At 37.8% G+C, this 72089-nt stretch overlaps 2 protein-coding genes across 2 annotated transcripts in view; one reads left to right on the top strand and one right to left on the bottom strand.

Annotated features, from left to right (window-relative positions):
• The window catches only part of LOC140235072 (mitochondrial import inner membrane translocase subunit Tim16-like), a 7342-nt gene extending 3101 nt beyond the window's left edge, over positions 1 to 4241 (top strand). Inside the window, exons 2-4 of the mRNA XM_072315109.1 lie at positions 1375 to 1462; positions 2530 to 2741; positions 3411 to 4241. Coding sequence (XP_072171210.1) covers positions 1375 to 1462; positions 2530 to 2741; positions 3411 to 3530 — 420 coding nt within the window. The 3' untranslated portion in view covers positions 3531 to 4241. The remainder of the gene's footprint in view (positions 1 to 1374; positions 1463 to 2529; positions 2742 to 3410) is intronic.
• Positions 4242 to 17082: 12841 nt separating this feature from the next.
• LOC140234807 (uncharacterized) lies at positions 17083 to 43632 on the bottom strand. Its single transcript, XM_072314845.1, has 7 exons — positions 43573 to 43632; positions 42214 to 42506; positions 28737 to 28951; positions 27335 to 27481; positions 25664 to 25815; positions 20267 to 20385; positions 17083 to 19215 (listed from the first exon to the last, which is right to left on the bottom strand). Exons 2-7 carry the CDS (start codon positions 42485 to 42487, stop codon positions 18404 to 18406), a joined length of 1719 nt encoding a protein of 572 aa, XP_072170946.1. The 5' UTR covers positions 42488 to 42506; positions 43573 to 43632; the 3' UTR covers positions 17083 to 18403.
• Positions 43633 to 72089: the final 28457 nt, after the last annotated feature.

Raw genomic sequence — 72089 nt, 5'->3', positions numbered from 1 at the left:
GGATATTTGGATATCTGTTCTGTGGTTGGTCCTCGGCATCTCATGTTACAGTGTACTCCCGTAAATAATGAACATGGTTATGACGAAATTCCAGTTTAAATACAAGAAAAGCAAAAATTCGGGCCGCAGCATTATCCACTCTGTGCTTTTTTATTGTTTATTTGTTCGGTTATAATGGGAGTCCACTGTACTTGACACTTTTGTGTCCATCATTTTGTTATGGTCTCAGGGATCCCAGTCTCATCTTTTTGAAACCTCCCAGCTTCAATTTGCCCTGTTGCTTGGGACTTATGAACATTGCTTACACATGGTATAATGAACACTCAAAGTACAAGATGAGGTATCAACCTTGCCTGGCATGGCACCACTTTAAGCTTGAATGCTGGATTCAGAATTCTGTTGAAATTGACATTCTGGTTGATCAGCTTAGAAGAATAGATATCAGTTACTGTGTACGCCGAATATTTCGCGAGGTTTTTATTTTCGCAAATTTCGCAAGTCGGGTGCTACCGGTATTCGCGAAAATATTGACTATGATCCTGATGTGAATATTACGTACGCGTGTGCAAGTTCTCCGTTCAGTACACGACTCCACGGTTGCGAATTTAAACACTCGTGAAATCTTCGGGAATTCTCAATTCGCGAAAATTTAGACTCGCAAAATATATGGTGTATACACATCATCTTTATTGCCTCTTCATGAGCATTGGTATTCATTTTGCAACTTTTCAATGCAGACCTCCCATATTCATATTTCAAACTACTGTCCTTTTCCTGTTAGCATGATCACACTCATGTACAGTGTAGGATATCATTTTAAAGAGAATTAAATAATCTTGCTGATAGTACCATGCATGCATTGTTTATTACTATGACAAGAGAGAAATAATAGATCAAGTTCAGATTTCCAAACTTTTTATCATTTTTGTTGTTGTGGAGTTTAGATACACACAGCTAGGGGTACAAATAATCACATTTTGTTCATTGTACGTGTAGTATGCCCTATTTGCAGGTAAGAGAGTTGTCTTTATGTTTGTGTCTAATAATAGAGTATTTTGAAAGTAAATTTGTGAAGATGTATGTGTTAACCCACAGTGACAATAACATTCTGATAAGACAATGGTCTATTGAGTATGTGTTTACTGTTAATTTGTGGATTTGCAAGTGTAAATTTTCTGCAGAAAGGAGAGAAGAAAACATTCACTTGTTCAGATTTGATTGTAAAGGGGAATTTTCATCATTTGAGGTCAGTTTGGAAGATGGCAAGTAGAGAATGATGAGGCTGATCATGTTTTATTTTCTTGAAAGGAGCAATCTTTAAAATCAAGGTAAAGTAATGATCTCTCTCTGTTTTCTTGACTTCTCTGTCTGCAGGCAGCTAAGTATCTGGCACAAATCATTGTGCTTGGAGGACAAGTTGTGGCCAGGGCTTTCACCAAGGCTCTGAGACAGGAGATCCAAGGTGGGTTCCCCTTAACCCTTTGAGGACGAGTCCCGAGTATACTCGGGCAGGGGTCTAAGAGAAATGCGTGTTGTAGCAAAATCAGCCTGTCCTCAATGGGTTAAATACAGCTCTTTATTTTGTCTTATGTTGCCTGTATTCCTCTGTAATGTAAATCACCTTTGTGCATTCATAAGTACAAATTGTATTTGTACACATTTCAAAGATGCCACTGTCCAAGAGGTGTTTGCATGATCTGCTAAAAGAGTGGGAAAATGGTCACAGCAAAAGACTCCAAAGTGCTTGGTTCGTGAGCCTTGCATGGTGCTGTTGCATCTCTGAAGTGCAAGAGCTCCCTCTTTGGTGGAGTTGAAATCTTCACTCTTGAAGTTATGCTCTCATAGGTAGGATCTGAATGTTGAAGTCTTCCTGCAAGACTCATGGAGGTGAAAGGTCAAGTCATTTAAGATGGAAGGATAGAATAACGAGAAAGATGAGCATGGGCTTAAGAAGCTGAGCTCACAAGAGACATGACACAGAATCAGTATGAAATCAGTTGGCTATGTACTGTAGATGTGTGATACGATCTATCTCTATACAAATTATTTATCTACTCTTGTAGGAAGTGTGATATGAAAAAAAAAAACCCCAAACTTACAGAATATCTTGTTTCAGGTGACTTGGCTCACTGAATCATTACCAGCTTTAAGCAGATACTGCACATTGATTTATCAAATAGGTTGAGTCATCTCCAACTCACAATGTGATTCAAAGACAATCCACAAATTGTTTGATCTTAATGAATTTGGGTATAGCCATTGTACATTTTGGTCTGGCATATCTCTTATACTGGACTCTTTTGTATTTTTTGTTTGTATGTTTTCCTGAAATGTATGTACACATAGCTTAAAGGCTACTTGAACCTTGCGTCAGCAGTTTTGTCATGGTTCTACCCCTCATTTGAGGAGGAACTTTGGTAGAACACATTTTGTGAGAATGTGGTTACATCACAGCTGTAATGCATTGTTGAAGTGACTGTTAGTGGCTGACTAGTAATGACAAGTCTCAATGTACTCCTCTACTGACAGCCAGCCAACAGGCAGCCCAGCGAGCTGGGGGAGGTAAGCAGGGAGCGAAGGCAGCAGCAGCTGATAGTCTCACTGGTATGACACTAGAGGAAGCTCAGAAGATTCTCAATGTCAGAGATTTGGCCGACAAGGAAGCCGTCTTGAAGAACTATGAACACCTGTTTACTGTCAATGACAAGTCCAAAGGAGGCTCTCTCTACTTACAGTCAAAGGTACATGGTTGGCTACTAAAGTTTTGAGGTCACCTCGAGGATCTAGATATTAGACAGTGTCCTTTCTGGAAGCCAGACCTGTTCATATTGGATTATTAAAACTAATTGGATTGGGATCTTTGTCATTGAGATACTGACATGCAGTATTTATTGCAAAATTACAAAATTTACTCCCTGACTTGTACTGGAGTAAATGCCACAGTAAAAAAGGACACTGTATATATTATTGTTATTTATTTATTTATTATTATTATTTTTTTTTTTACTTTAATTGAAAGGTGGCAAATATCTGTAAGTGCATCTTACAAAGTTTGTAGCTACTAATGGACAAAAGGAAGTTCAAAGTGAGCAAATTTTCTCTTCCAGTCTAATATCAAACAATTTATGAAATTTTTACATTAAATTCATAGAAAAGGACACAAAGTTAGAGGGAATATGGTGTCGTGTTTCTTTCACTCTTATTATTTGATGATTATCATTGTTTATTTGGCCATACAGTTGCAATGTAACATACACACAGTACTGTAAATGACACATAACTATCAGTAAGCATTTGTGATATTGCTTCATGAAGAAAAAAACATTAAATTTGATGTTAAGAGATCCTTGCATGTACAGATTTTAGTGATGACTTCAGTACCAAATCAATCTCTTTTATGCTTCTTTTAGGTTGTGCGAGCCAAAGAGAGAGTGGATGAGGAGATGAAAGCAGCGGAGGAGGTCGAAAACAGGAAGAAGATTTCCTCCAGTGAAACATCATCCTCAAATCAGTCCCAATCAGAGTCATGATAAAGGTCAAACCTTGAGGACTTGAAATCATGTCAACAGTCTGGACATCATCCTCAAATCAGTCCCAATCAGAGTCATGATAAAGGTCAAACCTTGAGGACTTGAAATCATGTCAACAGTCTGGACATCACTCATTGTGGATTTTGTGGATGTTTATTTTTGACATGGAATAGAAAGACAGAGATGGAGTGGAAAACAAGTGATGACTGGAAGGTGTGGAAGGACAGACCTGAGCTTACTGGGTCTTTGGTGTAATCACCTGACCCAATTTTTAACATCTAGAGCAGAAAAACACAACAAAACAAAGCTGTATATTGCTAAATTGTGATATGTGTACTCTGTGTGAAGATTAGATAAATCCACTATGTACAAATATCAAAGGTTTAAACATCCTGGCTTCTAATACAAATTAGAAGAATCTCTGGGATTTTTATCTTCCACAACAATCAATCAATAAACTGGCCTGGACACTTGTATAGTGATGCCAGCAAATAAATGCATAGTCTTATTGTTGTTGGATACATGTTCACAGAGAGGTCATGAAACTCATTATTGATGTGGAGAACTGAGTCTAAGTATCAGGAATATAAAGACTTATACTACCATGAAAGTGGAAATTCTCATGTTAGGTATTTTATGCACAGTCGGGTCTGATGAATTTTGTATGTTTTTTATCCCACGGAATCAAAATATACTTAGTAGATTATTATTACAAGCAAAAAATTTGTGTGCTTTCATTCTAGCATTGTTGTCCCCGCCGAACGAGTTCGAGCAGGGGACTATGAAACGGGCTCCGTACGTGTGTGTGTCCGTCCGTCCGTCCGTGCGTCCGTCCGTGCGTCCGTCCGTGCGTCCGTGTGTCCGTGTGTGCGTCCGTGTGTGATCAAAATCTTCAATTTGCTACTTCTCTGTCATTTATGAGCCAATTTTGATTCTGTTTGCTTTATATGATAGCACTACATGGGAGCTTTGAAACTTCTACACAGAATTTCAGTCGTGACCTTTGACCTTGACCTTTGACCTATATTGTACATTTTGCTACAAAATGCTACTCCTTCGCCATTTCTAACCCGATTTCGATTCCGTTTGCTTTATATGATGGCACTAGGTGAGGGCTTCAAAACTTCTACACAGAATTTTGACCTTTGACTTCTTTGACCTTTGACCTTGATTTTTGACCTATATTGTACATTTTGCTACAAAATGCTACTCCTTCGCCATTTCTAACCCGATTTCGATTCCGTTTGCTTTATGTGATGGCACTAGGTGAGGGCTTCAAAACTTCTACACAGAATTTTGACCTTTGCCTTCTTTGACCTTTGACCTTGATTTTTGACCTATATTGTACATTTTGCTACAATATGCTACTCCTTTGCCATTTCTAACCCGATTTCGATTCCGTTTGCTTTATGTGGTGGCACTAGGTGAGGGCTTCAAACCTTCTACATAGAATTTTGACCTTTGACTTCTTTGACCTTTGACCTTGATTTTTGACCTATATTGTACATTTTGCTGCAAAATGCTACTCCTTCGCCATTTCTAACCCGATTTCGATTCCGTTTGCTTTATGTGATGGCACTAGGTGAGGGCTTCAAAACGTTACACAGAATTTTGACCTTTGCCTTCTTTGACCTTTGACCTTGATTTTTGACCTACATTTTGCTACAAAATGCTACTCCTTCGCCATTTCTAACCCGATTTCGATTCCGTTTGCTTTATGTGATGGCACTAGGTGAGGGCTTCAAAACTTCTACACAGAATTTTGACCTTTGCCTTCTTTGACCTTTGACCTTGATTTTTGACCTGTATTGTACATTGGCTACAAAATGCTACTCCTTCGCCATTTCTAACCTGATTTCGATTCCGTTTGCTTTATGTGATGGCACTAGGTGAGGGCTTCAAAACGTTACACAGAATTTTGACCTTTGCCTTCTTTGACCTTTGACCTTGATTTTTGACCTGTATTGTACATTGGCTATAAAATGCTACTCCTTTGCCATTTCTAACCCGATTTCGATTCCGTTTACTTTATGTGATGGCACTAGGTGAGGGCTTCAAAACTTTTACACAGAATTTTGACCTTTGACTTCTTTGACCTTTGACCTTGATTTTTTACCTATATTGCACATTTTGCTACAAAATGCTACTTCCGGCGGGGACATATATTACGCACCGCGTAATTTCTACTTTTCCTTGTTTTATGTGGAATGAAATGTACAAAAATTTCCACACTGCAAAAATTTCCACTTTTACAGTATTCTGTGTTGATTTGTAAGTATAGCTCAGTCATGTCACATTGTGACCATGAAAGTCACTCAGCAATACAATGTGTAGTTTCTCAGAAAATTTTAGGATACAAATTCTAGAGCTACCTGGTACATGAACATGTACATTGTGTGTATGACATGGTTTCGTGTGTACTGAATCTGCCTCATATCGATGGTGAACCACTATCAAACTATTCAGTTTAATTTTGGTCATCATTTATATTATGACTACAGGTGTCTTCTTAGAATGCTTGTTAAATGTATCATCTTCTCACATGAGTTAATATAAACAATAGGAGTCGTGTATTAACCTGAAAATAGCAGAAGAATCAGCCATGAAGTCTTGGATGTTACTGGTATGCTTCAGACTGCCATGGTGTGTGATGAAAGGGAGTTCCCCAAGCTACCAGTGCAGTGATAATACAGAGAATAGGATTACATGTATACCCCTTCCCAGGGGACTCTGCTGGGTTTGTTTACAAAATCTATGGGAATAGGAGATCCTCAAAGGGAACTGGTGACACAATGTTTACTTCTTTTTTTTTTTTTTTTTTTTTTTTTGGGGGGGGGGGGTTATCATTGACAAATTATTGAATTAGCAGAGTTTGTTCAGATGACTGAATATTGGTAGGTGCATGTACCTGCACTACAAAAATGTAGATGCCTTTGAGATATTTTGTGCTGGAGTAAAGGCTAATATAAAGTGTTTCCCTGTACTATGATGTGAATGAGAGCCAAAGGTCATTGGTCCTTTCAGTGGCAGTAAATCATGTCAAGGAGTGCAAGGGATAAAAGGTAAAACACATTTCTTTGTTTCACTCCTTATAAAATTCATACCTATTGTAGCTTTGGTTTCACGACATGCTTATTGTAGCTTTGGTTTCACAACAGACACTATACACTTGTATCAGCAGTTAGTTGACTAAAATGTATTAAAGGGACTGTACAGTACTGGTTGAGGTGGGGATTCATGTTTTGAACATTCCTAAGTGAGATAATGGGAAATGTTTTATGACATACAGTATGAAAGAGCATGTAATTTTAAGAAGGATTCAATGTTTATTTGATGAAAATTGTTTTTTTTTTCAAATGGCTGAGATATCCAAAAAAGTGCTAATAATAAAAAGCGACATGCCACAACTTTATTAGGATCTCTTTGTTTCACCTTGTTTTTAGATATCTCAGCCATTTCAAAACCGATTTCCATCGAATAAACTTTTGATACCCCTTAGAACTGCATACTCTTTGACATCACATAGAGTGATTTCTGAATATCTCGCAAACTGTTAAAAGCTAAATCCTCACCTCGACCAGAACTGTACACACCCTTTGAACCTGTTGAAGCGTAGTCCCGAGGATACTCGGGCAGGTGTCTCTGAGAAATGTGTGTTGTAGCAAAATCAGCCTGTCCTCAATGGGTTAATGAAGATATTTTTGTATGTGGTTGTATCTCCCCTCCAAATGGTAGTTTGTTGCCAGGAACATTGAAAGAGGAAGGTGGAGTCTGATTGTGCATGGCACACTTTGAGAGGACAGTAAACTGTATGCTGTAATGTTGGAACATGAAGCTACATAAAGTGTGGGTGTTTTAGGTCCAGAAGGGGTGTGACATTAAGAAATAAAGTTTGAAAGACTTGTCTCTCAGATGTATGGTGAAATTTTCTCAAATGGAAAGAGTGGCTGTGACTTCACATTTATGATCTTCACTTTATGTTTTCTTAGTACACCTGTACAAAAAGTATGTCCCTCATTGCATCCATATTCTTATTGACAATTTTGTATGTGACAAGATCAACACTGACTTTCTCTCATCCCTCAGTAATTTTTTTTTCCTATGTGGAAGGAAACAAGGTGTTTTGTGTGATATCATAAAAAAAGGAATTATAAGGAACAGTGAGAACGTAAATGACACCTAACCCTATCCTCATTGATGTCATTGCCTTATTGAGTAATCGACATCACTGTACACATGTATTGACATCACAACCACACTGACATCACCTCATTGACATCACGACCACACTGACATCACCTCATTGACATCACGACCACACCGACATCACCTCATTGACATCACGACCACACTGACATCACAACCACAATGACATCACCTCATTGACATCACGACCACACCAACATCTCTTCATTGACATCACGACCACACCGACATCACCTCATTGACATCACGACCACACCGACATCACCTCATTGACATCACGACCACACCGACATCACCTCATTGACATCACGACCACACCGACATCACCCCATTGACATCAAAACCACACCGACATCACCTCATTGACATCACGACCACACCGACATCACCTCATTGACATCACAACCACACAGACATCACCTCATTGACATCACAACCACACCGACATCACCTCATTGACATCACAACCACAATGACATCACCTCATTGACATCACAACCACACTGACATCTCGTCATTGACATCACAACCACACTGACATCACCTCATTGACATCACAACCACACTGACATCACCTTATTGGCATCACTACCTCATGGACACCACCTCTAGGACATCGCCTCATGGGCAACACCTTATTCACATCATCACATCATTGACACATGATCATCTGTGGTTCTGACCGTCATCAGTGTTTGTGAAATTTCAGTATCTCGTGGGTTATTTTCGGACCGATTTCCATAAAACTCCAATGTTTTTATTTAAGTTTATTTATGAGGTCAACTTCAACATAGAGTGGACTTGAATCATAGTACACATACATTGTTATCTGTCACAAAACAGACCAAATTTCTGGGGAGATGCTACAGTAAGTCATGATCTTATAACCAGTTCTAAAACATTTGTTGTGATGTAATTCTTTAAAAATTAAGAATCTGTTCCCGAGAGAAAATGTGTAGAAAGGAATGGCCTTATGCTTCAAAGAAGAAAGTTTTAGAGATATGGAACATGTTTTAAAGTGAAACTGACATGATGCTGTATTTGGCTGAGATAGAATGTCGCACAAACACCAGTGCAAACTAGTATATATGTAATCAACGGTAAAGTAGATCAAGGCTGTGAGATTGTGGCTTGACAAGATGTCCATTAACATGCACACAATGTAGCTTCACTGACAAATTTCTTGAAAATGTTTTCATTTACATGTAAAGTAACTTGAGAGACCTGGGAGCTTATAACATTGTCTTTTCTAATTTGCATAATACTGGTATTATGCAAAGATTTTTAAAACTTTTTAAAACTTTTACAGTGTAAGCACCACATATTATACCTGTCAATCTACTATTGCAGACACTCCGAGGGATACTGTAGAGCAGTGTTTCAGCTTAAATGTTTTACTTCAATCTTTTTTTCACTCTCTCTTGTTACTTCTTAATTCTGATCTCCTGTCTTTCTCTTGATAGCACTGTTCTCTCTGTATCAGTCTGACTGTCTGTCTGGTACTGTGGAGATCCTTCATTGTGTGTGTACCTGTGTGTGTGTATTATCTCTCTGTGTCAATCAGTTTGTGTATCTCTCTATCTGCAGTTCAGTCTGTGTGTGTGTGTGTTTTTTTTTTTCTCTCTCTCTCCCACTCTCCCCCCCCCCCCCCTCTGTCTGTCTGTCTGTCTGTCTGTCTGTCTCTCTCTCTCTCTCTCTCTCTCTCATTCTGGCCTGTATATTCTCCAGTCTTCCAGGCTCCAGGCATGTAACCATATATCTTCACCCAGCCCCTTTTCTACTCCAGGCTCTTCAGCATCAAGTAACTGGTGAACATTCTAATGCAAAGCCCCATTCCATGTAACTCTTCACTTGCTTTGAGATTTGATCCTGTCAGCAAGCTGGTCTGATACGTCCCACCTGACAGAGGCTAGTGTCTATGGGAACACACCTACACACTCCCCACCCATCACAGCTCCACTGCACCAACATCCCATGTTGGGGGTCCATCTGACCTCTTGGTCTGTTGCCATGGCTACCCAGTAGTGATCATCTCATTAGCGTCAGTGTAGGTGGGTGGTGATGGGACTGGATTCTGAGTGAAAACAGTTGGGGGTGACAGGAGTGGAAGGAACAGAGGGGAAAAGGCAAGTTCTGGGTCCAAGGGAATTTGGGTCATTTCTATACCTTAGGGTGTTTTTTTTTTCTTTTTTAGTAATGCAAAACCCAAAACACTTTTTTTTTTTTTCACTCTAATTGGTTTTGTGTCACTTGGTCTCTAGATTGGTGATAAATATTTCTTCCACTAGTTAACATGCCTTCTGGCACTCCTTTGTCCAAAACATACAAAACTGTACAACAATGCAGGAACATGAAGTCAACTTTTTACACTTGACTAATGAGGGCAGAACACAAGGTCCCGAATTCATGAAGGTGGTACAATCTGGTCACTGGTTTAAACCATGGACAATGACTGTAACATGGCCTATTTTGTTACGATATCAGTCATTTCGTCGACGAAATGACAACATTTTGTAACTAAATGAACATTTCGTCGATGAAATGATCATTGTTCGTCAACGAAATGGTCATTTCGTCTACGAAATGACTGATTTCGTAATGAAATAGGCCATGCGACACTTGGCATCCCATAAAAAACCATGGTCTTTGTCCATGGTGTAAACTACAAGATTGAACCACCTTTGTGAATTCGGACCAAGGGGTACATTATAGGGTTATTACCATCACCATGATCATCACCAAAATTGACAGCATATCACCCTCGCAATCCTCATTATCACATTCTTATTTTGACAGCATAAACACACATTCATGTATCACAGTATGTAACATACAGCAAGTCGTCAAAATAAACACGGGAAGATTAGAAAGTTTTTTGATGGGCTTAGCATGAAGTATGTCAGGGATGTGAAGCAGTCTGTTTCTATGATCAATTCTTTGGCTGGACAATATGGTAGATAGTGGCTTGACAAAGATACGCACTGATGCTATTAACTGGATTTGATATCGTGTCAAAATTTAATTCAACATAAAAATGTTGCGACACAAGATTACACCTCCTACCCACACAACTAATCGGCATAAATACACTTACTGTATCGTTCTGCTGAAATTATAAACATTGATATAACAATAAACTATACTAAACAAACATACAGATACACAGTAACAAACTGTAGAATTGTAAATTGTATAGAGAAGAATAGAGAAAAGGCAACTTGTGTGTGCATGTACAGTCATTTTTGCATATTAATGTACGTACAGTCATGTTTATGTTATGAAAACTTCATTGTTCCATCATAAATACATGGCAAAAACAGCACTACTACATTGTAGTATGAGAACAAACAAAAACAATGACACATTCACACAGGTAAGGGCCAATTTTAAAGTGCTACAATCATTGTAAATAATGATCTATATGGATGGGACTTTGAATCTGATGGGCAGAACAAACATCACATCGGTGCAGACTTAAACAAGTTCAATGAAACTTTGATATTATCTTCTACTAAGGAGTAAAACAAATCTGATATTTTACTGCCTTATGCTGGTCGACTGAAAATTTAAGTTCAAAACATACAAACAAATTAGCAACTCATTAGACATTAGATTTCCTGTGTGAATTTCTGCAGATAAAATGTTCTTGCTAATCCACTGAGAAATATTTCCCTTGACCCTTTTCTATCATAATTATTTCACTTATCTTTCACTTGAATAACTCAATGTGACTGAAGAGGTGTGAATAGGGATAACCACTGTCCACTAACAAAGCAAGGAAAATCTGATTCATCAAAGACTTGAACAAGACTAACCAGGGTAAACCTGGGATGATGGTGTGATACAACATTAGATGAATTCAAGTCACTTTACATTTGAAGTCAGAATTTTGGTGACTGCTCAAACAATCTGTAAGGACCCTTCTGGGTGTACAAAGAACAATGTCTATATTTTCACATCTTTGCCATTTCATTACATTACAAATGGCTTTACATTGCCATTGAGAACATCCATGCAAATAAAACATTTGAAGAATATTAACTGTGACTTGAAACAATACAGGAATTCTTTTGATGCATTAGCGTGCATCTACTTGTCACACATGGTTTAAAAGTAACTGACACTTATGTATGACATTCACCCACTGAAACAAGAAAAGTATACCTATCTTCTTTCCCACTGTAACATTGGGAGAAGTACTAAACAGAAAACTACCAGTAAACTTACATGTTTGATACACATAATTCAAGGCACTGATATAACCCGATTGTCTACAATACTCTCAACATTGACTAAACTTGGCATCTCAACACTTTAATATGCAACATAACATGATAAACAGCTTGTTAGCATTTCAACACACCAGCAAGTGTTTCTTTTGAACATTTCATAATGGAAAATGTAAAGTAAAAGATATTGACAACATTTTAAAATGCAATAATACCACTAGAATGATCAGTATTTGTAACAATGTACACTGCTTTGCAGATATCAAATAAGGCAGTTCACAACATGCTTGGCATCAAACACCAGTCATGCATTGCACACTAAAACTTTTTCATTTGTATTTTTGTTCACAGCTTCAACTGGGGCCAAAGTGATCATCCTTGATGTTGTAAGTTTATCATGACATACTACAGTAGCTGTAAAACCTGACATTACTGTTATTTGAAACAAAAAACTTATGCGTATGATTTAAGTAGTGTCCTAGTGCACTAAGCAGCTCTTATATATGTACTGTGTCAGTTGACTTGCCATTCAATTTCACTTATTTCCATATTGGAACAAATAAAAACACATATTGGAAAACAAATCTGTTCAAATTCAAAATGGGCTATAATACCTTACTGTGTAATTTCATCCACTAGTTGATTTTGACTGTTACATTGCTTTCATTTCACACAAGAAAAAAAAAAAAAAATTCTCCCTGGGTATACTCTCCTTTCCATACTTTCTCTCCTTCACTGTAATGGTTACACCATGGAGCTACTGTCAGTAGCTCCATGGTTACACCATCTCCTAACAGTACATGGGTAACATACCATCACATTCTACACCTATCAGTACCTAGTGCAGAAGCCTTTACTTTTCAATACATATATCTGCTTAAACATTGTGGAAAATACTACAATGTACTTGTACTACCCATAAAAATATGAACTGTGTGAAAACAGGAAGTGCTAAAAATAGTGGATATGTCCACATCACGAAAATATGAGCAATGCTCACGAATCAAGGTACGATATAGGAAAACATGGTTGATCAATGTCAGTAACAATGGCTTGATTCACGGAAATTAGTCTTGGCATCAAGCATGCATCATTCATAGCATTTGATGACAACATCTTTCAAAATTTATGTACAGTAAGTAGATATCTGATGTGAATATCAACTGTAAAAGGCAATAAATAAACTGTACTGATGACAATAAGGTGAATAACAACAGGTAATATTACAACACCTGCATAAAGATACAACATACAATCAAACATACAGTAGGACCTCGATTATCCGGCCACGCTGAGACCGACGGGCGCCCAGATATTCAATTTGGCCAAATAAGAGAGATATACTCAAATACAGCACTTTCTAGCATATCATGCTATAGGGGTATACACATGTTATCATCAATTCACTCATATTATGATTATCTGCATGGCACTGTCATGTTTCATACACGTACTTCATAGATTGATACTGAAATAAAACAAAATAGAAGTAAAATACACCTTCATGTATTGTTTGCTTAATTGATATTGACTGACAATGAGATCAATATTGCGGCTCATTGAATACTGCCACTGCATTGTACTGTAACTAATGCTGTGCATTCACTGCCGGTCACAAGGGTGGCACCAGTCTTTGACATTGTCTGATGTCTCACCAATTGACTTAAAGTCACAGTACCCTCCGATTATTGGAATATATCCCGTCGTGTATTCGCACGATAATGGTTGAACATGTGTTTGTTTTGAGTGAGATTTGGCACTGAGAATTCATGAAAAGATCTAAAAAAAAAGTCAGCCAGTCGACGTCCATATAACTGAGAATCCGGATAATCAATGGCTGGAGAATCGAGGTCCTACTGTACTTCACATCTCAAAAATCTGCTCTAATAACAAGCATGTGACCTAGACTATGCAAAAAACATTTTCTTACAAATTTTAAAGGCTACAAGAGATAAGCACCCAAGAATCTATCAATTATAGGAGACTTGGAGTCTTCACATGAATAAAATTCCTCAATAATCTAATTCAATTTAATTTGATTATATCATCCTAACAAACATCATTCAAAGAAAAAAGAGGCTAGAATGATTACAAGTGGCATTCAAGCATTCAACACCTGTTTGTAATGACTGACTAATACAGTAAGTATTCACCTTATGGCTCTTCACTTTTCTGCATTTCAACCTTCTTTTTTCTTTTCTCTTTTATTGGAAGGGAAAGACCTTTAAAGAAAACATCATGTAGCTTTTTAAATATGACACACATTCTTACACTTCTGTGGTGTAGAGTAAATTATTTCAATGTATGCATATATATATGGGCATGTCCATGAAAAAAGTTACCTCAGGGTGAAAAAATAAATTTCACATACATTAACTGAATTTATGTTCAAAGTATTCAGAAAAGCCTATATTTAGATAAATATAAAGAAAATTTTGGGAAAATCTAGTGAAATTGATTTTTTCACCATGTCAAACTAACTTTAGCTTCATTTGAATGTAGTGCTCAAAAGCACTGTGTTGCACACATTTTATTAATGAGAGAAAAATTAGAATGTTTAAGCCCATCTTGGCTGCATTTTATTTTTTTTCTATTGTCCATGGAATGCACTAAATGAAACAAAAAGAATTTTTCAAAAATATAAAATATTAAGAAAATCACAGCATATTGAAATTTGGTGATTTCTACCTTTTTGAAAGTGTAATGTCCGTGACGTTTTAGGTATAAAAGTTTTAATACAGAGATTAGAATTGATCCAAGTTAGTTAAAATTTGGTTTGCAAAGCTAGAATATGGTGATACACAAAATTACAAACTAAATTTTGAAACACACGAATACTTTTCCAGTAAAATGCGTCACGGACATTACAATGTTATAAATCCCATAGACGTCACGGACATTACTAAGTTTCAAAAATTTAGAAATACTTATTGAAAAATGCTGAAGTTTTGTAATTAAACAATGTTTTTCTGATTATTAATCAATCTGTTACACAGGACTATCAATTAAATTTTGAAACACATGGATACTTTTCCAGTAAAATGCGTCACGGACATTACAATGTTATAAATCCCATAGACGTCACGGACATTACGAAGTATGAAAAATTTAGAAATAACTGTAAATAATGATGAAGTTTTCTAATATTGCCTGTAATCTTTCTTTGTTAGTGTAAATGTGTGTGTGGGTGTGTGTGTGTGTGTGTGGGGGAGGCAGATATGTGTGTGTGTGTGTGTGTGTAGGGGGGGGGGGGGGTAATACCTTGTTCATCAAATCTTTACCCTTGCCTTTAATCTGTTTCTACTTTCATTATCTCACCAACCTCACAATGTAATTGAAAGGTGATTGCAAAGACATAAATGTTAAACACTGAGCCAGCTGTCCCCAGCTGGTCAAGGATAACCTGGATATAAATTTTCTGCTTGGATGTACTGTTACATTCATGAAAAGACAGGGTACATCTAATCTGTTCGTCTATAGCAATGAAGAAGAGTCTTTCATCGAGAAGACACAGATTATTGAGTGTCTGTCTTTTCCAACAATGGACAATTGAAATACATGTAGATGTTCCTTTCAACAAAAATTTGAAGCTGAATAAATAAACTTTTTTACAAATTAGCAGTAGCAGTAGCTCACAATCTACCCTGTAGAAGAATTGCATCTAGGCATTTTTTGCTTTGATTATGTGTTCTCTTAACTGTACTTGATTTTGTGGTATAATGAACCACTTAGATGAGTCTGTATTGTACCATGATTGTACATTCATGTTTATTATTGCCACTTATGAAAGAAAATCATGTATCAAAGAAATGTTGTAAAGATGATGTAAAGCTAGCTCGTACAAAAAAAGATGTCAGCAGAAAGAACTAAACAAAAAGTTAATCACTTATTATGTTCAAGGTTCATCAAAGGTGTAATATCTGTAACATCCATAGGCTTGTTCCTATAAAAAAGTTGTACATGTATCATCAATATCATTCGAGTATCAGAGATAAATATCAATATTACTGATTATGTATTCTTCATGTTATGATTTACTTATGAAGATTGTTTCATTTGTCAGTATTGAGCCATTGTTTGATATCATCTCATTTTTGTATCATTACATTGCATCATTCATATAACATGTTTATTTTTACCTTGGAAGGTGAAAAGAGAAGAAATGAATATTTCAGAGAAATTGTTTAAAGTTGACATGATTTATTTCACGGCATTGTATGTTCAAAAAATGAGAAAAAATGAAAACAAAAGAAAAAGAAAGTAAGTAACTGACTGATATTTCATATATTTTCAAAGTGCATAAGATTGTAATGTCCGTGACGTTTTAAGACTTTTCTCTTTGAGTTTTCTTTTCAGTTTAAGTTTTAGGGATTGCTTCAATGACAGTGTTTATGTATTCTTAGATGATTGTAGAAGACATACCATGTAGAATAGTCTAAATTGTGAAAGTACTTTCATTTTACCATATCTATATACTTTTATTAAATAATATTGAGTTGTTTATTGTTGCCATGGAAACTGAAAAACACTGTTTATTTCACAGAATGGACATAACAGTATCTTTATGTACCCTACAGTCCTTTTGCTTCAGAAAAAGTAGAAAAAATAGTTTTTCACTGAACTTAATTTCAGTTTTTAATAAGTGGACAAAAGTGTAATGTCCGTGACGCTCAAAATGTAATGTCCGTGACGCCAGATTTCTTTCCATCATTGTCATTTGAAACACTCTTTAATCTAAATTTGTTTAAAATATGTTACAGCAATATCAAAACATTCATTGTAAAGGAAAAATGTCCTATTAAGATGATTAAACTCACAGAGTTTGTAAACTATTTGTTGGCATGTAAAGAGTTGTGTCCAAAAAATGTAATGTCCGTGACGCACAACATTTTCTGTCATAATTAAACAACTATTGTATATTTTTTTCTTATATTCACAGTGTTGTTTTATCTAGATGAGTGGTGTGTGATCACTAAGTATTAGCTTCAAATAAATGTTTTCTCTTTTAAAACTAACCTCATAAAGATTCAAAAAATGTCTGAAATGTAATGTCCGTGACGCTGGACTTGCCCATATATATGTTTTGTTTTTGTTTTGTTTTGTTTTTGTTTTGTTTTTTCCTGTAATCAACTCAGTCAATCAGATGAGATCAATGTATTATGGAGAGAGGATCCAGCAGCACTCAAATCTCTTCAACTCTGTTGATTAAAAACCTTAAGGCACAATGACTCTGTTACTGACCATCCTTGTAAGATTCCATCGCCTTAATTATAGTCAAAGTCAGATTGCCAAGCCTCTATGAACACGAACATGAAAAAAAAAGATACGATACTGTTCACAGTGATGTTAGTAAGAGTGCAAATTATAGGAAGCAAACTGTAGCGATTACATCGTTGCATCTTGTGCAACTTGTCCAAATTATGTGCAGTGAAAATATCACTATCATGTTATGATAACATTCTTGTCAAACATCTATATTGTACACAGTTGAAAAATGTTTGATTCTCGTACAAGAGGTGTGCATACGTGCATCCAAATAACACATTTGGGGAAAAAAAATCAGACAAGACAAAAACTGCTCACTGTCATCCTGTAGTATTCACTGACAAAATTGGCACAAATGAAGAAAATAGAAACTGCAATCTTGTTAAAAAAAAAAAAAAAATCACTTATCCTACTGCAATTATGATGCGTGAAATTACAACACACTTGCAAAATGTTTGCTCACAAGTGCAACCTCAGGTTGTCAAGGCTAACTGAGATATAATGTTAAACTGCCCAGTAAGTACTGGCTATTCAGAACTGTCATCAGCTTCCTACACTTCTCTCCATCTCTCCCATTCACTTTCAACGGACTTTGGACATTGGCAAGGAGCTTGTGTCTGCTTGGCCCATCATGGGGGCCAAATATTTCAGAAATCACAGAATTCACAGATATGAATTCTACTTTCTTTTTATCCTCTCTGTTACCCAGATGAAAGGGATTAAAAAATGGATGAATACTAAGGTATATACATGCATATTCGTTGGAAAATGATCTGTAATATATGTGGAAAAAATATCTCACAAAACTACACATAGCTGTTATTTTTTTTTTTTGGGGGGGGGGGGGTGGGAGGCATGGAAATAGCTGGCGGCTGCAGAGTATCGGTCCATTAGAAACTAAGCTGAGATCACAACACATCTTTCTCACATTTTGAATAAATTGAAAAGTAAAATGAAGTAGTAACACCACCTGACATGCAAAATCCTAGAAAAAAATGTTAAATATACAGTTGTACAAATTGACATTCTTTATATCCACACACTGTGCAAAATTCCAGAATGTGTTATCTGTTTTCTCAAAAATATCTGAATTTTAAAAAATGACAATATTCAAGGCAGCCATCAAGAAGGGTAGTACTTTGAAGAAAACTTCTTGGCAAGGGATTGTCATCATCATGAACTGCTTACCAAGGCAGTGGAAGGCTTGTGGTCTGATTTTGAGGAGGAAGAGGAGGAGGATAAAGCACCCAGTCCCATATCAGAAGGCTTCAAGGGTGGGTGTGGTCGCCCCTCTTGTTTAACACTCAGCTCCAGTGGGGGACTATCCTCCCCTTTAACAATGACTTCCAGTGGGGTGGAACCTAGGCCCAGATCAAGACCCTGGTAGCCCGACTCCATCTTGACACGGGGAGACAGGGCTGGTGGATCCAGCAGGCGACTGCCCAGAATGCTGCCCGAAGTGACGGGGACACTAGGAAAGAGAGGACTGGTAGGAAGGCTGGTAGGAAGGCTGTTTAGGGCACCTGTTGGCACGGTAACATAGCTGAAGTGTGGAGGAAGGTTGGGTGGATGTACCAGGATTGGGTACACCAACACACCATCTGAATTGCTACTAACAGATGGAGTCACACTCAGGTTTGGTACTGTGGGCACAATGGTAGAAGGGCTAATGGTAGTGGAGGACATTGATACTGAGGGTGATGTGGCTGTAATACTCATCCCAACTGGGCCAGTGATGGCTTTGATCGAGGAGGAACTAGTCAGGTTTGTGTCACTGCTCTTTGATGTGTAACGATTTGCATAGTGCCCATGTGACTTGATGTGCTTGCGCAGTGAACTAGGATCTGTGTAGCGTTTGTGGCAACCATGCACCTTACAGCTGTAGGGCTTCTCCTCCATATGGGTACGAGTGTGCTTGAAGCGATCGCTGGAGTTGGAGTAGCGCTTGTTGCATCCCTCTACAGGACACTCATACGGCCTTTCACCTGGATGAGACACAGTGAGAGATCAATGACAAGAGATACTATGCTTGGTTTTACCTACAATGACAGTTAGACAACATCTAGGTCTCTGTTAGCAGAAATCACTTTATGTACACAAAGTGGTAGTATGACTGTCACTTAAGCTCTATCTCATCAGCCTTGTTAATACATCATCTCTTCTCAAACAGGAACCCACTGCCACAGTCAAAAAAGTCATTTCATTCAATCAAGAATGATCACGATATTTGGGCTTTTTGTGGAACCCGTGATTCTGCCTGGATTACCACTTACCAATGTATAAAAACCACCTCCAAAGACTTCATCATATACATAGCCATCGTTATTCACTTTAACCCACTGAATACCTGTCCCAAGTATACACAGGCAGGTGTCTATAGGAAATGCGTGTTGTAGAAAATTAGCTCATCCTCAATAGCTTAAAATAATCTATGAGAGAGAGAGTTTTTTCCTGCTATTGTGAAGTGTCCAGTTAAATGGATTATAATTATTTTATTGCTTGCAGAAACTAGGAGCTGAGGTACTCTATTCAACAGAACAAATTCCTGTAACTATAACTCAGTCTTTTAATAATCATTCCTCTTATGTGCTATCAAACAAAATAAGTAAATAAATATACTCTGGTTTTGAAATTTTCACTCATCCACCAGCTTAGAAACATGCCCAGCACAGCTTGCCTCCCTAGTTAAAACACTTTTATCATCATGTACACTTTCTTGACAGAGAAACTCTACTGGATGAACATTTAGTACTAAAGGTAAACTTTTATATAATGAAAAGTCTTCTGACTGCGATTTCATTCATTGTTTATGGTAAGATATGTGAAATAATCTCAGCACCAAGAAACTTTTTCCTCTAATGCAAAAGACAGTAAATCTATGCCCCAAAACAACAGCTACAGTGAAGCATGGGGCAAGTTATATACACTGTATCAATTATCAGTTACCAGAGCTAAAGGAGTACATATATGTCAGTTTAATGAAACTATCAGGTGACAGTCAGATGACATGTCAGGTGACCCCATGCTGTGGCCTACCTGTGTGAGAGCGATTGTGAATCTTGAGGTTTTCCAGGCGAGAGAAACTTTTATGACACAGCTGGCACTGGTGTGGCTTCTCATTGGTATGTGTACGCACATGGATCAGCATCTTGTACCTACAGAAGTATTGAGCACAGAGACACCAAACCATCCATCAATTCATGTTTGTATGTAGGCCTACGTTGTATAACATCAATGGGGGGAGTTTACTCACAGTGTGACATCTCTCAGGAAATTATCACAGATTGTTAAGGAAGTGCCAAGTTAGTGCAGATTCTTAGTTTTTCGATCAAATTTGGATAACAACAAAGAAGAAAACAACCAACAGCAGATCACTGCTATAATAGTGTATATCATATCAGTCACAGAAAAAGGGAACATATGAAGAAAGAAAGATATGAAAGAGAAATAAAAATAAACAAAATTACAAAAAATGTGAGACAACTAGAAAAATGACTGAATTAATGGTGTATGCATTAACACTGAATGAAAACACACTGAGGTTGCTACAATATTACAAAAGGAATACAATAAAACATTTGACAGAGATGGGACTATGACATTATGCCACCGACATGCCTCAGTAAGGAATAATTTAATGACTTTATGCCTCTTCACAAAAACTCATTTGAAATCAGAGGTTCTTCATCGATAGGCCTACATGGCTACATTGTATATGTAGCTCTACAAGCAAAGCCTTCATCACACATCATCGTATGGGAAATACCAATTATTGCTAGTTTGTTGAGCTAGTAAATAAACATTAGACTATCATCACCAATGAACGTAGTGAACATCAGAATGACTCTCAGGATACAATACGGCTGACATTTGAAAGAAGCCTAGATAATGACAAGAGTGAGGCTCTGCAGTGAGCAGCCTGCATTGGTTTCATCAGCTCTCTTGATCATAAAGCGTAAGCTGAGAAACAATGCACACCCATTTGGACATTGAAGAAGTCATGTTATCCACCTCTATAAATCTGATATTCTGTTGCCATGGAAATGCCATAGCAGTCTTGTGACCTACATCTTTCTGCCATGCTACCTGAGCCCTATAAATCTTAGTCAGACAAGGAAGCTATTGTTGATATGTAGTCGGTGTCACTGTCATGACATGGCTCCAGCTTCTCTCACAGACCTACCAATAGAGGTCAAAGGTCATGACGATCTTCTCTACACACTCTCACCATCCTCCCCTACAAATGTCTCTTTTTTTTTTTCTTGGGATGGCATTTTTATGAACAGCATAAATGCTCTAAAGCCATTCTATGTCTCACATGTTTACTGAGATTTTACATGAAACACTGAGTGGTGTCATATTTATCAAATAATGTAACTGTGATCAAATATCATGACATGTTTTACAAGACACTGAATAAAGCAATATCCAGGACATCTAAATTTATACATTGCACTTGTACAATTCTGTCGCACATACAGTGTACAAGCTAATTGAAATGACTCAAAGAGACAATGGTAGACAAAGATAATGACATCAGTTTTATGCTTTAGATATTGGGCATATAATTCTCAATGAAGTCACATTTATAGTCATGGAATTTCAACATCTCACATCTCTACTGGACAGAAGTCTTGGTTGCAACCACATGTGTGCAAATTTGATTAATTTATGATGTCACAACCTCAACTCTTAGTTTGTTTTTTGAATAATAAAAATATCATTAAAATGATGTTTCATGTTAATAACCTTGGAAATTAATACCCCTTCCCCTCACAGTTAGCATACAGGTAGGTTAGCAAAACACACCAGTAATTTGGTGCAGATTATTATTATCATTATTATTATTATTATTATTTTTTTTATTATTATTAGTTTTTTTTTTTTTTTTTTTTTTTGGGGGGGGGGGGGGGGGGTCTGTTTCATGGCATATCAAGATTTATGTGGTGGAGATTTGTGTGCAGGCTGGAATTGCAACTACCGGTAATATTAACTGGAAATTTCAAAGAAGTAGATTACCTTTTTTTTTTTTTTTTTTTTTTTTAATTCTATGTCTGAGTTCAATGAAACTATGGACTTTTTTGTTTCTTTGTTTGTTTTGACTTTATTAATCACAGGTATTTATTACTTAAGATGCTAACTTGAATATTGCGTTGAATTGCAATCTAAACATAAAAGAAAGGAATAAAACTGATTAAGTCTACAGTGTGACAGTTATATACTGTAGTAAGTCACTTGGCCCACTACAGAGATATGAAATAATTATCACGCAATTTGTTCCCATCCCTCTTCTAATTCAAATTAATGTTACAACAGAAATGCTACTCATATCAGAAATTTTGTATTGTAACTTTTCCAAGTATTTATTGTTCAGTGTCAGTTCGTCAAGTGTTCAAGGAATGTTAAAATGACATTTGAATGGAAATACAGCTACTAAATTGCAGCTCTGTGTAGGTATTTATCATTCCTTGAGAACACCAACAAGCAGGCAGAAGAGTTCCCCATTTAAATTCTGATTTCTATGACCTAGTCAAAAAGCAATAGAAAGACCGACAGTACCCATTTCCTTGTGGACTTTTACTGAAACATTTTCTTTGTTGTTTGCTTAGGGTGTGACCCATGAACATTTCTCACAACACAGCCATATCTCAGCAGTCTAGCCCTCTAACTCCTCCCACTACCAAGGAGTACAAAGCAAACCGGTAGCTTGGCTGTGAAAGACCACCCACATAGCAACTTGAAAAGGAGGAATAACATAGCACAGAGGCACAGAAAGAATGAGAGAAAGATGGTTTAGGCTGCCTAGTCTTGCTTCAATATTCACACTGACTCATTATTTTGATAAGTCTGCTACAGCTTGGATGTCTGCTATAGCAGGGTTTAGTGGTGGTTCAGTGGCCTGTGGCCACTAAAAATTGGTGATGGGCCACCAAATTTATCTTTTACTGGCCTGATCGGACAACTAAGATTAACATGGATTGTTACAATTGCTTTTATTTTGGGCCACTTTGAATTTCAGATTTCAAGATTCCCAACAAGCAACCTCAAAAAAAAGTATTGGACCCTGTACATATTACTGCTCAGGCTAATATAAAAATGCTCAAAAGCACCTTCTGTTAATATGTCCTTACTTCTTTTCCTATTTCTAATCATGTGAATTCTTTATACAGACTAAATAAGAGATTTTTATAATTCAGATACCCCAAAGTGACTAGTGCTTGATAGAGTATGTTAGTTGTATTGTGAATGGTGAGTTGTTTTCATCGTCAACCTTACATGTACATCGTTGACTGTTGAGCATGTTGAGAACACCACCCATTTTCCGATTGTTATTTGTAAAGACAGAGAGAGAGAGACAGACAAATAGACAAACATGTGAGTAAACAGACAGAGGAAGGCAGAGAGGGAGAGGCAATTATTCACACTTTACATCCTTTTCTATATTCCTAGACTCATGGAATTCATTCAATTTCTCACAGTCCATGCAGGATGGGAAAACAACTTCCCTCCATTCACTGATTTGTGTACAGATGAATAATGGCAGACAAAATCAACTGTGGGAACAACACGCAATTCTATCGCCTGTAAAGTCATTATGTCTACTAAATAGGTCACATTGCATTGAATACAGTATTAATCAATATTGGCTGTTATCAGTGCAAAAGATCTAAGACAGCAGTAAGCTTTGCAGCCCGAGTAACAGTCGCCTGGTTCTTGCTAAATGTCAGCTTTGTAAGGACAAACTTAGATAAAAAAAAAAATATCACAAACAGTTCATCTTATTCCAATGTTCAATAATAAGAACTTATACCTATTTATTATCAAAGTTGATGTTTCTTATTGGGTAAAATGTTCAATAAGCATGCAGCATTTTAAGTGGAGAAAGTTCTTCATTGACTTTCAGCATATTAGTTTTATCAACAGGTGCATGAAGTACACAGTCAATGCATCCATATTATTCTAATGTTGCCTGGATGAAAATATTGCCTGGAAGCAGGCAAATATTTCAATATGTGACCATCAAAGATGTATGTTAAATGTAACAGACTGAAAATCTGCATGGTTTAATAATCACACAGATTAGCCACACATACTTGCCCTGTTGCTTTCAATGTGTTTTCACACAAAACTGTTACAATGAGAAGCAGCCATGCCAGCTCGGGCGTTTACATGTGTGATAAAGATGTTCAATACCTACTGTCTATTGCCTTATATTGTAATACCAGTGACATTGGGTAAGGCCATTTGTTCCATTATTAAACACTCTGGTCTCTTCTCTGAATAAGACTGTATGCTTTGCAGCACATGGCTTCTATTCTTGAGGCCCTCCCACAAAGTTGACCATTATAAAGGCCTCTTACAATCTAAAGGCTATGAATACTGTCTGAGGGTTTAGCTGGCTAGTTTTTCACCCATACATCATTGTCATAATGATGAATAAAGACTGCAGGGAAGAAAGAAAGCAGGAAATGAGTCTAGTCAAACAGACATGCTGCACGAGGGCATGGGTAGGCAATGGATAACACTCAGTGACCACTGACCACTGACCAGTAAACAGTGATCAGTGACCAGTGATCAGGGGTAGAAAACAGTGCAGGATTGGACATCCAATAACACAAAAGTGAAGGGCTGGTAACCAGAATGCATCTTTGTAGTGTTGCTTGGGATAGAAGGTTTTTTTTTTTTTTTTTTTTTTTGTTAGTTGAAAACGGACTTCGTACCAGATGGTCACGCTTCTTGAATAGGGTCATGGCTAGAAGTAGAACATGGAATATGGTCTAATCCAAAGTGGCATTGATGCACTACTTCTCAATTGATTTTTATAATATGGGTTACGGCACTTCATGAAAATTGCAGTGAAACAATTTGTTGCTTGCCTGGCAAGAGGGCCCTAGCGGCCCAAATTCATGAAGGTGGTACAAGTGAAACCATGGTTTAAACCATGGACAAAAACCACGGAGCTCCAAGTGTCGCACGGAATATTTCGTTGGTCATTTTGTCAACAAAATGACTGTTTTGTTAACGAAATTATCATTTTGTGGATGAAATGTTCAATTAGTTACAAAATGTTGTCATTTTGTTACAAAATAATAATTTCATCAACGAAATGGCTGATTTCGTAACGAAATATTCCATGCGACACTTGGTGCTCCATGGTTTTTGTCCATGGTTTAAACCATGTTTTCATTTGTACCACCTTCGTAAATTCGGGCCAGCAAGTTTACATTGTGCAAGCCTCCGGCCCATCTGCCGGGCAGGCACCCACATACACCTCTATCACAACTTGATATGACATCACATGACAACATTAAAGATTATTTTGCTCCATCTGAAGACTACAAACTATTGTCAATCCAAATTTGGATCAGCTGAGATTTAGAATGGCAGCTGGTATAGCTAAATAAAAGAGGAGATACTCCCAACACAACTTGCCTGGCATTGAATCCTTTCCCTTTTCGTTGGCATCCTTCCCAGCGACAGCTATACTCAGATTCTTTCTCAAGTCTCACATGACACTCATTGACATGGCAGACTAGATTCTCAAGTTGGTCAAACTTCGCGTAGCACCCTGCCCACTTACAAACCTGAAGGAATGACAAAATAAAATAACATCACTGTAAGAAAGCCCAGAAACCAACAATAGAACATTGTGACCTCTTACCAGAGCTTTAACTGAATGTAATTGAATGGAACCATGAGAACAAATTTATAACATCTTTTATTGTACCTGCAATTTGACTCAACAGGCACAAAGTCAACAATTCTGTTCTTTCTAACATATAGGGGATGAATGAATAAATAACAAGTCACTTTTTATATGACATAATTTGAAAGACTTGCTCAGCATGACAATGAAATCAAATAAACGCTCACATGGACATCTGCTCAGATTAGTCTGAAATGAAGATTTCAATCCACACAAGTTTGGGTATTAAATCAATGTTTTGTTTAAAATCATGATTCACAATATATTTAGTAATACTGTACATCCCCTGAAGACACATTCAAAACCCACAAATGAACAAATCATCAGAAATACAACCATAGAGATAGCATGATGCTTCTGAAATCACACAGGAGTGTTTGAAACAAAGTATGACCACTCTACCAGTACTGTGTTGTTTTCCATCAAACAGTAGTGTTTAAAACAAAGTAAGACCAATTTACTAGTACCGCGGTACTGTGTTGTTTCCCAACTACACAGGAGTGGTAGAAACAAAGTAAGACCAATTTACCAGTACTGTGTTGTTTTCCACTCACACAGGAGTGTTTGAAGCAAAGTAAGACCAATTTACCAGTACTGTGTTGTTTTCCAATCACATAGGAGTGGTTGAAACAAAGACCAATTTACCAGTATGATTGGGTACACCACATGTCGCCACCCTAACCAGTGATTGTAACATCAAAACTGACTGGAAGTCGGCTAGAAATGTACTCCTATTGTGGAGGAAACTCTACAGATTCCGATACTGTCCTCAAAATTAAAATTTGAGATCGCCTTACAAGAATATCGTCACGAAACGCATGCGGTGTCAGTTTTCTCTCGCTCATTTTGGTACGCCAGATATCGCCACCCCTAAACTTTTACCGGGATTTTGATGTGAAAAAACAATCAAATTTACCCGATTTTCACCTCACGAACATTGAAAGTACCGTAGGTTCAGATCCCGATATCATACACTCATTTTGGATTCCACCTACGGAGATATCGTCGTCTAATGCCATTGACGCATTCCATGGCACAGAATAGGTGAAAATTTAAGAAAACTGGCTAAATGCCAAATTGAAAACTCCAAAAAATCATAAATTTGAGGAATTTGATGCCTATTTCCATCTTGTTTCTTAATGGTAAATCAAACCAATGCACATTCTCTGTGTATTGCACCCATCTTACCGCGCACTTTCGTCTTGCTTTGCATGCAAGCAGTGAATTTATACATGCTATGGCCATATTGGGCATGGTGGCGAGATGTGGCTTACCTACCATACTGTGTTGTTTTTCAATCACATAGGAGTGTTTGAAACAAAGTAAGACTTATTTACCAGTACTGTGTTGTTTTCCACTCACACAGGAGGGCGTCAAACAAAGTAAGACTTATTTACCAGTACTGTGTTGTTTTCCGAGCCCCTGCCCCCCACAGCTGATGAAGTCTCAGTCATGTCCTTTTGTTCTCCAACGCTGTCTGTATGAAAAATAGTTCGTGTGAACCCCATCGGACTACTGGCCTGACTACCAGTGATATTACTCAGCTGTTTAAAGACACACAAAAGAAAGCCAAAACCATGAACAAACATTACAGTGAAGAACACTGCTCCAAGTTAAAAACGACATCTGAGGAGAGAAATTATTAACACAGGGATAAGTGAAGTTCACAACAAGTATCTGACTAGTTTGGAAATGAGGAGTGGTGCACTCTTTCTATTTCTTTCTTCCTTTTTTTTTTTTTAACTTTCCCATAAATAATCAAATCAAAGAATTCTAGAAGAGGAGCAAATATTATATTTTGCTAGGATATCTAGCACATTAGCGGACGGGACATTGAATATTTAAGATTACAAAGTTACCAATTTGATGGCATCAAGGAAGAAGTTCAAGCTAGGATTTGAACCTTGGACCCCATATGTCAACTGGTATCAGACATGCAATCCACATAGCAAATTGCCTACTCTAGGGCCTACACAATACAACAGGTTCACTGTAAATCTGCCATTTTAACAGATGAAAGTGTCATTTGCAGGCATCTCTGTACTATACGGCATGGACATAACCTTTTTGTATGAAAATATTGGCTGTAGATGGAAGCATGAAATCTTAAATGCAAAATTATTGACTATTGAATATCATATGTGTTTGGCTCCATTCTGCTATCCTACATACCTACATATGACAACCTTCACAGCTCATCATACTCCATACATACCTTAGTGCCACCTGTTCAACTATAATTACATGAAATCAAATTGCATATAATTTGCAAGTACAATTCGTATCAGACAGTTGATACTTTTAGATTGAAAACTGAATTGATCATTGCCTGGGAGACATATCAAAATTCCATAGCAACCATGGAATTCAACCTAGTCAAGCTCCTTCACAATTTAGGATGACTTCATTCACAAATACTTTTAAGAAGCCATTCAAATCAACACACAAAAAATCAAACATCTCCTTTCATAGGAAGTAGTTCATTTGAACTGAAAAGTAAATGAAATGTCAATAGAATTATATCATGTCAAATAAGTGCAATAACATCCTTATGATAACCCCCCCCCCCCCCCCCCCAAATAATGATCACACCCTAAATGAACTTGTTGGGGTACACACAAGTTTTCAGAGGAAATACTGTAGACTAGGCAGATTTAATCTGTGAAACAGAAAGTCATAATGAACAGAGGCACATCACTACTGTGGGTCAGAAATCCTTCTTCATTGGAGATTGTTACACTGGTCATCCCACAACAAGACGTATTCACAGAGATGTGACTGCTAAAAGTAAAAACTCACATTAATAACACCATCTCTGCTAGTGATGGATCTTGCATGGCCATCAACTAAAAGGCTGTCCAAGGAGACTACAGGGTTTGTTTCCATAACAACAGAATCGCTTGGGACATCTACAGGTTTGCTGTGACGTCTGTGAGCAGTCCTAGCATTGGACGAAGCAAGATGGCTGTTACCACCAAGCTCTTGAACCCCACATCCTAGAAGTACTGTCGCTCCTGAGGGGAAAACAAGACACAAAAATCATTCTATTGGGGAAAATATGCTATCCAATACGATGAAAAAAAACCAAAACACTTTACAGAAGATACAGATATACACTGATGTGACAGGTAAGTCTGTCCATAACTCTTTCACGATGTCTTACTGAAGTATTAGTTCAGTTCTCTTACAAGTAGCACATAAACACAAAAAAATGCTATAATACACACTGAAAAAGTGTAAAATTACATTGACACATTTCTTACCTGCCCAGTGGCTGCTAAAGAAAGACTTACAGGTTCATCTCATTGGTCTGATTGAAGGGCAAATGTTGATTCAATGTGGGAACAGCTTTATACTTATCAATGGAGTCTGCTGTTACAGATTGATGGGAAAGGTAGATAAACACTTCTTTAGAGGGAGAGAAGCTGTTACATTTAAAATCAATACATTTCTAAACACTGATTGATGGCAAATCTTCACATTCTCAATAAAAAAAAAAAATGGATGGAAGGGCACTATCTTTCTCACGCCAAACACCATTCATTGATGCTTTGAAAATCCCCTGCACCAGTAATCAATAGAACCACGTTTCCCATGAGAAAGCCAACGATGAATCTGAGCAATTTCCGTGATTGTGACAATAGGGGGTAGCTATCATAATGTTGGTTTGAAAAATATTGTTGAGGAAATCAACTGGGAAGAGTACAAAGAGCTCAAGGTCCTTGCATACTTATAACAAATCAACTCTAGAGCTCCACAGGGGGTAATGGGGTGGTACACAAACAAGAATATAGGCTTTGATGTGGCTGCCACAATGAAGCAATACAATCCTACAATCACAACACATTGGAGACAGGATACAACCATACACCATGGAGCTTATCTAGTCAAAGAAGGAAAAAACCGTGGGAACTCTAGCTTCCTAGAATCAAAATTATCACCCAAACTTACCACATGGACAGGTTGGTTTTTACAAAGCTGAATGTGGCCATCAGATTTTTGAGATCATTATCAAAATTCAGAGTGTGGCTCACTATGATTATTTACAGGTTGTACCTCCCTGAATCAATTATTAGCAGGCACTATATAATGAAGATATGTTTGGCCTATACAAATGTATCAGGCAAAAAGGCTGAATAGACTTCTATCATGGAGTATTTGCAAGGTCTCCCTTCAGATCTCGGTTGTGGATAGCGCGATCCTCACGAAAATTTGCACTAAGGTAGAGGCCAATGTAATCTACAAGACTGTATAGTTAGATTTTTCCAATTTTTAATCTATGTATTTTATATTAATTGATTTATGCTAATTTATGCAAAAATAAATTTTTGCCTATAAATAAAAAAAAATAAAGCTCCAAGATTTCTAATTTTTCATGAACATATTCTCTTCAGTATCCTTAACAATAATATTGAGGCAAAAATTCGGCTTCATAATTATTTCTTATGTATTTTATTGTTTATTGAATTTCTTATGTATTTCTTTGTTATTGTCACTTTTTGTTTTTGTTGTTTTTTTTCATCAAAATTTGTCATAGAAACTCTTTACAGCATAATTAGGCTAAAATAAATCATTATCAGCCATTGAAAGTAAAAATATTTATTTTCATATGAATTAATTGCAAAATCACAATTTACATTGGATTTGTACACAAAATCAGTTTTTTGAGCAATTTTTGGGTTGACGAATTTTTTTCAAAGGGGCGTGGCTTCAAAATGGTATACCCGGGAGCGACAAATTTGGTCTCAAAAGTTGCACGATACTTGAAAGAAAAAAGTCATAAAATGGTACGGCGAGAGCATTACGCGTTGATGGCCCCACCCCCCGGTGGGAATAGGGTTAAATGCAGCCACTACTTACAAACCATGTCTATTTATGTAAAGCATACTCCCCCACTGAATGAAGCCTTCTACGTGTTCAATTTCAGCTTTCAAGCATCATTACACTTTTAACTAGAAAATTGTGAAGAATCATACCTCGATGCTCTAACAAATCAAAGCAACCTTGGAAGAAAGTTTTACTACAAGAATGAGTGCATGTCGAAGACCTTAGAATCATCAATGATGATGAACTATCTTAGGAGGGCCACCTATGCATAAATTATCAGCTACATTGCATTATCTCTAGATTTGCTGGGAAAATGAATACAGGCAGTTTATATTCTAACACCCAATGATTCTTTGAAAATTCTGGCCTATAAACTGAACACAACTTGTTCTGCTGGTTACTCCTGTGTGCAAACAGATGATCAACTCAGAGCTAGACAGCAGAACCTGCTTTCAGAGTAGCAAGAATTTGATTAATTTTAACATTTCTGAGGTGGCCACAGTTTAAAGACTGATGAAAAAAAAAAGGCTTGAGAAAGAAAAGAGGGAAAGAAGAATGGATAGTGAAAACTTTCTTGCCTGAAGAAATCAAGAGGTCAACAATGAATCAAAACATATAGATTTTTAAAGGATGGGACTGTGCCAATTGGCAAAAGTAATGTTTACTGATGAATCTTTCATATTAAGCCCTTCAGCAATGAATGTCAAACTGAACGAGTCTGAATAAAGCAAACTGTATTTTAATCTACCGAAGTTGAAATTACATGTTATAATGTGTATACTTCTTACTCTGGCCCATTCCAGTTATGATTGCTGCCCTCTATGAGAGATGACACCAGTCACATTCACATACATCTCAAATGATTAGTTTTAAAAAATACATTTTTGGAACGTGATGCTAAAACCATTAATTCTTGTGTGTGAAAATGTACAAAAAAACTGTTAACTCTTGCAAAATGCAATGCAATGCTAAACTTTATCCAGCTTGATTTTTTGGTAAAAACTTTTGCAACAATTTTTCCTGTGGTACGTGTGTGTGTGTGTGCATGAATGGCACACAAAGAGAGAAGTGATTTTTAAAAATCCCACAATGCAATTCACCACACTAGGTTTGCAAACTTGTAAGGCCAGGGTCATGTTCTGGTCATTTGTTTAGGAATGGGCAGTCTTGAGATTCAAGCATTTCATTTAAAGCCAAGTGATTTTTTTTTTCCCCCGTGCGTGAAGGTTCCAATGAAAACTGATTTTTGCATCGTGATGAACAAACCAATAATTCCTGTGTGTCAATATGACTACACAGCTCTCTAGCCAAGCACACAATCCTAGCCAGTTTCTTACCATTACCATTTGGCAGGTTCAAAATGATAACAGGTTATTCTGTGACTACGAGAGGAAGCAAGTCTTGTGACTAGGGACACAAGAGTCAGTGTTTTCTTCTTTCTATTCTCTTTCCCAAAGCATTCATCAAACCTAAAATTCTGCATTTGGAAGAGCCAATATGACTAGTGTAAAATTGCCCTATACAAAGAACCACCATTGGCCTGATAACCCTTTTGTACTTAGTGAAAAATGCATCTTTGATCTGTAGTTGATAGAAAATGACATCTAATTAACATTGGGTCATCCCACAGACTTAGTACTGAGAGCCAATCCCTCTAGGCATGCCGCATTTGTTTGAGAAATGATCAAAGGGCATTCAGGAATAAAGAGATGTCACAGTTTGCCCATTATACACTGTGTGGCTCCTTTTCCACAAAACCCCATCTCATATACCTGATTTTGAAAACTGATACAATCAGTGCTTCAATAGGATTTATATAAATGGTGAATACAACAAAGGCATTTGAGGCAGGTATGGGAAATTTATCAATTGATTATTGAACAAAGCAGAATTCTTCTCTGTATTTGAATTCACTCATCCACTCCTATGACTCACTAAAAAAGATACACTTTCTGAGTCTGCTGTAATCTGCACTGAAATCAGGACTAGTCTGTGTTCCAGCCTATATCAGACAACTGATAGGAACAAGTAGCTTTTATCAATCATGTATAAAATGACTAGACAGCTGCATTACAGTAACTGACATAACAACAGGGAAATGTGCAAATATAGCTCTGGATCCAACAAATAGATCCACTGTTTAACACAAAAAAAAAAGAAGAAGAAGAAGAAAAAGACAAGAAAAGAAGAAAGACCAAAAAGAATCTAATTCTTCGCAGGACCTGTGTGATCCTTTACAGCTTTTTAACATGTAACCCTGCAACTTATGATTGAGAGTTATGGTTATATACCTACCAGTACGACTGACAGGTTGGACCAGTAGGAAAAAAAAATGGGTTGGAGTGCAGCCCTAATGGTAATGTGTCATAAAGCATATGAGGCACAAGAAAAACATTCCTTAAACTGGTTGGTGAATAAGAATGAGGCCTTAGATTCTTTTTTTTTTTTGTGTCTGAAAGAACTCCAATACATCACAGAAAAGGGCTCTCTGAATGACCTCTGAAAAGAAAGCTACCAGCAAACTTCAATGAGTCATAATGTTAATGTGAAATAAATCACTGTTTAGAGCCTGTACAATACATATGAGAATAATAATTTGCAAAAGGCTAAATATCAAATACATTTATCACATTACTGCTAAGCATCTGCCACATTGAAAAATCACTTGATATCCCAATAGAAACTCTTTATGTAATGCTTTTTTTTTTTTTTTTTAAATCTTTACCTTTTAGCAATTTGGCAATCTACCCCAACGTACACAGTAATCAGAAAAAAAAAATGTTGAAATTGTTCCCTGTCCAACCCTAAGGTGGTAACCTGACATTTGTATTAAACTACAATTGTACCATTCACATATGATATACACTGTAGCCCACAAGAATCATCAATGAACAATATTCTTCACCCATCACGGCATAAATAAACTTTGAATCTAAGAGGATTTCCGGAAAGAATATATTTTTGACATCTTTATTTTGTTTCTTTTCCTGGTGACAGGTCATTCATTGACTGCCTTGTGTTCTTATCACTTTCTTGCAGATTCTTGCAAAGTTTAGCTGACCTCATGTGCATAGGGACCATGAAAATGGAATATTTGAGAGAGCATTCACTGCAACACAAACTGTTGTATTTTCAATTGAACTAGCAAGGCCCAACCAGAAAATCCTGATGCACATTAAAAGTTATTTACTACAGACAGACGTTGAAGCAGAAATGTCTCCTCTGACCTCCTCCCTGTCATTCGTTTTTGTTTTTGATAAAATCTGTAACAGAATCTGAGATATGAATTCCAACATACAATAAGGAAGCTCAATCTATTTCTAGCATGTTATTTATGATATAGTTTTCTGGGTATCTACAATGGATGCTTGGGTCATATGATCAGACTGAAAATGGCATTCTACATGTACTTGTATCTTGCACATTGACACAAATATTTCATTCATTTGAGACTTACGATGTCATATTTATATCATTATGAGGACTATTTCCGAGGGGCATCATTTGAGTGTAGATTCAGCTTACTGGGATTAGCCAGAAATAGGAAAGGAACTAATACCCACAGCACCACAAAGTGGTGGATGCACAGAATTGTAGAAATAAGAAAGGAATTTAATGGACAGCCTGAGAGAAGGAAGACACTTGACTGCACAACAATCAGACCAGAGAAAAAAGCAAGCCAAAGTTAGGTTGAGTACTTTGCCTAACTACCGAACATTGAAGCTCTTTGTGCAAATGTATTTTAGGAATGCCGTTGAAGTATAAATTCCAGTCAGAAGGAACAAGAATAGGGTGCAACCATGATGGATGGTAGATGTTTGGAAAGAATACGCAGGAGGTCGCAAGTGTCATCTAGACAGAGGTGGGGGAAAAGAATAATATCACCAGTTTCATCTCCTTCCGAACAAAATTGAATAAAACTTGAACATGCTGAAATGCAGGCTGTACTCTGCTAGTAAACAAACCATGCGTTGTCATGGTGACTGGTGTGGCTAGTCTTAGCTGGAATGTTGGAATGCAGATGAAATTATGGCAAGACAGCTGTGTAGTATATCATGTCTAGAGAGAAATTCAAGGTGAAGCTATCTAAACACAGATTGGAAAGCATCATGTACATAGCTGAGAAGTGAAGTCTCTAAAAATCAGCGAGTGTCTGACATTGGGAGCTATCTTGTATGATTCCAATGGAATTTCATTTTATTTCCACAATGGTTATGAAGCATAAAGTTTGTCTTATCATTCTCTCTCATCCCTCCCTCTCTCTCTTGCTCTCTCTATATTCACAAGTTCAGTGAGAGAGGGAGAGAGACAGGCTATCTATTCAAATATGATTAGCACTATGACAAACCTTTTAGTTGTACCAGCACGACCCATGAAAAAAAAAAGGAAATTCATGGTGATCTATTCAAATCTATTCAAGGCTATCTATTCAAATATGATTAGTACTATGACAAACCTTTTAGTTCTACCAGCACGACCCATGAAAAAAACAAAAAAAAACAAAAAAAACAAATTGAATTTTCATAAAATTCTACGTGTGCTCATCATGTCTAGATAGTACCATCTATTTTCAAAACTCTGAAGCCTGTACCAAATATGGCATCTCTGTATATGAGCCCTCTATCCTTCTGTTTCTTGGCTCTGTATTGATACACGCCATAAGATAGTCTAAAGTTGGGTTTTTTGTGATCTTATTTTATTTTATTCATTTATTTATTTTTTTTTCAAATCACAACATTCCGACAATTCCATGAGTGGTTAAATTTGCTATGAGGGAGTACAGTAATGAACTGATGAATGAATGTATGCCTGCATGTCGCATTAATGTCGAGAATAGAACTGACATTTTTGTATGTTTTTAACTTCACAAATAGCAACCGACTTGCCATATTTGGCAAAAATAAAAACCTTGCAAATACATGGCATCAGTGTCAATCTCTCTTCAAGGGAATCTTCTTAGGCTCACCTCTCCAAACAGCATTTGACTCTGTATGCAGCTTTATTTAGTAAACATTAACATTCAACATAATTTTTCCAAGATTTAGTTTTTGATAATCAATACATAAGAAAAATGCAAAGATGTCTTCCTCAGTGTATTTGCTCTAATTTTGCTGGTCCACACAGTTTGGGAATATTGAACATATACATGTACATGTACCAGGCCTCCCTGATATACCTTTATGAAATTTCAATCAATATATAAAGTTCCCTTCTCCCAAAATGAACATTTAACCTACTAATACTAATCATTTTTCTCAACATGTGTGTAGGCCTTTAAGTCTACCCCCCCCCCCATGTTACTCTTTTTTGAGGGGTGAGGGTCCCCTCAAATGAACATGGTTATGAAATGTGTGTTGACGTACTATGAAACATATAAAGACCTATAAAAATGCACTATATACACCATTCTATTTTCATTTCTGATATTCATTGTTTGAGTTTTGATATCTTTAGGGAGATTGACAAAAGTCACTTGCAGTCTAAAAAAAAAAAAAAAGAACCTAGAATTCAGAGATTGTTTTGAACCATGAAGTTAAGAGGATAAAAAGCTGTGGTCTAACACATGTGATTAATTTCTTACTTGAAGCTGCAAGAACAAAATTATATGGTGTTACAAAACAGATAAAATCCATGTCATAAATATCTAATCACAAACAGCTACAACTGGAAGGATGTTTGTGATTACTTGTATCATGAACAAAAAACAAAACAAAAAAAAAATAGGAGAGAAATATTGATAGTCCAACTCTTTACCAAACTGAGAGGTATTAAAGGGATGGTACAGTATCGGTGGAGATGAGAATTGGGCTTTTAACTTTTTGTGAGATACCAAGAAAACACTTATGGTATAGTACAGAACATACCATCTTAAGAGGAATTCAAAGTTTATTTGATGAAAATCGGGTTTGGATAAACTGAAACATCCAAAAACAAAGTAAAACAAAGCGATCGTAATAAAGTGTGGGTGCCACACTTTATTAGAAATGGTCTTTTTTGGATATCTCAGCCATTTCAAAGCCAATTTTCATCAAATGTTGAAGTTTTCATAGAATTACATGCTCTTTCATATTTCATTGGAGGTTTCTCATAATCTCACCAAAAAATGTTAGAAACCTGAAAATGTCGCAACCAAAACTGTACGATCCCTTTAATCTGATATCAAAAAATACTGCAAGACATCAAATTTCTAAATATGATGTGGGTATGATGGCTAACCACTGAGATGCATTAATGGCTGTCTAAGACTTGATTTCTACTACGTTGTGAGGCAGCTTGAGCTCCATGTCTCTCTATTTGTATCATACCACCATGATATGGAGAGTTTACTTCAATAGACCTCATTGTACTGAAATTTAGAAAAAAAAATCCTATGTATGATCCTAAATGCTAAGGCAACATAAATGAACAATGCAAATCTGTGCCTTTAAATGTAGATAAAGCAGCTCATATTTGAAATGTTCATTTATAATCAAATGCACTTCCTGCTTTATCTGAACAGTTTTGGAGAATGCTTTATGTGTTAAGTCACACAGGAGTTGTGAGTTTTCCATTTCAATCCACTTCAATACTTACCCCAGCTCTAGACATTCTCCCCCTTCTCTGACAGGCTACACTGTACCTGGTATGCCATGTGCAAACGAATCTAAATTTGTATGTGAATATTCAAAGTAGCCAAAAAAAAAAAAAAAAAAGCATGATCTAATTACAAATTCAAGGTGTGGTGTATTTGTGTCTAACTTTACCTGATCATGTACCACTGTGCTTTTGACTTTTATCCCATGTCACCCTTCCCATCTCTGCAGCTAATCCTGACCACGCCTCTATCTAGCCCACCCATAGTTTACTCCCACTCCTCAGTTTGCTAGACTTCTCAGTTTTTGACACAACAGATTGCTTTCTCCTTCTGAGGCTTTTGCTGGTTCAGTTCAACTTACCTCTTCCTCCGCAGGCTCCATCCTTTGCTCTAATTCTCCTGTCTGCAACGCCTAGAGGGTAATCCACACTGAATTCTTGATAATAGATTAGTTTAGATTCCTTTCTCCTTTCCTATCCTAGAATAGAAGTTTCAAATTACCAGACACTGTGCCACTGGCCCTGCAGATAGCAGTGTCTGTACCACAACTCCAACTAGACAGTGGTTCCATCTAACAGTCAAGTTCAAGGTCAGCATATGAAGGTCAGATGTCAAGCTACTATTTAGAAGACAAGACAGGTGTTCTCAATTTCACATGGATAGGCCTTGTTACAGCCACAGATTTACTCTTGACTACATGTAGAAAGCATACCCTCTTTTACCCCGTTTATACTGTGGGCGGATTTTAGATCCTCCTTGAGGAGGTTGTAAAACCTGCTAAAAAAAGCGGATTCTTGTCTGTTTCATACTGCTTAGGCTGGTTTCGCCCAAACAGGCATGACTGTCTCCATTCCCATGGTAACTGAGTTCCCCTCTGATATACGGCATGAGCTTTTGAATTTCTTACAAAATCGCAAACATGATTAAGTGTGATAGTGTGCAAGTTGTGCAGCATTTATCAGCGGTGTTTGGTCATGATGGCTGGTTTGTTCATATCAGCTGGCCATAACCTTCAGTGATAACTTCTGTGTCTGCAAAAGAAGTAGTTTTTTGAACCCCCAGGTAGCATTTACATGGCAGCCAAGGCTCTTTGAGGCTGCTATGCTAGGAGGCTCTGAAACTACCCCTGACCTGATCAGATCTCTTTTTCTAATTCTATCTGTTTATGATGAGCTGAAAGACTGCTTGAGGCTGCTAATATACATGGTACCGAAGGCTTCTGAACCCCAAGTGCTATTGTTTAGTATCAATGGGATATGTAATCAACTTTCCAGAGGAAATATTGCAGAAATCTCTGCAAAGCACTACGATGACAGGAAAAAAGTAGGGAAGGAGTGGATATGTGAAAAAAAAAATTGGATAAGTGATCAAATAAGCCATGCAAATAGTCAACAATATCGTGCAGACCTATGGATAGGTTTCAAATATTATTGTTTCTGTACACCATAGCTTCTGTAATGATGATGTTTTGCCTACATCAAAGCAGAGAAAAGCTATCTATTGTCATGTAATGAAAGTGTATACTGGTCATTAAACTAAAGGGGTATATGAGTATACTAAATGGACCTGGGTGTACATATCAGTCAAAAAGCACGCAGCCAGTAGAGTGTATATACACGTCAGCAAACTTAACTTTAACTTAACGACCTATGACCCTATGAAAAACGGAATGCTGAAGACATTACTAAAGACAAGAAGAGTCTAAATTTGATAATCACACACTCCTGTGCAAAATTTCAACAATAGGCGTGTCTTCATCAGCCCGAAGTTTCAAAATAGCGCGCTATCTTGCGGTTACCAAACTAGTCCGATGTCAAGATAGCGCGCTATCTGTGTAGTGAAGACGCAAATAGCGTGCTATTTGATCGGGAAAATTTCCCCCGAAATCTTGGTCTAGTTCGTGAACTAGAGCGCTAATTCGTGAAATAGCGCGCTATCTCGGGTGCGTCTCCATCAGCCCGAAATTTTCTCAATCCCTCCACGCTTCTGGTTAGCCAGCTGGCTATTGAAAGAGCATATACCAGCTATAGTGATTGTGTATAGTGCATACACTCACGGCGTATTCAAGGATCACACATGTGTGTACTAGGCCTACTGTTGTTGACATCTTAAAACCAGGGAGGTGATTCCGTGCATGCTAGCTGTTTTTTGTAAACTTCTTCTGGTCCACTCTACCTTAGCTAAAGATTCTTGCAGATTGTGTGTATTTTGGATTTGTTTATCATGCAATTCGTTCATTTCATATAAGATGTGTCACTGGACAGAAGAGTAGCGTTATTAATATCCCTTTGGAGAGAATTTGCTGTACTGCTCACCTCCCTGGTTGTAGTATCGTACATACGGTGTTGTAGGAGATTTTGAGCGGGAAATCCACTTTCAAACAGCGAGCTAGGCAGAATAATGATGCAAAGTGCGCATGCGTCAATTTTCGGACCAAATTCCCGAAGTAGGCTGTTCGAGCTGATGAAGACGCACATTCGCTCTATCGGGCTATTTTCTAAGACTGAAAAATGTCCCGCTAGTTTGAACTTCGGGCTGATGAAGACACGCCTAATATCTGTCGTGAAATGCCACCTGTACGGTGGAAACAAGACACCCACCAAAATATGACCTTTTACCCTATAGGCCTAAAAGGCAGAGCACTGGGAGCAGCAGTACCAGAAACAATAGGGTTCTAAATTTCACCATGATTTACCTCCATGCAAGTTTTAAAGAAAATTGATCTTGAAATGTGCATGGAAGAGAGCATACAAGAAATGTCATATGGTGGCTGTCTTTAACCCTGTAGAAGGTGGAACATTAGTGGCAGCATCATCCAAAAATAACAGGGTTCAGATTTGATTATAATGAATCTATCTTAATCCTGTTTTGAATGTCTTAGACTACCTAATTTGTGGGTTATGGGGGGCGGGGATATCCCAAGGGTGGGGGTATGGTTCCGTTGTTTTTTTTTTTTTTGGGGGGGGGGGGGTTGTCACCCAAATGATAGTGAGGAGCTTTTGCAGTTTTTACCATGAAAAGATGCAATCTGGTGCATACTTTTGTGAGTATTTGTTCATTTACAAGCAGATTTGGTGTGTTAAACTGCATTAAGTATTAACTGTTATTGGGCTAAAGTGGTTAGATTACAATCTAAATTTCAAATGTCCAGAAGATCCACAATTATGTATACTCCACAGATTCACATATTCACCGCAATTGTTAACTGCGACCGACCAGCCAGAAACGAAGTGAAGTACAGAGGAGTGGGAACGCCTGGGAGCTCTAAACTGACTTGCAATAAAACCTCCACAAATTGAAATTATTGTCACGTAAATCCTGGCTGATCTTGCACAAAAAATGCTGCACCAATGTCTCAAATTTACACCATTAAAGGGAAGATAAACCCCAAGAACAATGTGGATTGAGTGAAAGCAGCAACATTAGTAGAACACATCAGTGAAAGTTTGAAGAAAATCGGACAATCGATGCAAAAGTTATGAATTTTTAAAGTTTTGATGTCGGAACCGCTGGGTGAGGAGACTACTAGAGGTTATGACGTATGAGTGGACAACAATACCAAGAAAATATAAAGAAAATTCTGCAAAAATCCATTTTTCATGAAAATTACAAATTCCATCAACTTGATATTGACATATGTTAAGGGTAGCAATTATTCCCCCTGCTTTCTGACAGCGGTTGGTCCATTGCTCTTTCATGATTGTAGAAAAGTGAATATTTGTTGAATTTCCTTTATATTTTCTTTGTATTGTTGTCCACTCATACGTCATATCCTCTAGTAGTCTCCTCACCAAGCGGTTCTAACACCAAAACTTTAAAAATTCATAACTTTTGCATCGATTGTCCGATTTTCCTCAAACTTTCACTGATGTGTTCTACTAATGTTGCTGCTTTCACTCAATCCACATTGTTCTTTGGGTTTACCTTCCCTTTAAGGCCAAATGATTTCACTGTCTTTATCAACTGCAATGTGCATGTGGCTTGCAGGCACATGCATTTAAGCAAAGCATAGCAGCGATAGCTGTCGCTTTGATCGGGTCATGAACCCCCGGCCCTGGGCAGCCCATGCACTGCACAAGCGCCTAGCAATAACGTGCTCATGGCTATGACCGGTGGACTGCATGCACACAGCGAGCATGCTCTCACTAAAGCTGGAACAAGTGCGATACACATGAATCTCATCACCAATGTGGAATAATAAAGATAAGACGCATGGTCATTGCACACATGCCCATTTCACCATTCCATGTCGTGGAAAGCCAATACAGACAAAAATCTTTCACCTCATGAAAACTAAAATATCGCAACGTTCCGATATTTAAGTCCTAAAAATAAAAAAAAATCTTATTCAAATAGAACAGCTGGCGCTATGCAGTTGTAAAGAGATGTAGGTCCAATCTAAACAAACATGTTATGCACTTATAGAAAAGTTCTACCATGTTAGACACACCAAAGAAATATCCTACACATATATGGAAATATTTACTTACCAAAGTAGCATTCATGAAACATATTACCCTTTTCAAAGTTGTGAATAAAACTTGGTTGGGTGAAATTGAATTTGTCAAGTTGTTTGGTAATTTTAGGATTTCCCATTCATTGAACTCACAAGGACCTTGTGAAATAAGATGGGATACGAAGCTGACTGACATACTAGCAGCTTTGGTAAGTTGAGCAAAAATAACATTCTCTGGATACAATACGACTTTTAAGGATAAATATTTTATAAGTAACATTAACTCACCGGACAATAACCAAACAGGAAGGATGAGTTTTCACAAATCAGTTTCCTTCTACCTTCACTGCTACAGACTGACAAACTTGATCTAAAGAAGGAAAGAGGATAGAGTTGGTTGATGCTGTTTCCATGCCTACCTGACTTGGCAAGTACTGGTGAGTCAGATGATGCAGTCCCCTTCACTGTTATCTCTTCATTGTTATTATTGTTACCATGGTGACCACTGTAAATGCTGCTCTCCAGTTTTGACTGTGTGTGAGTGTGATGAGCCTTTGTCAGTGTTATACCATCCTCTCTCTTCCTACCAGTGTGTGCTGTAGGAGGCTTGACTCGGATTGGTCCTTTGGGCGTGTACTTGGAGTAGATGGATGAAAGGGATTTGTGCAGAATGGGGGATTCCACTGTGTCCATTAGTCATGAGGGAGCTATCCTGTGGAGACAAAAATGGTTGACATCCTTGAGCACAGGACACTACCAAGCATCCTCCAAATCTACTGCAATTAAAGGTAATGTTTACCATTGGGAGCAGTGATGTTAAAACTGTTCAAATCATCACATTTCATGCATATGTGTAGGTCAGTTGTATCACAAAACATCCTACCATATAAAAAGTTCACAACAAAGTCTAAAATACAGGGAGATATCACTATTTTTCTCAATAAACCATACTAGATGGTTTAGTCTAGAAACAATTTTATCATAACTATTGTTCACATTTTGTACAGTTAACAATACTTAAAGGACAAGTTCACCTTCATAAACATAAGGATTGAGAGAATGTAGCAATATTAGTAGAACACATCAGTGAAAGTTTGAGGAAAATTGGACAATCGATGCAAAAGTTATGAATTTTTAACATTTTTGTGTTGGAACCGCTGGATGAGGAGACTACTAAGGCTCGTGATGTCATATGAGTTCAACAGTATAAAGAAAATGTAAAGAAAATTCAACATATTTTCACTTTTTTTGCTTAATAAAAGAGCACTTGACTTGCCTCTTTCTAAAGGCAATGGGAATAATATTACCCATAACATACGTCAGTAACGAGTCAAGGGAATGTGTACTTTTTTCAAAAGATGAAATTTTGTGAAATTCTCTTTATATTTTCCTTATATTGTTGTACGCATGTGACATCATACAGTACACTGCAGAAGTCTTCTCATCCAGCAGTGACTGCACAAAAACTTCAAAAATTCATAACTTTTGAACGGATTGTCCGATTTTCCTCAAACTTTCAATGATGTATTCTACTAATATTGCTACATTCTCTCAATCCTTATGTTAATGAAGGTGAACTTGTCCTTTAACATAGATTATACTGATTAAAATTTGTACATTGGATGTTTCTATGTCTAAGTCACATTTTAGAAGAATTTTAAGCACTTGGGTTTTTGTTTCATCTGCAAATGATTGAAAAATAAATACACCATTGAAAAGAACAGCACTTGTCAATTGTAGTCCCGACCCTTGGGTACCCGAAGATGGCCGGGACTTACATCCCACTTGCAATTTTAGGATGTTACACCACCCGGCCAAGTCCCGGCCAAGTCTCCAACAGTCGGGCAAAATTTGCACGGAAATCCCCCGCTAAGTCCCCGACAGGCCGGGCAAAATTGAAGTAGAAATCCCCGGCCAATTCCCCGACAGTCCTGGCAATATTTGCGCAGAAATCTCCAGCCAAGTCCCCGACAGGCCGGGCAGTATTTGCATAGAAATCCCCGGCCAAGTCCCTGACAAGCCAGGTAGTATTTGCATAGAAATCCCCGGCCAAGTCCTGACCCTCAGGGCCCGCGTTCGCGTAAGAACTACGCAAACTATGCAAAAATTACGTAAAACAGCGCAATACAGCATAAATTTTTACGCGAAGCCAAGTTTTGAGCTGCTCAAAACCTGGCCTTGGAGGCCCGGTCACACTGCCCAAAAGTCGCGTAAATGCATGAATCACGTAAGAAATTAGAGCCTTACGCGATACATGCGCGATTTGCGTATTTCATGAGTTTGTCTGACGTACGTGAAACCATCGTAGTTGTCAGCTGATCTGCGCCGGATCGGCGCTTTACGCGATTCTGGGTTTTGAGCAGCTCAAAACTCAGCTTTGCGTAGAAGTTTACGCAGGATTGCGCTGTTTTACGTAATTTTTGTGTAGTTTGCGTAGTTCTTACGCGAACAATCCGCAAAATATGCGTGGAATATCAGTGATTGTTCACAAAAATGTTGCCACTATCGCGTTCACCGATGACTTTTCACTGACAATTAGCAGGCATGACGCATGTTTCGCGCTTGTAACACCTACGTATCACTGAAAATTACTGAAAAAAAAATATTTGCGTAGGTATCTCTAACAGAACACGTAAATAAGCGCATGTAATAGGCCTACTGATGAATCACTGATAACAACTCACGTATGATTGGCGCTATATTAGTGATTTTTGCATGATCTTTCCATAGTTCTTGCGCAATTCATCGGTGATTTTCATCGTGTAAATCAGCGACAACCGTCAAATTCTCAACGGACAAGCACGCAAAACAAAATTTCTTACGTGATTCATGCGTTTATGCGACTTTTGGGCAGTGTGACCGAGCCCTTGATAGCGGGACATTGCTAGTCAAGCGAAATAATTTATGGTCACATTACCGTCCTGGAAATGGTACGACAAGTCATGGTCAACTCTCAAGCAAAATCCGGCTCAATCCCGGCCAAAATTCATCCCTGCCATTTGGTTAGAGTGAATTTCCCCCGACAAGCCCCGGTTTATTCCCCACCCACCAGGGCAAAATAAGTGGACCTTCCCCGACAAAGCCCGGTCCATTCCCGACCCACTGGGGCAAAATGATTGAATTTCCCCCGACAACACCCCGGTATATTCCTGACCCGCTTGGGCAAAATAAGTGAATTTCCCCCGACAAAGCCCCAAGTCTCTTCCCGACCCACCCGGGCGAAAAAAATGCTGAAATCCCCAGCCAACTTGGTTGCAAGTCCCGGCCATCCCCGGGTACCCGGGTACCCAGGGGTTGGGACTACAATTGACAAGTGCATTACACATGTGTTCCTTTCAATCTTTTTCCAAGATTTCTCAGATGGAGCAAAATAAAAGGAGAAAACATCGTATTCAAGGCATATCTGCTTGTTGCATACTTTATCATTCCCATGATACATTTTTGTTTGCTGCTATTCGGTAGCACCTCTGACTGGTCGCTCTTGTGCCATCTACCAATAACCCTGACTGATTTTCCCTCCAAAGTGGGCATTTCAACAAATGGGTCGGCTACATTTTCGGGATTTCACTTTATTTTCTGTTTCCAATGTAACTCCCAATGCAATATCTCTCATCTTCTAAAACACTTTAATAAGAGATAACTTTGCCCAAAAGTTGCTTAAAAGAAGCAATCTACATTAGAATTTTTGCCGAAATGAAAAAATGGGGGTAATGAATGTAATGCTGGACAGACATGTACATGTACACGTACATACAATTGTACATGTACCAACATATGTAGGTCATATAATGAATGCTCATTGAAACTTTGTTTTTCAATTGAATGGCCTAATATTGATTACAAAAGATAACAAAAGCTTTAAAATTCTATCTAACATTGTGTAATATTTCTGGACTTTGTGTGTGCGTATGTAACACAGACAAAACTGTCACATTTTTTGTTTTTTCTTTTTTTTTACAACATCCCTTGCTTTTGAGCAAAAAAATATGAAATCAAATCGATGCCTTTAACAAAGACTATTATATAAAAATTGAAATAATGAAAACTTGAAATGAAAAATGAAATTGTAGCAATCCCACTTTGGGAAAGAGGAATAAACAAGAGACCCGCGGGTCTAGCGCTCACCCGTTCACCTTTCACGCAGTCACTAATCTAAATTATTCACAGCTCTACTAAAATTTGACCAGGCATTCTCAAGTAGAAGATGAAAATGTACAATAAGGGCCCAAGATTCAATTTGGGGGGATTGGGGCCCCATGGGGCCCTCTGGGTGGGGCATGGTGCCCATTTTAATAAATTGAGATCCTGACCCCCTAGGGATGCCACCTGCCAAGTTTGACGAAAATCCATCAAGAGGTTTTCAGGAAGAAGATGAAAATGTACAATTCAGGCCCCCATTTGGACCTTCCCACCCCCCCCCCCCCCCCCCCCGCCCCCAAGAGGGGCACCCCTGGATCTGCTATGAACAAACTTGAAACTACAGTCATTAATGTACTCACTCATACAGTAGTATTATCTTAGCTCTATAACTTCTGATTCTAGAGAAGATTTTTAAAGATTCCTTCATTTTTGGGGGTTTGGAGGGGGGCCCCCTGGGTGGGGCATGGTGCCCATTTTAACAAATTGAGATCCTAACCCCCTAGGGATGCTACCTGCCAAGTTTGGTGAACATGGGTCATGGGGTTCTCAAGAAGAAGATGAAAATGTATAATTTAGGCCCTACTAGGACCCCTCCCCTGGGTCCCAAGGGAGGCATCCCTGATTCTGCCATGAACAAACTTGAAACTACAGTCATCAATGTACTAACTCATAGTATTAACTTAGCTCTATCACTTCTGGTTCTAGAGAAGAAGATTTTTACAGATTCCTTAATTTTGGGGGGTTTGGGCCCCCCTGGGGGCCCCTTGGGTGGGGCATGATGCTCATTTTAACAAATTGAGTTTCTAACCCCCTAGGGATGCTACCTGCCAAAGTTTGATGAAAATCGGTCTTGGGGTTTTCAAGAAGAAGATGAAAATGTAAAAAGCTTACGCACGACGGACGACGGACGACACACGACGGACGACGGACGACGGACGACGGACGCCAGATGAAGGGCGATCGCAATAGCTCACTTGAGCCTTTGGCTCAGGTGAGCTAAAAATTCACAGGAAACCACAAACCCTGTGATTATTTTGTACTGTCTGTAATGATTTTGTTTTTCATACTTTCAATGTACACTGTATTTTTACAAACTTTTAAATACAAAATGTTTGCTTTTTGTAATCCAATTTGTCAAATTACTTACTATATACAAACAATGGGCATTTTACAGTGGTTGTGATGAACTCAACATTGCCAAATACAGGGTACTGAAGCTGACCTGACTCTTTTGGAGTCTTCCCAGTGATGTGAAATCAGTCTACTGTACAAAGACATGACATTCCTTTTCCATTTCATTTGTCTTCTCTCCAGTCTAAGATTTTTTTTTTCCCCAACACATGCCACATTTATTCTTTTCTAACATCATTTATTCTCATAGCCTATTAAAACTGTTACAGCATCCGGTTTTCATGTTTGTTTGTTTTTTCTGGTTTTTCCACAAAATGAATTATTGTCCAATAGCCAACTATCACTACTGAAATAACAAGGGCAGTGAAACTGTAGCCTCAATTATTTTGGTTTGTGAAAACAGGAGCTCATGTACAGCGACTTTAAAATATCATCATTATATTCACTCTTTAGAATATCATCATTGTATTTATTCTATCAACAGGACTTGAAGGAATGAAAGAACAAAATAATTAAAGCTCCCACACAAATAACAATGATCCAAGTCTGTTCAGAAAGTCAACACAAATTTTCCATGTGTGCAATATTGCCTGATACAGGAACCTACAGTATCAGTAAAGGTTGACTAGACTGTGGAGAGGCGTAGGCTTGGCTAGCAGGAGAAAATGTAATTTGCATAGAACCCCTGGTGGGTGCACCTTGGGAAATTTCTGCGCCAAAGAAATGGGGCATTTATCTAAGGTCTTGGGTCAGGGAATTGGGTATTTTCTTTTGCTCTAAGAGCTTGCACCGTTGGGGGTCCACGCTGAGAACACTATTCCTTGGTATGACCTTTTGTCTGAGGCAGAAAGAGAGACTGGTATAATCTGTGTCTCCAGTTGACTGAAGCAGGCCGAGATACAGCCAGTACACAGACACTCACACACACAACACACATGCATACATTGTAGAAAGATTGTACACCGCAAGTACTGTACAAAGACAGATCGAGAGACAGATAGATTTAAAGGCATAATATACCATTTTATACAGATGAAAAAAACAAACAGCTTTAGTCCTTCAAAATAGTTCTAAAATGTGCATTACCTAGAGAAACAACCGCATGTAAACATTTGAATCAGTATAATTAATGATAGATACTGTTAAATATACAAAATGTGAACAAAAGATATAAATGATAAAAAATATTTCCAGACCAAACCGTCTACAGTTACACGTATGGTTTATTAAGAAAAACGGTGATAGCTCCAAAATTTTACACGGTAGGATGATTTGTGATACAACTGACTTACACATACATTTTTTTACATTGTATACCAGTATCAAATACAATATCTCAAACACATTTTGAATTACTGCTCCCATGGTAAACAGTACCTTTAATAGTACAATTGTAGATACAACTGCAGATATAAAATTGCAATTAATATTAAACTTGACTGGGCTTGGAAGGTCGATGACTTTGGGCAATCAGAGTGCACAATGTAATCCCACAGGATGTTCAAGCCAACATGAATAGTAAACAGACCAAATGACAGAGGCTTCAGGTTAAATGACAATGGTAATTTATGACCTGTACATAAATCTTCACTTTAATAGTTTTTGCATTAGCTAACTGAAATAAAAAAAAAAAAAGATTTTGTGGAATCCTTCACATGTGTATCCAATCATTGAAGCCCTATAACAATCTGCAATGATAACTTGACTAACACTAACAATTTTACTTGTAAAGAATCTTTCCTTTGAGTAGCCTACATACATTGTACATACAGGCTGTATTCTCCTAGCCCACATGATACAGGCTGCAGCTCTGTACAAAACTTGGATTTGTGAGAACAAATGCTAAGCAGTCAAGTTGGGGCACAGCTTGGCGTGGCTCGCTAGGGTGAAATTGGCCGAAAACAAAGGTATCTGTCTTCAAGAGGACACATAAAAAAGTCTAATCACAGAATGTAAATAGATCAAGATATACGAAGAGAAATGAAAGAGAGATGGCAGGGAAGGAAATGGAAGAGATGAAAGAATACAAGGAATTACACAAAGGGAGGAAAAGTGGGCAAATATGACAAGATAAAGTGAGAAATAATGAGAGTCAGAAAGACATGTATAAAAGCATAAAGATCTATATTATAATCGCGTAAGGATCGCCCCCATGCCTTCCCGTGCTTTATTCTGTGCGGCTATCTCCTCCGAAGCCGCCGGCTCCGGGCCCTCAAGACCGGTGCCGTCGGCAGCAAGAGGGTGTCTTCTATTTCCCGTTCGGGTTTCGTCCGCGCTCCTCCTCCGTGTCGACGTCAAGAGCGGTACAAAAAAAACAAAGAAAAACAAGGAAAAGTACAAATTACGCAGTGCGCAATATATGTCCCCGCCGGAAGTAGCATTTTGTAGCAAAATGTACAATATAGGTAAAAAATCAAGGTCAAAGGTCAAAGAAGTCAAAGGTCAAAATTCTGTATAGAAGTTTTGAAGCCCTCACCTAGTGCCATCACATAAAGCAAACGGAATCGAAATCGGGTTAGAAATGGCGAAGGAGTAGCATTTTGTAGCCAATGTACAATATAGGTCAAAAATCAAGGTCAAAGGTCAAAGAAGTCAAAGGTCACAATTCTGTGTAGAAGTTTTGAAGCCCTCACCTAGTGCCATCACATAAAGCAAACGGAATCGAAATCGGGTTAAAATTGGCGAAGGAGTAGCATTTTGTAGCAAAACGTACAATATAGGTCAAAAATCAAGGTTAAAGGTCAAAGAAGTCAAAGGTCAAAATTCTGCATAGAAGTTTTGAAGCCCTCACCTAGTGCCATCACATAAAGCAAACGGAATCGAAATCGGGTTAGAAATGGCGAAGGAGTAGCATTTTGTAGCAAAATGTACAATATAGGTCAAAGGTCAAGGTCAAGGTCAAAGGTCACAACTGAAATTCTGTGTAGAAGTTTCAAAGCTCCCATGTAGTGCTATCATATAAAGCAAACAGAATCAAAATTGGCTCATAAATGACAGAGAAGTAGCAAACTGAAGATTTTGATCACACACGGACGCACACACGGACAGACACACGGACGCACGGACACACACATACAGATGTACGGAGCCTGTTTCATAGTCCCCTGCTCGAACTCGTTTGGCGGGGACAACAAAAGACAAACAAAAACATCAGCATTTGCGCGCTGGACTCCCGCTTCAGTGGCGAAAGCTCTGTCATCGTTCTTGGACACACACACACGCACACGATGTATACGGGTTATATACAGCTCGCGCCAGCTCGCAGGCTCGGGTCGCACACACAGAACTCTATACAATCTGTGGTCTCAGTGGGCATTCTCGCTCGCCCAGCTGATCGTTCGCGGAGACATGATACACACACTATGGGTACCGGGTATGGGCAATATATCGCAGAGAGATATGTGTATGTATTGAGCCTGTCGCTGTGTTGCATTGCATATCATGATGCGTTCTCGGTACACGGGAAGCTACGAATGCCGTATTTTATTTCCAAAACTGCAGGATCCTCTGCAGCTCAGCTACGTCATTCAGTTTACTCTCAAGTCGGGTATCATTGTACTCAGACCGTTTAGCAGTGATGTCGACGGCTAAATATCCATTTAAAGGGAAGATAAACCCCAAGAACAATGTGGATTGAGTGAAAGCAGCAACATTAGTAGAACACATCAGTGAAAGTTTGAAGAAAATCGGACAATCGATGCAAAAGTTATGAATTTTTAAAGTTTTGGTGTTGGAACCGCTGGATGAGGAGACTACTAGAGGTTATGACGTATGAGTGGACTACAATATCAAGAAAATATAAAGAAAATACTACAAAAATCCATTTCTCATGAAAATTACAAATTCCATCAACTTGATATTGACATATGTTAAGGGTAGCAATTATTCCCCCTGCTTTCTGAAAGCGGTTGGTCCACTGCTCTTTCATAATTCTAGAAAAGTGAATTTTTGTTGAATATCCTTTATATTTTCTTTGTATTGTTGTCCACTCATACGTCATATCCTCTAGTAGTCTCCTCATCCAGCGGTTCCAACACCAAAACTTTAAAAATTCATAACTTTTGCATCGATTGTCCGATTTTTCTCAAACTTTCACTGATGTGTTCTACTAATGTTGCTGCTTTCACTCAATCCACATTGCTCTTTGGGTTTACCTTCCCTTTAAATTTTTCCTTGCCGATCGTGCCTTTCCATATCAGGCCTGCGACTGTGTATGTATTGACGATGGTTACGGTACACGAAACACCCTACCTGCGTGCACGTGATATGGGCTCTCATATGGTAATGCACGGCTCGGTCATATATCAAGGGCATTTACGTACAGTTCGCCATTGGCGTGCCCAAATGAAAACAGCGAATGCTGTTATTTTATTGTACTTTGCACAACTACAGGATACTATGCAGCTCAGGTACGTCATTTAGTTTGCTCTCACGTCGGGTATCATTGTAGTCAGACTGTTTAGGACGGCTAAATATCCACTTAAATTTTTATCCTTGCCGATCGTGCCCTTCCATTTCACGCGCCGCTGTCCATTCATTTATTGCTGCTGTAAATATGAATATTCATAAGACACGTGCGGACGTAGGGGAAAACCTTGCTTTGTTGACTGCCTATTTTTGAAGTTACAAGTGGAAATTAAATGGGTGGTTCTATAGTCCGTCAAACCAAGTTTTGGTGATAAAAATAAAAAAGAGGGAGCAAATGAAGACAACAATATTCTTCTTTTTCCCATAACGTGGGAAAAAGAAATATTAAAGAACAAATATGAGGCCCTGAGACCCATGGATACCCACGGATGTCATACGCGAAGTTGTTGTTGTTGTCGCGGCCTTATGTATTTCCTGTTTTATTCCGGCGTTGCTGGATTGTCTATCTCCTCCCGAGCCGTCGGCTCCGAGTAGCTGCGACCGGTGCCGTCGGCCGCAGGAGAGTATCCTTCATCGAATGGCGCGGGTTTCCTCCTCTCTCCGCCTCCGTGTCGACGTCGAGGACGAAAAAGAAAAATTAATTAGATAGATGCATAATGCATTTTTGTGCGTGACGAAAGAGCCGAGCGTTTTAATATTCACCAATCCTGCGCTGGACTCCTGCTTTCTCGATAGTGCATCTTTTAGCTTGCAGAGACAGTGGGATACTAAAGATGATGGGGTGCAGCGAAGTCTCTGACATCTTCCGGCGGACACGCACGCACGCACACAATGTACTCCGATCCACAGAACTCTACACACAGAGTGTGTGTAGAGTTCTGTGATGTATACTCTCGGGTACGGTATGCCAGTGTGTGGCCTGCGCCTGTGTATGTATTGACGATGGTCACACCACACGAAACACTATCTGCGTGAGCGTACTATGGACTCTCATCCTATGGCGGCGCGATCGTCATACAAGGGCACTTCACGTATCCACAGTGTCAGTGACGTTCGCCATTGGCGACTGTTGAAAAAAAACAACGAATGATGTTATTTTATTGCATTTTGCACAACTGCAGGATACTATGCAGATCAGGTACGTCATTTAGTTTACTCTCAAGTCAGGTATCGTACTCTGACTGTTTAGGACGGCTAAATATCCACTTTCCATATCAGATGACACGCGCCGTTGTCCATTCGTTTACTGCAAACTGCTGTAAACATGAATATTCATAAGATGAGCGGACGTAGAGGAAACCCTCGCTTTGCCGACCGCCTATTTTTGAATTTACAAGTGGAAATAAAATGGGTGATTCTATTGTCCATCAAACCAAGTTTTGGTGATAAAAATAAAAAAAGAGTGAACAAATGAAGACAAAAATATTCTTCTTTCTCCCATAACGTGGGAAAAAGAAAGAAAAATATACGAGGCCATGAGACCCATGGATTCCCACGGGTGCCTACTTATCAAACCAAGTGACTATGATCTCCCCCTCCCTAAATAATAATGATTATTGTAATGATAATATAATAATGATAATAATAATAATGATAATAACGTACAGTCTGAAGCAGATAAACGTGTGGTTCTATGATCTCCCCCTCCCTGAATAATGATTGTTATAATGATAATGTAATAATGATAATAATAATAATGATAATAATATTAATAATAATAACAATAATAATAATAATAATAATAATGTACAGTCTGAAGCAGATAAACGGGTGGTTCTATGATCTATCAAACCAAGGTTTGGTGATAAAAACAAAAAGAAGAGAGCAAATGAAGACGAAAATATTTTAGTTCTCTCAGCACAATAGCAACAAAAACACAACTGGGATAGTCCTGCTCAGCACAAGATTACGTATGTTAGTGCAGTGAAGCAGTTTTTTGGACAGCTTGCGCAGGACTGTCTTCAGAAAAGCTTTTTATCAAGAGCAGAAAAAAGGGGGAAACAGATTTTTACAATTCTTAACAAACTAACATTCCCGCCTCCCTATAATATGTTGATCATCCCTATATTATGACTCTACTCTCTCCTCTCCCCTAATCAATAATAATGTTAGTAATAATAATAGCGATAATAACAATAACAATAATACACTGAAATAATGATAATAATACAATGGGCCAATGCAAATGAATGGGGATGGGGTGCTATGATCCACAACTAAGAGTGGGCAGAAGAGACACAAACAGGTATTGGATTGTTTTAATGTTTAGAATGAAATATCAATGATAATGTAGCTATTTGAAACGTCTATCAGTCGTAGTGTAACCTTGACATGACGGGGAAAAAAAAGATTACTATCCTTGACCGATAAACTTTTTTCCTTAATTCCCTTGATTCATCCAAATGTCAGTGAATTATATAAAATAATAATAAAACCGAATGACTATGATCTCCCCTCCCACAAAATTACAATTTCAATTATGATGATAATAATGACAATTATAAAGATACTGAAAACAATTAACAGTATCAATGAGATAAACGGGCTGTTCTAGATCCATCAAACCAAGTTTTGATTATGAAAACAGAAATGAGGGAGAAAATGAAGACAAAAATATTCTTTGTGTATTTCATCTCTCCAAACGTGGTTGAAGAAATATTACAGAAAAAAAAACAAAGCCCTGAGACCCGTGAATTCCCATGGGTGCCTAATACTTATAAAACCTAATGACTATGATCCCCCCAAATAACAATAATAATCATAATAACAATATAACAATAGGGCCTAATAAGAATAATAATATGATAATAATAATGATGATGTAGGCCTGTAGTCTAAAGCAGATAAACGGATGGTTCTATGATATATCAAACCAAGTTTTGGTGATTAAAAACAAAAAGGAGGGAGCAATTGAAGGCGAAAATATATTTTTCTCTCATAACGTGGGAAAAAAAAAATAAGAATGAAAAAAAAAAGCGAGGTCTTATGAAACCAGCTGTGGATTCCCTCGGGTGCCTGCATGGATGCAAGAGCAGGGGGTATAAATGATATAAAAATTATAGTGTCAATAGTATCTCCCCGTTCAGACTGGATGAATCTGTGGGCAGAACTTTCGGAGAATCTCATAGGCGTTTTTGGTAATTTGTGTGTGTGTAGGGGGGGGGGTGGTTATGGGTAGAAGAGAGGACAAGTAACGAAAATATTAGAAAACTTTTCTTTTTATTTCATCAATAAAGATGTGCAAATCGTATATAAGAGAAAAAAAAAATAAAACCCCTCAGACCCGTGGATTTCCACGGGTGCTGCTAGTTAAACCTATAATGACTATCATCTCCCATCCCAAAATAATATTTATAGTGTATGATGATACAATAATAGTATTCATATAATAATGATAATAATAATAATGTACAGTCTGAAGCAGATAAACGGGTGAGGATATGTAAACATATAGTCGTTGTGTGGGATTTTTTTTTTTTTAAATGACGGGGTAAAATGAATATTATTCATGACATACGCCACTTTTCAGCTTTTTCATGAAGAGAAAAGATGTGTATGCGTTGGGGGCAGATAGGGCTCACGTATTTTTTTTTTTTTCAACGGGCGTCGAGACTGAGGGCGAATGGCATGGGGAAGGGGGAGATATGCAGGGCAAAATGTCAATGGCACCCCCCCTCCCCCCCCCCACCCCTCGTGCTTTGGGCAAAGAAGACGATCCTCGAATTTCCACGGGTGCTGCTAAGTTGATCTGTGATAACAGCAAGTGGGGCGATTTTAAAGTCCCATTCCATGGACCGGCTCCTCAGCTCATGTGTTAGGAGGGGATGGCCATGGGTAGAAGAGGGTGCAAAAGAAGAAAGGAAAAAATAGTTCAGCTCTTTCTTTTTGACAACTAAAAACGCGGCGAAAATAATATGAATAAATTTAAAAAAAATATGAGGCCCTCAGACCCGTGGATTTCCACGGGTGCTGCTAGTTGCTAGAGTAATACCACAACACTGTAGATGTACTGCTTATCACACTTAGCTCTACAAAATGAAAACAAAAATAAATCTTCTCAATAAGATAGAGGAGTATTTTCTGGTATTTTGAATGTTTCTGCTAAAAAGGCTATCATTGATGACTTTCACAATCCTGTGAAGAAATTTGTCTGTCTGCCAACTGGCCGAATTGAAGTTGAACTGAAATCAGAATCAAAATCAAATAAGAAAGACAAAGAAATGATGTAGGGCCCAAGGGTAAGACTAGGAGTAATGAAAGTAAAAAAAAGAACTTAACATATCCAATTCTAGTAAAATCCTGACAAATTGCCCTACATTTACGTAATCCACAGTGACATAGATGAGAATGTTGGAATATGAATAAGTACAAGGTGTCTCTTTTTGTTATCAATGTTTTTAGAAGCAGTGTTTACAGAGACTGTATAATGAATAGCATCTCCATCCATTTTGAATCATGACTTTTTTTTTGTCAATCTGAGGCTAAAAACATATGTATAGACACTCCACAACAGATATGAGTCATTCATGAAATCTAATGGAAATTAGATCTCCATGTGTGACATGACACACCTTTGCTGCATTGCTAAAACAAGGATCCCCATAGAATTTGTTATCTTAATCTTAATCTACTGTGTAAATTATGCTAATAAGTTAATTATTTGAGAATTCAGTACTATTTTTTTTTTTTGGTGCTAGTATACTTTCACACCATTCCTTTCAAATTTCTGTTTTCTCTTGTTTAATACCCAAACCATTATTCTTTGAAAGGGTAAAATCATCTTTCACCACAAGCATACATACATGTACATTTGTATTGCCCAAGCAATGTTTTGATGAATGGTGTACGATCGTTGCAGGCCAGTATTAACAGATTTATAAGGACACTGTATTTGATGTGGCTTCTTGAAGAAACATTGTACCATACAGCATTTTGAGGCTAATTTTGTCCCAGTGAGCCAAGCTGCACGGTGCCCTGACTCGACTGTTTAGCATCTACATGAGGGCTGGATTACTTCACTGGCTTACAAGTCTTCCTGTTTTATTAAATCTTCTTTGATTTCCTGCACCAAACGAGAGTAGGTAATGTAAACCAAGCAGTTATGTCTGATAACTCCTCGTCTAAACATTATGATAGCCTGTGTCATTAAATTAACAACCAAACAATTAGAATGGAACATTGGAGAATCACCAAAAATAATAAGCCATATAAGGGGTCTTAGAAGTTTCCCTACTACAATGTAGTGATACAAGTCCAAAGGAGAACTGAAGAAAATACACATGTAGTAGAAACGCAGAAATGTGCATAGTACAGCAATGTGGTGGCGACCTTTCACCCTGTGAAAGGCAAAAAATTAGGACAATCAAAGACAAATTTGTTCTATATTTTATGTCTGCCAAAATGCCAAGAGAGATGAACATTTGTGACCGGCCACAACAAAAGGATTCACAAGTCGCTAATGGCCGAGCCGAGAAAATCAAGTTTGAAGTCAGATCATCAAAATCGATCAAAACCATCAAATTTCTATTGTTGGCATATTGCTGTACTCTAATGTTTCGTCAATCACCTGCCAAAATTTCCAAGCTAAATGATCAATGAAAAGACAAGAAAGTAGCGTTTTTCTCGGCCATGATTTTACAATCCCATTTTCAGTGGAACAGGAACATGTCCGAAGAGTTGGATTTAGCACCATGGATAGACTCCGCCCCCAGCAACGAGGGAGTGATCTTATCGGTCAGTGAGTAGCATTCCAGTTACTGATTGGTCATGCGTAGACCGCTGGCGCTAAGCTTGGATAAACATTGCAGAGGTTGCTATGAGTGGACTTCTATTGTCAAGAGGTGAAAACTGTCTATGAACCTCTACTTGATCACAATTGCGTCGGAAAGAAAACTTCGAAGGCAGTTTTCTTGAAACATTGATTCCTAGACCACTCAACATGGTCTCATAAAATCAACAATATCTCCGCACCCAAGTACTTTTATGAGTTGTGTTATATTTAAGAAATTAAAGCAGAAAAGTAAGGGAATACTGTCTTGCCATTTTCAGGAAATTGCACTATCACGACTTTCGGATCCTTTTGTTGTAGCGGGTCACATTTGATCTTGACTCTGGATTGCATAGAAAGAACTTTTGACTAAAATACATTAAGCTTTCTGACAGACATTATCTTGTGGTGATCCAGATCTTTACTACAATAGAAACAAACCCAGAGGTCACCCTAATAAAATAAGTATCGAGGTACAAGAACCAATCATACACTCTGCCAGAATATTTGAAAAAATAAACAAATAAAGGAGTGCTCAGAATACTGTCGGCATGTAACAAGTCAATGTTCATTATCTTATGATTCTACCATACATTGTACAGTATGATATACTTTAACCCACTGAGGACGGTTTGATTTTGCTTCTTAACACGCATTTTCCATAGACACCTGCCCAAGTATACTCGGGGCTCGTACTCAATGGGTTAATAATGATCAATGCAAGATTCCTGTAAAAGCAGAAAAGGTACATGCAGCTGTACATGTAGCATAACTGGAAGCAATGCAATGAATACTTAATGGGTCACATTCTGAGTCAAGGGTTAAAGAAGCAGCCTGGAATTGAAAATACTGTAAAACCAGAAAGTTTTGTTTGAATGAAACTATTGCAAATTTTGTGAGGTAAGATTCACAAAAATTAAATGCATGATGCCTAAGTTCTTGTCTGCACAATATATTGGATGTCAGTGGCAATCTGCGAAAGCTTCATGCCGCAAAAAAAGGCAGTTGGCTCCAATTCATGAAAGTTTCATGGCACTGTGAATGTTTCGTCACACATACTTTTGTAATTTTTCAGTAATCTTTATTTGATTTCTGTCATTTCACATAACAAAAACATACGCAAGCATGTGCACATACACACGCACACAGCACGAACAACCCCAATCCTAAATCAATTCGATCGCTTCCGCGACTCGTATTTGTATACACAACTGTATAGTTGACAGGTGGGAAAAAGTATTGTCTTTTTAAAGATACCTAGTACCATAAATGAACATGCCATGATAGCTATGACTATGAGATAGCTACGGACAGATTAACTGCGACCAGCAGCCCCAAACGCGTAGCATAATGGGGATGCGGACTGTAGCATTCAGGATCATGACAGGGGTAGTATCGCGGATAATATCAGCTTAAAATCGAAAATTTCTTCAATTTGAAGACTTACAGGTAAAGTTGAAGTGTTGACAACAGGTAACGTGCAACGTTTGGTTCTGCCAATAGCCCCATTCTGCTCGAATTGATGACTGAATGTGACTCGGTCGAGAGGAACCTGGGAGAGCTACACTGAATTGACGGCCAGCACATGCACACACATCACATGCACACAAATTTCAAATCCATTGACCGGATAAGATGTCTGTGTATGTGCGCATGCGCAGGCTGTAAGTCTTCAAATTGAAGAAATTTTTCGATTTTAAGTTGATATTTATCCGCGATACTACCCCTGCCATGATCCTGAATGCTACAGTCCACAGCCCCATTACGCTATGCGTTTGGGGCTGCTGGTCGCAGTTACAGTCAGATCAATTGTGGCGCTCGCTGCCATGCTGCTTTGAACGTGTTTTGTACACTGTGCAGCGCTGTCTGCTCATGGACTGTGCAACGCAGTTATCGCACAGCGAGTAGGGGCCTACTGGTGTAGCTGGGATCGACATATTCCGAGAAGTGTATATTTATATTAAGTGTCAAAACAGTGAAAATTCCATTTCTACTGGACTTGAATCTCACTCAGATGGGCAATTCCGTATGGGAAGGGCAAAAACAGCAAAATTCAAAGTTAAGTAAATGCTCAGAAATTTCAGTTTCCCGTACAGATGGATTGTTGTATTTACAGAAACAAAAAACGCTTTTCCAATAACTTTCCTCATTTTTGTTGTACACACTTTTAAAGTTGGAAGACTATTTATTGTATTTATCTAAAATTTTACAGTATTAAATGAAAATTTGAAATGAAACAACTTAAATATCTCTCTGCTTTATCCATACTTCCACATCTTTCTTCCTATGCTTCAACAATCACATGTAATGAAGCATTCAGTCACTCTCATTATGATATTTTTTGGAGAAAGTTTCAAAATCTACTGACAAATTGACGTAATTCCGTTACCATAAAATTGAAAAAAGTTTTCTCCTGAACAAACTAAACACTGATTTTTTCTCCCCTTGTAAATTTTTTTCTCTACATGTGACTCCCTGAAAAGTCACAAAACATTTTGTGAAATATCTCCTTCAGTTCTTCTGTAATTGTGGTAACGGAATTACATGGTAACGGAATTACACGCACATCTAATATGGAAGATAATGACATATCCTACTTTCGTGCCAATATGTATGTGAACTGTTTATGAAATAGCTTCAGGGCATTATTATTGAGCTTAACAGTGTTAGTGATAGGCAGTAAAGGAGTGAAACTGCATGGTATGATACACAGACATGACTCAGCATACAGTGTAGCTGGATGCCTCTGACAGTGAGTTCTGACATCAGGGTACACGCTTGACAAAACTTCTTGTACTGAAAGTCTCCTCCCTTCTTTCACCTTTTCTCATGTACAAGAACTACATGTGTACATGGAGACTGTGCTAACTGATAACTTTATAAGGTTTGCTACAGATACTCATTCTCAAATGTTCAAAATCATACTGAATTCTGAGATATCAATGTATATTATCTTGCTAAAAAGTCTCATGGTTTCATACAAAATCTAAGTATAGTGATGAGGGACTATTGAATGGGTGTGATGCAGCATAAATTGAACAAAGGTTACAAAGAAGAGGAAGGACATAAAATTTCTTTAAAAGGAAAAGAGAGCACAGCTACTGACAGAGAGAAATGAACAGGATAATTTTTGTGAGCAAAGATCAAGAATTTAAGAGAAGGATCATACACAATGTGATAGAAGTCATTACTTGACACGGGATGCCCACTGAATGTGACATCTTTGATCTTTCTGTATGCTAAAGGCTTTATTATCACAAAGTCGATAGTCTGACCTTTTATTGAACATGTCCTGTTTTCATCCTCAAGTCCTTTATCTTTAATGGTAAGTGTATAACTATGACCTTCTTTCATCTGTTTCTTAGATCTTTCCTCCACAGAGACATGGTATGTATTTTGATTTTCATGCCCATTTGATACAGAGCATCTGCTACCCTTTGAAATTTGTTCTTTAATCCTTTCTTTTTAGAAGGAATGAAGACAAAAACACCATTTGTGATGAACATTTACCCAGTCAGTAATTGTGATACAGCTCTAAAATGTAGCATTTAGGCCTATACTTTCCCGTCCTAAGAAGATTTTAAATATTAAAGTCAATGGGCTTCTACTTCTACCTTTACTCTTCATGTTACCATTTGCTGTACAATCCAGTTTCCTTTCATACAAGTGCCATTACAGTGTATTTTATAATTTGCTTTCAGGCAGTCAAAATACAACTTATTGCAAAAGAGAAGATGCACACTTCTTGTGAGTAAATATATGGCAACACTCGGGATGAGAAAATAGACAAAGTCAAAGAAGAAAGACAGAGACAGGATACTTGTAGGAAATTTTTAGGCCTGGTCATGATTATTTTTCTGAAGACGTCATTTGGAAATTTTGTGTGGTCAGAAGTAAATACTAACATTATTCACAAACACAGTGAGCTCCAGATGGATAAAAGAGGCCCTCTTATCTTTCTATGAAATACATTGTAACAGAATTTGGTGGACTCTAATGGTTGTAAAAGTTGTAGTTTGTTAAAGTTATTTTGCTGTTTTCTATTTCCTTTTAGTTTAGTTCATTTTATTTTGGTGGGCTTAAGTAGGACTTACACTGTAAGGGAATTATCAAATTATGCACTACATTATAAACCAGGGGGCAACTTCAGCTATTAGTAAAATGTCACAAGTTTTTAGTGATTAATATATGCCACAACATATAGATAATAATGATTAAGCACTGGTGCAGTACCATAATCATATAAGAACATTTTCTTGTCTATTTATGATTGAATTGTAATTTATTATATTTGTCATTGAACCACAACTGCATCTTTTCACTTAACAAATTAAAAGTTTCAAGCATCTTTAGTGTTCATCCTTAATATTAAACATTGTGTTCAATGATGGGGCTGCACACTGTGCTCTTGCACTGTAAATTGGCACTGTATGATTTAGATTTAAATTCAGTGTCAATCCGGACAGTTTTTTATTATTTTCTTATGCATGTGCACATAATATTCATGTACAATACTTGTAAGTAATTCACACATATTGTCAATTATTGGCATATTTAGGAAGAAGAAAACAGAGAAATCTGTCTTGCATGATATCAACAAAAGAAATACAAGAAAATTTGAGTATTGTTGACAGGATTTATAGAATTGTACTTGTGTAGGGCTATTCTAGCGTAATTCCGTTACCATGTGTCTTAGATGTCATTTACCTGCAGAGTGTGAAATTCTTAACTTGAAAGTAGACAAATTTTGATGGATGTGGTACTTAGAAGTTACGAGATCCTGATTGACATAGTTACGACTGCAAATCATGGTCGTTAGCCTGAACATTTTATGTTTTTTGACAATAAAAACTCATTTGGCACCTATACACTTGTACCAGTTCAAGGTCAAAGGCTAGAGAGTACTTATTTAGTGGTTATATTATAGCTAAAGGCATACACAATCTTTATCAAGACATTTCAGAATACATGAGTACCAAGAATGTGTATTTTTTCCAGTGTATTTCAGAAGGCGTAATTCCGTTACCATTTGTGTAATTCCGTTACCACTGGCTTTATAGGGAAAAAGCCTGCTGCTTTGAAAATGTGATGAAATATTTGAAAAACAATACAACTGAATTGAAGTCAACACAATCAAAGATGAAATCAGACAACAACCTACACTGTATGTGTTATAGATTTCAGAGAAACAAGTCCCAAAGTCAGAGTTGAAGTTGTGACTAAATTTTCTGGTAATTCCGTTACCATCGCACATAAACCTCCTTTGTAACCAACCAAGTGAGAACATTTAACAAATTTGTATTTGGGGTGACAGTGTGAGTACCTCTGCATCTTTTAAATGTATCAAGAGAAGGCAAAGTAATCAATCCTGTATACAGGGTGAAAGAATATGAGCCAAAATTCTCTGATTTGTAATTCCGTTACCGCGGAATTGCCCAGATGCAAATATTCTAGGCTATTGGATATTTAGGTAGACCAACCAGACGCCATGCAAAGCACGGCGTCCCTGTGCAACAAGGCTGTGTTTGTGCATGTTTGGAGATATTATTTTGACAAACAGGTGTGAGAACACACTAGCACTACTACTATAGCTAGTCACACTGTAGACAAAAAGATCCGTCTGTCTGGAGAAGTCTTCTTTTTTTTTTTTTTCGCTCTCCTCGAAGGGATCCGTGAAGCCAGACGCAGTCTCCATGGAACATATTCCCGACGACCAGGTACAGACTGATCTTTCGGTCAAATCATACTGATATGATATGATATGAAGGCAGCTAGACATGTAAATTTACATTATTAACATCATGAGCATAGAGCATTTGATATTGACCGAAAGATCGGTCTGTATCTGGTCATCGGGGATATGTTCCGCGGAGACTGCGTCTGGCTTCACGGTTGACCGAAAAGTATCTAATTCCGTGAAAAACTTCTCATTTATAGTAGGCCTAATGACATTTGCTGGGTCAGTTTTTCACTTCTTAGACAGACACCATTAATACATACGCCATTGCGATGGTTTCCACCGTTCTGGCTGAAACGCAGGTTCGACCCAGTTCTCCCCGCATAAAAATGGTTATTAATTTTTTCCAGCTTGGTTTTCAAACCAATCTGGAAAAAATATATTATACAGGATTAATCAGTAAACATTTTGACTCACCTCTTCCACTGTTTCCCCCGTTTTCTGGTTGTTTCCTCCACTTCTTTGCAGCGCTCCCCATTAATTTATCGCCACCTTCATTTGAAAAATGACCGCACGAACGTCTATGGCAAGCCAAATGCTCTATACAATCACTATATCGGTACACCATACGTTTATTGACTAAAGTACTAGTAAGTTGCTCGAGCTCTAAATTTAACTTCGTAATATTGTGAATGAGCATTTGGCATGCCATAGACGTTCGTGTGGTCATTTTTTCAAACGAAGGTGGCGATGAATTGGGGAGCGCCGCAAAGTGGAGGAAACAACCAGAAAACAGGAGGAAATAGTGGAAGAGGTGAGTCAAAATGTTTACTGATTAATCCTGTATATATTTTATTCCAGATTGGTTTGAAAACCAAGCTGGAAAAAATAATAACCATTTTTATGAGGGGGAAACTGGGTCGAGGTTGCGTTTCAGCCAGAACGGTGGAAACCGTCGCAATGGCATATGTATCAATGGTGTCTGTCTAAAGAAGCGAAAAACTGACCCAGCAAATGTCATTACTATAAATGAGAAGTTTTTCGCGGAATTAGACATACTTGTTGGTCAAGCTTCACGGATCCCCTCCTATATGGAGGAGAGTGATAACGTCAATGTATTTAAAGGCTCCTCCGGACAGACGGATCTTTCTATCTACATTTGATATTGATTTTTGAAAAAAGGCTAGATCCAGCTCTATCCTACACAAAACTAGATAGACTAGACTAGTTGGGTCCAGTTAGCACATTTTGCAGTAGAACTAGAGCAGTGCCAAGTAGATCTATTTTACACCTGTATAATGTTGTAAATTTAGGCATGTACATTGGCTCACGTCAATGATAGAAAAAAAAAAGGAAAAAAAAGTTTCGCATATAATATTAATAGGGCTAACTGTTCGGGGTTCTAATAAGTGACACGGGGACTGAATTCAGGGTAGATTCCTGACGCAGACACAAGTGTGTCATCTCAAACACAGCAATGAATGATAACGTAAACTGAACTTACCTTTTAATACATACACAACGACTCACAGTGACACAGTCCCGACACTACATGCACCTGAACATCATGTTGCTCCCAACTGGCAGTTTACTGCAGTGCACATTCCCACAGTGTCGCAGTGTCGACAAGCAGAAATTCACTCTACATATCATTATAAAATGATGCTTTGAAGATACCAACTCACAGAATATAACTGTAGTGCAATGACATGTGCTTGCAGTGTTTTACGGTGAAACCACCGCGAGAATCTCGCCGGGAATGCGGCGCATGCACGGGGCCGTGGGATTGCCTACCAACACCGCAACTCGTATCGTGTGGCCGTGGTGGTGGGTACACACTACCGGACCGGTATACGTGGGTAAGGAGAGCGTTGCAGCGAACTGTACAGGATTTTATGAGCAGAATTGCCAGCAGCATGGACATTCCTAAACTACGCATGCTCAAATAAACGGACCCCCAACATGCCAAACAGAGGGGGCTCGAATCGGGCAGTGAAGTCACATGACACCTGGGTGACCTGGCGGAACCACACCCGCTAAACTTTGCAACAAAAGAACACTCTAAAAACGCAAATGTTGAATCAACATTTAAAAGGGCCGAGGAGTGACAGCATTTTTTGAAGTGTTGCATCCAACTTTTAAGATAACATTTTAAATGTTGAATCTAGCAGGAAAACCAACACTTTGAAAATGTTGTCACTCCTCGGCCCTTTTAAATGCTAATTTAACATTTGTGTTTTTAGAGTGAATGAATACATAGAAGCAGCTACAGTCTATTCCAAAATCAGCTAGAGCAAGCTCAACTTTTATTGGTGGGGTTGACTGACGATGAAAAAGTTAGGGATCACCTTATTCAATGGATGTGTATTTTCTTCAGATGATAAAGGTTTTTTAATTTCCTGCTGAGCCAGATGCACCTTCTTTTCATTGTTAAAGTATATTTGCGCAGAGGTAGGAGGGGGCTCCATGCAAACTTTAACGAAAAATGGAAAATGTGTCTAAAGAGATTACTCCCTCTTTTGTTTGTAAGCTACAAAGCCTTTTAGCTCAAAAAGTTACAACTACATGTAGTACATCTATCCCTCTAGTCAACAGCGAATCTTGAGGTTGAGTTGAGATCATTACTCTGACATGATAATGCGAATGCCCTCGTTTTGGGATGGCACAGTTTTGGTTGAAATGGGACTTCAGGTTTTAAAGGGATGGTACAGTATTGGTGGAGATGAGAATTGGGCTTTTAAGTTTTTGCAAGATACCAAGAAAACACTTATGAAATAGTACAGAGCATACCATTTTAAGAGGAATTCAAAGTTTATTTGATGAAAATCGGGTTTGGAATGACTGAAACATCCAAAAATAAAGTAAAACAAAGCGATCATAATAAAATGTGGGTCCCACACGTTATTAGAATCGCTCTGTTTTGTATATCTCAGCCATTTCAAAACCAATTTTTCATCAAATAAACGTTGAATTCCTCATGGAATTACATGCTCTTTCATATTTCATTCGAGGTTTCTAAGTATCTAAAAAAAAAAAAAAAATGATAGAAACCTGAAATGAACTTACTGAACTTACTGAACTTACTGAAGGGCCGCATCCGTCTTGGTAGTGTACCAGTGTAGTGCGGCTAGGGTGAGGGGGGCTATTCGCCCTTAGTAACCCATTGATAGTCTTAATTCTGTTTTGAAGCTGTTTATTGACGTTGCGTGAACTGCTGCTGGGGGGGGGGGGAGATTGTTCCAGTCTTGAATTACCCTTTGACTGAACGTGCATTTCCTGGCGTCAACTCTCATGTGTTGCTTCTGGATTTTGAGTTAGTGTCCTCTTGTGCTCTGATGTGTTGCTAGTTGGAAGATCTCTGTTGGGTTGATTCTATCAATCTTATTGAATATTCTGTAGGTTTGGATTAAGTCTGCTCTTTTGTGTCTATCTTCTAGGTCTCTTGGTTGGGTCTCAACCAAAACTATACGATCCCTTTAACTTTTTTTTTAGTAAGATAATGAAAAATCACTTATGAAATATGAAAGAGCGTACACTTTGGAGAGGAACTGAACTTTATGTGATGAACTTGATCATTTTGAAGTGGCTGAGATAATCTAAAAATAAAGTGGTCCCAAGGCGGGACCCATGCACCTTTTATTAGGACCCTTTGTTTTCTTCATATCTTAGCAAATAAACTTGCAATTTCATATTTCATAGTAGTTTCTCATTATCTCACCAAAAAACGAGAAAAAAGAATAAAATTTTGAAGCCCCATATCAACCAAAATTATCTATCCTTATTTGCGCTAACAAATTCGTTTTTGCTTTATGTAACAGGTCCGTAACTAGATTATTTTTTTTTTTGGGGGGGGGGGGGCAGAATTAGAATGAAGCATGGTAGACCTTTTTAATTTCAAGTTAATGTTCAGTTCCGTTATTTTACACACAGGGAGCCTATCGAGCAATACCAAGGAGTAAACGGGGGGAGGGATCCGCGGACCCCCCTGTATCCCCGTCTTTAGTTACGGGTCTGAGTAAGAAAGCTTTATGATGCCAACAAGAGGAGATGACTGTGATGGGGATCGACAAACACTGGGCCTATTCACATGACGACAAAAAAGTCAACGAAGCCTTGGGTGACAATGCTACGCAGTCTCATTAGCATCTGGCAGGCATTTCATTATTTCTTGGTGACTTTTCTCGCATATTTGCTATGTGGGAGAGAGATGCATCATGAGAATTTAATCTCCTGTAAGAGGTTCATTCGACAGCGCCATCAGCGTCCAAATAAATACGATATATATATATATATATATATATATATATATATATATATATATATATATACACGTGTATATATATATATACACACTGTATATATATATATATATATATGTATATATATATATATATATATATATATATTGTAACAGGGTTCGCTTGTGTCTAAACATGGACCTACAGGTCTAAAAGCAACACCATCCTACTGTACTGAATTTTCTTTACATTTTGCTTATGGTAAGGCATGCACCCATTACATTATTGAATGCAAGAACCTGCATGGTTGTTACTCAGTGGCTGTCCTTCAATCTTATTCATGGGGTGTAGGCCTATGGTTGGTCATCGTAGATTCTTGTACTTTTCGGTGATGCTGCTCATTCTGTTCCGAGCTTTTTCTCAGATAGTATTTAAAGTCAACTGAATATATTCTGTTGTGTATTTGGTAATCCTATATAACTTCTCTTTAAAATCTGATTTGGGAAAAGAGCATTTTATTTCGTTCTGTGTTAGTTCCTGTTCTGCTTTCTTCCCTTGTCTACGGTGGGTACAATTTTAAGACAAATCATCGGCAATGTAATCTAAAGTCCCAACGTGCATTTAATGTTTGCTGCTGTTTTTTGTTGTGTTCATTGAAAGCTCTAAACATGTCTTTAGTGCAATGAACTCATGTGCGTTTATCATTTTCGTCAGTAGACCTACAATATTCAATTTTTAAATATGTTCTTTGATCTTTGAATTCATATGTTATGCTTTACAGTTTCCTTTCTGTCGGAAAGGAAAAGGAAGGTTTAAACAAAATAATACATAAATGATATTCGTAAGGGCACTACTTCTATTCTTCAATAAATATTTAGGAATAAGGATTAGGATAAGGAATTAATCATGATTTCAGTCATTTTAAAGTTTATTATTGTTTCCATTCATAATTTTGCTTCAAGTCCTGTCCATCAGCTCGTTACATCTAGTGGCATTCAAAGATTATAAAAACTATCTCACATTCCCGTAACGAACCCATATTAGAAAGAAGAGGACTTTTTTTTTCTTTCACTTCTGCATGAATTATATTTTGTATTCATTTTTATAGCTGGCTTTCCAGACGAATGTTGTACACTCCATTGATATTTGTTGGGGTTGTGTCTCTCCCCCTTTTTTCTTTCTTTTTTTTCCCCTTAAATGTACACTTATAGTTGAGACCCCAGACGAAGAGTATCCCGAAAGTTACATCTCTCTGACGATATTTTAAAAATAGAACAATGATATTGGTTCGGGGATATACTCGTCACGAAGATGACTTCGTGTTCGTACACCACACTGTAATAAGAGCCAAAGCCGGAGAATAAAAACCGACAGAGCTCCATCATTGACGAAGAACATTTTCTTTTTTCTTCTTTTTTTTTCATTTGCAATGGGTTTAAAATTGTGAATGTAAATATTCGAAGTGTTGACGATTAATATCATAATTGAAGAAAAATCAAGGAAATGAAGTTCGCCACTCATTTTCACACGTTCGTTTTAAGTTATTCTTATGAAGTCGACTATATTTTACTCGAAGAATCTATAAGATCGACACAATGTTTTTGCACTTTGTACCTGTTGTATGATGCATGCGCTCCACTCACGCTTGATTTCGTTTTCAGGCAACCAGTGGTTTTTTCATCATGCTTACTTGTTTACATACGAACTTATGCCTTCGTCAAAACTGCCTGATCTCAGCAACTAAAACACGCTTGTGGTGTAAGAAAGTCAGTTGCAAAGTTTTTGATTTAAAAAACATGATATGAATAGAATATAGTTTATTTCAAATCGAGATGCATTTTACTATAAAAAGTTTCTTGAATTTAAACAACTACATCTAAATATTAGATTACTATTTCAAGGAGAAATCCTATCTTGCATGTTTATGAGTACTTCGAGTCTATACTGTAAATTGCATGACAAAATCTAGCAGGAAATCCAGCATTAAGAGAAGGTTTCAGCTCCTTCCTAATTAAAATACATCTTGGCCTGCAAAGTTATTGGCATTCTTAAACGCCTTGGTGAGACATATCGTCGGGTTTTTATGGTGCTAACAAAGTATTATCCCTCATTCCTTGCTGACATCAATTTGCTTACTGATGAGGTTAGATCAGAATTTTCAGCAGAGTAATCCCTAATTTATCATCAAATATGCAAATCTGATTTGAAATGAATATTTTCTGATCTTAATGACGACATTAAGCTAGCGGTATACTGAGAGTGCAATCTCTACTGAGAGTGCAATCTCTGACTGATTTCTTCATGCATGATCTCTATATCCTCCCCCTTATCCTGAAATATGTGATAAAAGTGAAATGGTACATAATTATTTTGGAAGACCAGCAAGACCAGGTATCACATACATAACGCAATAGCTGACATAATCAACATCAAAGGTTAATGCATACGGGTGAATAAACTGCTGTTTCAGTTACAACGAAGAAATTAATTCAAATATGGATAAATGAATCAATAATATTTTAAGATATTATCTTAACGAATAAAAGTATCGTTGAGACCAAGCATTAAAAATCTTTTCAACTGATTGACAAATTGCCCTACATCGACGTAAATAAGCACTGAATTGATCAGTGTTTTAGTAGCAGCCATGATAAAAAATCATAGGCGTACATACTCGAGCAGGATTCGAACCCACGACCTCCTGATCACCGGACAGGCGTCATCTCCACTAGACCACCGAGCTGTCGCCCGACAGCAAGTGCTGGTTCTAATCTCAGAATTTCAAAAAGGAAATAAGAAAAATGATAATACATTATACAAAATGGGCAAAATTCCATTGAAATGCTTTGTGCTAATTTTGTGGCGTCCGCAAAGGGACGCCAGTAGGAAAAAAGAAAAGAAAAATGATGCATGATTATCAATTATTTTCTTGTCCAGCCGTTATTTATATCAACTTACTTGTTTGAATAGTTTGAATAATTCAATACGTCAAAGCGGAACATCGAATGAAATTTGTTATCTTTCAAATCTTTGAAATCTTACTCCAACATCTCTCACACACACACACACACACACACACACACACACATACACACACACACACACACACGCACACACACACACACACACGCACACATCCACACACACACACACACACACCAGTGGCGGATCGGGGGGGGGGGGGGAGGGAGCGCAACCGGAGCACGCCCCCTTTATTTTTAGTTAAAATCAAAAGAAATAGAAAGGAAAAAAATGAAATGAAAGTGGCACCAGAAATATTAGATCTCCCCCCTTTACAAAATTCCTGGATCCGCCCCTCACACACACACACACACACACACACACACACGATACCAGTACTTACACAAAAATGCACAAAATACAGGGACTCCTCATGCCATGCTTACACTCAACTGTGCACATTTTGGACATAGAGGGCAATAATGTTCTTGTAGTCCAGGGGGTGGCTTTGATGTCTCATCATTTCAATCGTGTCACTGGCGAATGTATGCTTGCTCAACGACTGAGGGCGGCTTACCTCCATTTATTCGACCTTCAATCTTATGAAACTCTCGTTGTTCGAAGCCCTGCTGGACGAGCCGAACGCAATATTCAAGACTCAAGTAATGGTTTATCATATTTCACATAAAGACAATACATGATCAGCAACCAAAGTGTTGAAATCATCATATTAGCAATGTAAAACTAAGTTTCATTGTTAATAAAATAATATTTATTTATTTATTCGTATATTTATTGGAACATTATTATTTATACAGGATTAAAAACGATCAGCTAAAAGCTGTTTTACATCGAAGTCCTGTGTAAAACAATGCAATTTCCTGCACAGGGGATTATTGTTAAAAAAAAGATAAAAGAAAAAAAAAGACAACATCAAAAGACCAAAAATAAAAATATTTTCCAACAGATTTAAAACAAAAGGACTGCCGGACTGAGATACAAATAAACAATTTTTAAATAAAAGATATGCCGAGTTTTTGGAGTATTATGCTGCCCACTATTCACACCAATCAAAATCAATACACACAAGACTCAAACACGTAGTTTTCAGAACCCCATTGATACAACACCAGGCACTCAGTCAAACCCACAGTTCACACGCACAGCACACTCAGTTACACACACACACACACACATTTACATACACACGCACACTATCACAGACACGCGCACAAGCACACACACACGCGCCCACACACTATACACTGTTACACACGCGAGCACACACTCGTGATACCACTTTTTTTTTGTTTTTCCTTGATATTTATTAATTTCATTCAAATCATTCATAAATTAGCCCATTCTGGGTATAACATGAACAAAATGCAAATTCAAAGCACAAACAAATCCATTTCTCAATTTATACTGCAAATAATCTCTCTTCAAAATAGATAACTCGATTATATATCATTCAACCCTACTAACAATTTCTTCACGAGAAAGTTTTGACATGTACCAAACCTATATCCCTTGAATACATTGAATCATGTAACTCCTTCTCACTTGTAGGGGCATATACATGAAAAAAAAAAACCCAAAAACAAATACATTATACAAATCTAGAATGAAATCATTCATAAAAAAAAAAACCGACCAGCCCTTCCCCTCCCAACCGAAACAATGTTTAGTCTTCATCTATCCTAGATATTAACTCCTATACCAATATCTGTCATACCATTTATAACTATCCTTCGTCAAATCGAATCCCCATCCCACCAACCCCCATTAACCAAAACCTAAACCACCCCACACCCACATTCACCACCCCACATACACACACACACACGCACACACACACACACACACACACACACACACACACACACACATACACACATACACACGCACCCACACACACACCCGAACCGATACCACCTTCCTTCCTGCTGAAACGACTTCCCAATGTTGATACGAAACATAATGGACCTTATAATATGCATAAAAGCAGCATCC

This window comes from Diadema setosum, chromosome 11 (genome assembly GCF_964275005.1).
Source record: "Diadema setosum chromosome 11, eeDiaSeto1, whole genome shotgun sequence".
Lineage (NCBI taxonomy): Eukaryota > Metazoa > Echinodermata > Echinoidea > Diadematoida > Diadematidae > Diadema > Diadema setosum.
The sequence above is the reverse complement of the archived record's forward strand: the minus strand, read 5'-3'. Positions and strand labels throughout refer to the sequence as shown.

Coding starts and splice junctions, on each gene's coding strand:
- LOC140234807 (XM_072314845.1), bottom strand. CDS start 42,487: ATGGACACAGTGGAATCCCCCATTCTGCACAAATCCCTTTCATCCATC. Junction 25,816..27,334: donor CGGAAAACAACACAGTACTG/GTAAATAAGTCT, acceptor TCATTCCTTCAG/GTTTGTAAGTGGGCAGGGTG. Junction 20,386..25,663: donor GGGAAAGGATTCAATGCCAG/GCAAGTTGTGTT, acceptor ATACTTCTGTAG/GTACAAGATGCTGATCCATG.